This window comes from Mobula birostris, chromosome 12 (assembly GCF_030028105.1).
Source record: "Mobula birostris isolate sMobBir1 chromosome 12, sMobBir1.hap1, whole genome shotgun sequence".
Taxonomy (NCBI): Eukaryota; Metazoa; Chordata; class Chondrichthyes; order Myliobatiformes; family Myliobatidae; genus Mobula; species Mobula birostris.
This window is the reverse complement of record NC_092381.1, coordinates 17,238,355-17,310,443: the sequence shown is the minus strand read 5'-3', so window position 1 is coordinate 17,310,443 and position 72,089 is coordinate 17,238,355. Positions and strand designations below refer to the sequence as shown.

At 42.7% G+C, this 72,089-nt stretch overlaps 1 protein-coding gene across 5 annotated transcripts; it reads right to left on the bottom strand.

The window, feature by feature from the left end:
* Positions 1-45,618: 45,618 nt before the first annotated feature.
* LOC140205759 (LIM domain transcription factor LMO4.2) lies at positions 45,619-59,887 on the bottom strand. Of its 5 annotated transcripts, none has more exons than XM_072273370.1 (5): positions 59,293-59,887; positions 58,081-58,363; positions 53,076-53,172; positions 52,451-52,606; positions 45,619-45,839 (listed from the first exon to the last, which is right to left on the bottom strand). In XM_072273370.1, the coding sequence occupies exons 2-5, from the start codon at positions 58,317-58,319 to the stop codon at positions 45,831-45,833; spliced, it is 501 nt and encodes a 166-aa protein (XP_072129471.1). In that variant the 5' UTR covers positions 58,320-58,363; positions 59,293-59,887; the 3' UTR covers positions 45,619-45,830. The 5 variants fall into 5 exon arrangements, with proteins under 5 accessions (XP_072129471.1, XP_072129475.1, XP_072129472.1 ...); XM_072273374.1 differs by lacking the exon at positions 59,293-59,887 and adding an exon at positions 59,077-59,253; XM_072273371.1 differs by lacking the exon at positions 59,293-59,887 and adding an exon at positions 58,556-59,054.
* Between the last annotated feature and the right edge of the window lie 12,202 nt (positions 59,888-72,089).

The following is a 72,089-nucleotide window of genomic DNA, read 5'->3' as shown; positions in this document are numbered from 1 at the left end:
CATTGAACTTGAACTTCTGCGTGAAATAGTCATTTGCGGTATCATCAACAAATTTGCTCATGCTAAATCTAGAAAATCTAACTTTTAAATTGTAGTTTTGTTACTTCTGACATTTGAAATTGATACCTACAAGTAAGTAATGCTATTACTGAAGTGTCAGACATTTGTCATATTATCCGGCTGTACAGCAAATGAAAAAATTGAATTACTTTACTATGCAAGTAAATAATTTATGTTTTAATACTTAAGTGTATCTTTTAAATTTAGGGCCCCTTTATAACACATGCTACAGGCCCCGCACTAGCTTAATCTGGCCCTGTTGGCGCCTCCAAGTACCCGGAAATCTCACCCTTAATAAAGGACTCCAACATCTTGCCAGCCACTAAGGTTGGGCTAACTGGCCTTTAATTTCCTTTCTTCTGCTTCCCTCCCTTCTTGAAGAGTGGAGTAACATTTACAATTTTTCAATCCTCCGGAACCATGCCAGAATCTATTGACCTTGGAAGATCATTATTAATGCCACCACAATCTCTTTAGCTACCTCTTTCAGGTACCTCTGGAGTGTTGTTCATCTAATTCAGATTGCTTACCTATCTTCGGACCTCTTAGCTTCCCAAGTACCTTCTCCTTATTAATAGCAATTGCCCTCACTTCTCCCCCTCTGCCCATCCCCACTCTCAAACTTCTGGTATACTGCTAGTGTCTTCCACAGTGATGACTGATGCAAAATGCTTACTCAGTTTGGCCGCCATTTCCTTGTCCCCCATTACTACCAGTGGTCCAATATCTATTCTCACCTCTCTTTACTCTTTATGTATCTGGAAAAAAATTGGTATCCTCTTTTATATTATTTACTTCCCAAAGTAATCTCAGTTACTAATATAATGTAGGATGAACATAGCAATTAACTATTGTCCTGAAAACTGGGGATAGTTCTTTGAAATGTTTCCCTTCGATATTTCACATTCTCTCTTCCCAGAGACAGCACTTCTAATCATACAGTATCCCCTGAGTACTCCACTACTCTGAAAGGGCTGCCAAAGCACCATTTTAAACCATAACATGCTACTTCGGAGGTGTGAGCGAGCCCAACCACAGAGCCGCTGCTGACAACCATGAATATCAACTCCTTCCCACCCACTCAGATAAAACTAGGCTATCTCAAAGCTCTTCCGACAGAGCTTCTCCTCAAACCTCACACCTTGGCTAATTGCTGTTAATGTAGAAAGTTTGCAGATTGTCAGCTGTTTGCAAATTTACCTCAATGAAGCCAATTAACCTGCAATTGACCTCAGCATGCAATGCTGGCAGATACAGAAATAAAAAGCTTAGAAATCTGATGCCTTCTTGCTAAACTTCCTTTAAGATGGATTGTAGATAAGATAAAACGGGTCATGTAGCCCTCAAAATGAGTCTCATAATTGACGTGAATTGAATCTGAAATACAGAACATTACAATACAGTGGAGTCCTCTCAACTTATGATGTTATGCCAACTTTTTAACCTACCTCAAGGTCACCCTATCCCTTCCCACCTGCATAGCCTTTCATTTTTCTTCCATCTTTGTGCCTATCTGTGAGGTTCTTAAATGCCCCTAATGTACCTGTCTCTACCACCAACCCTGGAGGTGCATTCCACGGGCCTACAACCAACTTTGTTAAAACTTGCCTCTGACGTTCCCCCTATATTTTCCTCCAATCACCTTAACATTATGCCCCTTGGTATTTGTTTCTGTCCTGAGAAAATATCTCTGGCTGTTCATTTGATCAATGACTCTTGGTATCTCATATACAAGGGGTGATTGATAAATTTGTGGCCTAATGTAGAAGGAGATGAGCTACTTACTTCAAATTTTCTGCACTTTCACACAAAGAGTTGAACTGCACGTGCATGTAACATGAGCTGCATAACTCAACGCCTTCTATCTTAGGCCACGAACTTATCAATTGCCCCTGCTGTGGACCACCTGGAGGTCCAAGACACTCTCATTACATGCAAGTGTAGTTCAACTCTTTGAGTGATAATGCAGAATGTTTGAAATTAATAACTCATCTCTTTATCAATCACCCCTGCTGTGGACCACTTCTACAAAGAAGGGATCCGTATGCTCCATGACCGCTGGACTAAGTGTGTACATGTAGGAGGGAGTATGTTGAAAAATAAACGTGCTAGGTTTTCTAAAATTGACTCCTACCTTAGGCCACGAACTTATCAATCACCCCTCATACCTCTATCAATTCACAGCTCCTCCTCCTCCTCCTTTCCAAAGAGAAAAGCGTTAGCTCTCTCACTCTGATATCATAAAATATGCTTTCTAATCCAGGCAGCATCCTGGATTAGAAAGTGTAGAAGAATTTAAAACAGAATTCAGCCATTGCTTTGTCCTCCTAACTTTTCCTTTTCGCGGACATGAGACGTTAGATTCTTCTGAAGTTTTGTTGTTCTTTGTGTCTCAGACTTACTCAGAGAATAATTAAAGAAAATTTAACCAAATTGACAATTAAAGAAAATGTACTGGTTCATTACTGTGAAAGGCATTTGTTTTGGATAAACACAAAAGATTCTGCAGGCACAGGAAATCCAGAGGAACACACAAAAACGCGGAAGAGCTCTGCAGCAAATAATGGGAAGATTAAAGAGTTGAAATTTTGGATCGAAACCCTTCATCAGTGCTGGAATGGAAGCCAGGATAAGAAGGTGGGGTGGAGAGGGTACACACTGGCAGGTAATAGGTAAAAACAGGTGAGAGGGAAGGTGGGTGGGTGGGAGAAGGGGGATGAAGTAAGAAGCTGGGAGATGAGAGGTGGAAGAGGTAAAAGCCTGAAGAAGAAGCCAACCTGCCATCAAGCCATGCATAAGCAGAGAACAGATTCCTTCACTTGGATAAAACATAATCTGGTGAACAAGTCTGAGACTTTTCTGGATATTTCGATCTGGTTGCTAAATAGGGAGCTGTACTGAGGACTTTTCAAGGTGAGGGCTCACTTTGCCCAGTGGGGCCTAATCTGCTGATGGTTTTGCTTCCACTTCTGTGATTTAGTAAGGCCAATGTGAGAACTACAGATGGGGCAGGAATTGAATGAGGGAGTGAGCGAGTGGGTCCTTCCCCCACCTACACAAAACATGCATATGTTGCTGATGTATGACTCAGTGCTCTCCATACAATTTTCAAAGTTCAAATTTCAAAGTAAATTTATTATCAAAGTACATACAGTATATATCACCATATACAACCCTGAGATTCATTTTCTTGCAGACATACTCAATAACTCCATAATAGAATAATAACCATAATAGAATCAATGAAATACCATATCAACTGGGCATTCAACCAGTGTGAAAAAGACGATAAACTATGCAAATACAAAAATAAAGAAATAATAATATAAATAAATAAGCAATAAATATCAAGAACATGATATTAGGAGTCCCTGAAAGTGAGTCCATAGTTTGAAGGAACATTTCAATGATGGGGTAAGAGGAGTTGAGTGAAGTTATACTATTTGGTTCAAGTGCCTGATGGCCGACGGCTAATAACTGTCCTAAACCTGGTGGTGTGAGTCCTGAGGCTGCTGTACCTTTTTCCTGATAGCGGCAGCAAGAAGACAGCATGTCCTGCGTGGTGAGGGTCCCTGGTGGTAGATGCTGCTTTCCTGCGACAACATAGAAACATAGAAACATAGAAAATAGGTGCAGGAGTAGGCCATTCGGCCCTTCGAGCCTGCATCGCCATTTATTATGATCATGGCTGATCATCCAACTCAGAACCCCACCCCAGCCTTCCCTCCATACCCCCTAACCCCCGTAGCCACAAGGGCCATATCTAACTCCCTCTTAAATATAGCCAATGAACTGGCCTCAACTGTTTCCTGTGGCAGAGAATTCCACAGATTCACCACTCTCTGTGTGAAGAAGTTTTTCCTAATCTCGGTCCTAAAAGGCTTCCCCTCTATCCTCAAACTGTGACCCCTCGTTCTGGACTTCCCCAACATCGGGAACAATCTTCCTGCATCTAGCCTGTCCAATCCCTTTAGGATCTTATACGTTTCAATCAGATCCCCCCTCAATCTTCTAAATTCCAACGAGTACAAGCCCAGTTCATCCAGTCTTTCTTCATATGAAAGTCCTGCCATCCCAAGAATCAATCTGGTGAACCTTCTCTGTACTCCCTCTATGGCAAGGGAGTGTAAGTGTGCTCAATGGTGGGGAGGGCATTATACATGATGGACTGGGCCATATCAAACACTTTTTGTAGGATTATACATTTGAGGACATTGGTGTTTCAATATCAGGCTGTTTTGAAGCCAGTCAATATACTTTTCACCACACATCGATAGAATACTGTCAAGTTTTAGATGACATTCCAAATCTTTGCAAACTACTGAGGAAGTAGAGGCACTGCCATGCTTTCTTCATAATTGCACTTACAGTACGTGCAGAGCCCATGATTGCTCCTCTGAAATGATAATACTGAGAAAGTTAAAGTAGCTGACTGAGCCTCTCCACCTCTGATCCGCTGATGAGGACCTCAGATTTCTTCCTCCTGAAGTCAATAATCAGCTCCTTGGACTTGCGGACATTGAGTGAGAGGTTGTTGTTGTGGCACCACTCAGTCAGGTTTTCAGTCTCTTCCTATATGCTGAATCATCACCACCTTTGATGCTGCCTAAGACAGCGGTGTTGTCAACATGGCATTGGAGCTGTGCTTAGCCATACAGTCATGAGAGTTAAGTGAGTAGAGCAGGGAGATAAGTACAAAGCCTTTTGGTGCACCTGTGCTGATGGAGATAGTGGAGAAGATATTGTTACCAATCCAAATATGACTGGGGTCTGCAAGTGAGGAAATCAAGGATCTAATTGCGCAAGGAGGTTTTGGAACTAAGATCTTGAAGCTTATTGATTAGTTTTTAGGGAATTATAGTATTGGATGCTGAACCGTGGTGAATAAAGAGCATCGTGATCTATGCATCTTTCCAGATGTTTCAGAGTTGAGTGAAGAGCCATTGAGATGGCATGTGCTGTAGATATGCTTTGTTAAGTTCTAACAGATCAAAGTTGCTTATGAAGAAAACATGGCAACACCTCTACTTTCTTAGAAGTTTGTGAAGATTTGGCAAGACATCTAAAACTTTGTGAAACTTCAAAGTTTCTCAAATAAACTGTTGGAAGATACGACCCAGTTCATCACAGGAAAAGCTCTCCCTACTATTGAGCACATCTACACAGAGCCTGTCACAGAAAAGCAGCATCCATCATCAAGGACCCCCACCAATCAGGCCATATTCTCTTCTCGCTGCAGCCATCATGAAGAAGATACAGGAGCCTCAGGACTCACACCACCAGGTTTAGGAACAGTCTCAACCATCAGGCTGCTGAACTAGTGGTGATAAGCTCACTCAACATCACTTGCCCCATTATTGAACTGTTCCCACAACTTATGGACTCACTTTCAAGGACTCTTCATCTCATGTTCTCAATATTTATAACTTATTATTGACTATTATTTCTTTTTTTTGTCTTTGCATATTTTGTTGTCTTTTGCACATTGGTTGTTTGTTCATCCTGTTGGCTGTGGTCTTTCACTGATCCTATTATCTTTCTTGGATATACTGAGTACACCCACAAAAACTGAATTTCAGGGTTGTATATGACATTGATAATAAATTTGCTTTGAACTTTGAATTTGGAGTATTTGCAGTAAAAGTGGTGGTGGTATTTTCCCAATGTATTGAGATGTCTGCTGCAGGTAGTTCATTCCTTAGGAGCCTGAGTTTTGCACCCTGAGTTCTTCTTCAAACACCCTTTTCTTTGTGATCTACTGAATATATATCTGACATGCTATGTGATAGCTTTCATGTCTCATGATGTGAACTTGAAAGAAGTATCTTCTCATCAGGAACCTCTGACTTGCAAGACAAACACTCCAGTGTGTAAAATCGGGCCAGTATGGGGACTATCAAAATAGAAGCAGGCACTTTTTAAAAAAATCCTTGAAGGAATTTATCCAAGCTAACAGTGGGAATCGCTTATGTGCAATGCAACACCACGTTTTGAATGCACCAGTCCAATCAGAAACATGGCAGAAGACCGCTCCCAGTTTTGAACTTGTCCTCAAATTGTGATGGGATACTACTGGGATCATGGAGTAGAACTGCTATAAGTGAAGATCTATCATTTGAAACAGTGAGAATTATTTATGGAGCTCACAGAAGAGAACTGGAGGAATATCTTCAAATAGCTAACATAGCAGCATGGTCACGAAGTGACTAAGGCCAAGATTAAATATTTAAATTTCTGAAGAGGTGGAAATAATGAACAGGGTATTAAATATATAAAGATCAGGAATTGATGATGTGGTTATTTAACACTTTTCTTAGAGTATTGTGTGCAGATCTGACTGTTCCATTACAGGAAAGGTGTGGAGCATTTGGAAGGCCTTCCCCATCTTTGAGCATGTCTACATGAAATGCTGATGCAGGAAAGCAACATCCATCATCAAGGATCCCCAACAACCAGGACATGCTGTTTTCTCACTGCTGCCATCTGGAAGAAGGTACAGGAGCCTCAGGACTCGCAACATCAGGTTCAGGAACAGTTATGACCCCCTCAACCATCAGGCTCTTGAACAAAAAGGGATAACTTCCTCAAATTCACTTGCCTCATCATTGAAATGTTCCCACAACTACAGGACTCTTGATAATTAATTTACTTCGAACTTTGAAGCTGGTGGTGTTAGATCAAAGGCTCCTGTATGTCCTGCCCAATGCTGGTAGCAAGAAGAGAGCATGGCTTGGATGGTGGGGTTGTGGGGAGTGGGTCATTGACAATGAATGCTGCTTCTTGTATCAAGGACAGTGTAGGGACAGGTCCTTCTCCAGAATATCTGTACAAAACATGATGTTAAATTAAACCAAATCCCTTCTGCCTGTACATGATCCGTACTCCCTGCCCCATATTCAGATGCCTATCTAAAAGGTACTCATCTCTTTGCATCTACAGATATTGGTGAAAATTTTAAATGACATGCCAAATCTGCACATACTTCTAAGAAGCTAGACGTGTTGTCATGCGTTCTTTGAAATGCCATTTACATGCTGGCCCCAGGACAGAACCCCTGTTATCATAGCACCCAGGAATTTAAAGTTACTGATCCTTTCCACCTCCAATCCAATGAGCACTGGAACACAGGAACCATTAATACCCTAAAACCAACAGGCTCCTGAACCAGTGTAGAAAACTTCACTCACTTCAACAGTGAGCTGATCCCACAACCTATAGATTCGCTTCCAAGGACATGCTGTCAGCACTTTGTTTTCTTTGCACAATTTACTCTTCTTTTACACACTGGTTCTTTGTCACTCTTTGTTTATGCATAGATCTTCATAAATTTCTTTCCTATAAAAATGTTGAAGAAAATAAATCCCAAGGTAGTATATGGTAACTTATATTACTTTAATAACAAATTTTACATACTTACCTATGTTCTGAATTCTATGTAAAAAGAAAAACGAAATGGAATAGCACTTGAATTAAAGATTAGAATTAAAAGGAAGAATCTGTAATTGAAAATCAGGTTGTTGAGTGAATGTGGATGAAGCTAAGAAATACGAAGTAACCAAAAACATTTCCATGTGGGCCATTAAACTGTATTAGATATTACAGAGCTGTATAGGCCAGGAAATTAGAGATGTATCAATGGTAATAGAGTAATCACAGGGGACTTTTATCTGCAGTACATCTAGACTGGGCAAACTAATATTAGTAATGATAATGTAGACGACAAGGTCGTGGAGTGTTTGAAAGATGGTTTTCCAGATTAGTACAGTATTTTGAAAAATCAACAAGGGAACTGGTTACTTTATTGTGTAATTGGAAAGGGTTAATTGATGACCCAGTAGTTGATGACCCTGCAATGAACAACAGTCAAAGCATGATTGAATTTTAGATAAAATTTAAAAGCATTTTAATTCTCTCTAAGACTGAAATCTTAAAACTTAATCGGGGAAACAATAAAGGTATGACTGTGGTTAGGTTTAGACGACCACATTAAAGTTATGTCAATAAGCCAAAAAGTCTAATTTTTTGAAGAAATAATATACAGTTTTCAAGTCACATATATCTCTCTAAGGCAAAAATAAAGTACACGTGTTTCACCAATGGCTAACCACAGAAAATGAAAATAAAATTAGATAGGAGAGAAAGGCTTATAATTTGTCAATAAAAGCAGTAAGTCTTTTACTTTGAGGATTGGGAAAGTTTCTGAATTCAGCATAGGAGGTTCAAGGCATTGTAAAGGAAAGTGAAATATGCGATAGGGCAGGCAGAAACATAAAAACAGACTGGTAACACTTTGGTAGACGTGAATAGAGAAAAGATTGGCTGTAATTAATGTGAAAATAAGACAAAGAAAAGTATATTTTAGAATTAAAAATGACAAAAAAGTATGTTTTGTATCTGAAGAAGAACAAAAAAAACCTTCCAGATAATTAAAGGTCTATGGTTTAAAAAAACAAGAATTTAGTATTAGTAAAAATTTAATATTAGGAAAATTAATGGGGAAAAGGTCCAGAAATCTCCAGGATCTGATGATTTGTGTCCCAAGCCATTGAGGGAGATGGCCATCAAATATTAACTCTGTTTCTGTTATCACAGATGCTGCCTGACCTGCTGTGTGTTTCCAATGCTCACTATGATGTCTTAGCTTCGGTTTGGCTGGCTCTCAACCATGGCTTGGTCTGCTAATTAACTTCTGTGGGTCGTATGGTTAAGATTCCCCCAGGTTGTCAAGGGATGTGGGCTGGTGTGTATTGGTTGCACGATTGCTTGACACAAGGATATTGTAAGTATATCATTTTTAATGCATCCCAAATAAATGTGAAAAGCATAATTTTGTAAAGATCAACACAAGAGATTTTGCGGATGCCGGAATCCAGAGCAAGATATTAAAAATGCTGGAGGAACTCAGCAGATCAAACAGCATCTATGGTGAGGAATAAAGATTTGATGATTTGGCCCGAGACTCAACAGAACTCTGTATTCCTCTCCATAGATATTGTCTGTCCTGCTGAATTCCTCCAGCATTTTGTGAGTGCTATTTTGTAAGCACTCCCATTACCATGAGTCCATTTCATTAAGGCCCTTACACCGGTGCCTTGAGGTGTATATGATGCTATGTGCCTGTAATGCTGCTGCAGGTAAGTTTTTCATTGCACCTTTACACATACGTAGATACTCCCCACCAATTAGTGCATCTACATGGAGAGCTGTCGTAGGACAGCAGCGTCCATCATCAAGAATCCCCAGCACCCAGGCAATGCTCTATTCTCCCTTCCATCAGGAAAGATGCACAGGATCCTCACAACCCACCAGGTTCAGGAACAGTTATTACCCTCAGCCATCAGGCTCTTAAACCAACGGGGATAACTTCACTCACCCCATTACTGAATTGTTCCTACAACCAATGGACTCACTTTCAAAAACTCTTCATCTTAAGTTCTTGATATTTTTTGCTTATTTTTTAAATTCTTCTTCTTATTTTTGTGTTTGCAGAGTTTGTTGTCTTTTGCACATTGGTTGTTTGTCCGTCCTGTTGCATGTAGTCTTTAAATGATTCTATTGTGTTTCTTGTACTTACTGTGAATTCCCACAAGTAAAACGAATCTCAGAGTAGTATATGGTGACATATATGTACTTTGATAATAAATTTACTTTGAACTTTGAATTTATGACAAAGACAATAAACTAGGCTTTGACTTTGACATTGAATCAGGAAGATGCTAATATTCAGGAAAAAGTTCAGGTTCAGGAACAATTATTACCCATCAACCATCAGGCTCCTGAACCAGTCCTCTTTTCGCTCTCGCTAGCTGCTGTTGGAGGAAAGTACAGGAGTCTTGGGTTCCACATTGCAAGGATTGATCAGTGAGGCTCATGGCTGAAGACTCATTCTGAAGTACTTTGGGATTCATGTTGCATGTGTTACTGGATTCTGGTTACTCTTTTTTTTGCTGTTTTTGAGTCGTTTGATCGGGGTGGTTGGTGAGGCCTGGGGTGCTTCAGTGAAGACTAGCTCTGCAGCCTGTACTCATCTAGCAGCATTGAACTGAATTAAACTGAATACTCCAGGACTCCTGAGAGGAGATATATTCCATGTGTTGTTCATTTGCTTTTTACTATTTGTGCAACTTGTTCTTCTTTCTGCACATTGAGTATTTAATGTGTTTCTTTATTTCATGACTGCCTGTTCGAGAATGAATCTCAGAGTATTATTCTGGGGTGTATGGGGTGTCAGGGAGGGGTAGCACCTCTGGTGGGGGAACATGTCGCGTCCTTTTCAGGGCGATTAGTCCACCTTTGGTCCCCACCTGGCACTCAGCTCTCACCTGTGGCTCCCCGTAGCCGTTTGCATGCAACAGCGGCCACACCCCAGGCAACGGCTTCGACAAGCTGGCTAAACCAGGTGAGGGTAGCTGACGGGTCTCAAACCCTCAGTGTGATAGGGAGTTGTCTATCCCAGCATGTGAAGACAGACTCCGGCGGATTGAGCGGACAAGACCAATGGAAGGTCCAACGGTCAAGAAGGCCGTCTCTGCAAGCGTCATGGAATGTGTAGAGCAGGACAAGACACAGAAGACGTCCTGGTCATCCACTGCGCCTAGTCCCATCTCCAGCTGTCTAGACTCTGTCTTGCCACTGGATCCAGATGAGAATTGGGAAGAGAGACTGAGACTGACGCTGTGCAGCTCTCCCTCACTTAAATCCAAATCACGCGCTAGTCTCGACACCATCATAATGGTGTCGAGGTCCTCATCGACGTCAATGATGGACAAACAACATTATTCTGTATACATGCTTTGATAGTAAATGTACTTTGAACTTTGAACTTCCTATGGACTCACTGTCAGGGACTCTACAACTCTTGTTGAACACAGAACAGTACAGCACAAGTACAGGCCCTTCAGCCCATGATGTTGTGCTAAACTCATTAAACTTGAAATAAAATGCTTAACGAACTAGGGATCCTATCCGTCCCTTCTCAGTATATTTATGTGTTGGTATTGGTTTATTATTGTCACAGTATAAAGATACAGTGAAAATCTTCTCTTGCATACTGTTCATGCCAATCAAATCATTACACAGTACATTGAGCTAGAGTAAGGCAGAATAATAGCAATGCAGAATAAAGTGTAAAAGGTACTGAAAAGTGTAGGGCAGGTTAACAATAAAGTGCCAAGTCCTAACGAGGTAGATTTCTCAGTACTATTTATCTTACTTGTACAATATGTCTTCTTTTGCACATTTCTGGTTTGTCAGTGATTCTATTGTCTTTCTCTGTTCTGCTGTAAATTAATGCCGGAAAATGAATCTCAAGGTAGCATATACATACATATACATACATACTCAGATAATAAACTTGCTTTGAGTTTTTTGAGGATGAAGGTACTCTTATATTTGGACTGTGTAAGTGTCATCAATTTCATTGGACAGTAGATGCACAATGTAGACTTTGGTCTCTTTTCCAGAGTTGATGCTCATATCACTCAAAATAAAAATAGGAACAAGACCATAAGATATAGGAAAAGAATTAGGAGATTTAGCCTATCAAGTGTGCTCCACCATTTCGTCATGGCTGATCCAATTTTCCTCTCAGCCCCAGTCTCCTGCCTCCTCCCCGTATCCTTTCATGCCCTGACCAATCAAGAATCTATCAGCCTCTGCCTTCAATATGCGTAAAGACTTGGCATCCACAGCTGCCTGTCGTACCAAATTCCACAGATTCACCATTCTGTCTTAAGAAATTCCTCCTCATCTCCATTCTAAAGGATGTCCCTCTATTCTAAGGCTGTGTCCTCTGATCTTAGACTCTGCCAGCATAGGAAACCCTCTCTACATCCACTCAGCCTTTTGCCATTCGATAGGTTTCAATTAGGTCACCCCTTATTCTTCTGAATAGTGAATAGCCATCAAACACTCTTCATATGACAAGCCAATGAACAAGTCCGTTGGAATCTAGCAAATCGTTACCAGTTGCACACAACCCAGCTTTAGGGAATGGCAGTAATACAGACAGCAGAAAAGTAATTAAAAGAAGCAACTTCAAAGAGGACTTCCATTAAATCTAACTTGCATTTTTAATGAAGGTATCAATGCAAACCATTCACTACAAAGGAACAGTCCCTGATTACAATACAAAGGAAGCAACAGCTCACGACATTAAGTGGAGTAATCACTCAGACTTTTAAGTGAGTTTAGTATGCATGTGAGAGCAACAGGACTGCAGTTCACCTGCTTTGGTCTCTGATCATGCTGAGCGCACGTACCCTCCTTCAAAGCACAGGCATTTTTCCCTGTGCATTGTTTCAAAGAAATCCAGGTGGCACCGGAATGATGAAACTGTCAGGAATTAACATTACGAGCACCAGGATTGCCATTAAGTGTCACCAGGGAACGTTACAGACAAGGCACTGGGGGAGAGTCGGTTAAATGTATCATGCAGGGATGCACTTCATCGAGGCTGGGACTTTGGGACGGGATTATACAAAAGGAAAGCATGGGTTGTCTAATGGACAGGCTGGGATTGTGTGCACTAGAGTGTAGGAGAGTGAGAAGGAATGGAATCAGAATCAGATTTATTATAGAACATAGAAGAGTACAGCAGAGAAACAGGCCCTTCAGCCCACAATGTTGTGTCGAACCAGCTAAATCTAAATCAAAAACATCCAAACACTACTTCCTTCTACCTACAGCATGGCCATATCCCTCTATCTTCCGTGTGCTATCCAAATGTCTCTTAAAAGCCACTAATGTATTCGCCTCTACCACCATACCAGGCAGCGCATTCCACATATCGACCACTTTCAGAGTAAAAAACCTACCCCTCACATCCCCTTTGAACCTACCCCCCTCATTTTCAATGACACCCCTGGTATTAGACATCTCAACCCTGGAAAACAGACTCTCTCTGTCCACTCTATTAATGCCTCTCATAATCTTATAAACCACAATCGGATCTCCCCTCAGCCTCCGAAGCTCCAGAGAAAACAGCCCAAGTTTATCCAGCCTCTCGTAATGGCACATGTCCTCTAAATCAGGCAGCATCTTGGGAAACCTATTCTTCAACCTCTCCAAAGCCTCAACATCCTTCCCACTGTGAGGCAACCAGAACTGTAGACAATACTCCAGACGTGGCCTAATCAGAGTTTTATAAAGTTGCAACACAACCTCCTGACTTTTGAGCTCAGTGCCCCGACGAGTAAAAGCAAGCATTCCATAAGGCCATGTAGCTACTTTCAAGGAGCTATGAACTTGGATCCCAAGGCCTCTCTGCTCAGCAACATTATTAAGGATGAAATATTGTGGAATACTGGTAGCTCGGATTGGCTATTTGGAAGCTCGGCGATCAACCAAACTTCCAAATCGTTAAGGATTTTGCTCTGAACAATGCATTGTCTCCTTGCAATTGTCCTACCAAGTGCAACCCCTCACATAATCACTAACACATTTCAAGGTAGTATATTGTGACATACTGTATACTTACGACAAAGTATAGAAAAGAATATACGTCCTGACAAAGGGTCTCGGCCCAAAATGTCGACTGTACCTCTTCCTAGAGATGCCGCCTGGCCTGCTGCGTTCACCAGCAACTTTGATGTGTGTTGCTTGAAATTCCAGCATCTGCAGATTTCCTCGTGTTTACTGTATACTTACTTTGATAATAAATTTACTTTGAACTTTGACGTATCAGGCAAACAGCTTTAAGGACTCGCACCATCCGGGATGTGCCCTCTTCTCATTACTACCTTCAGGGAGGAAGTACAGGAGCCTGAAGACATACACTCGATGTTTTAAGAACAGATTCTTCCCCTCTGCCATCAGATCACCAAGTAGCCCATGAAGCCATGGACTATTTAGCTCTCCCTTTGCACTCCCATTTTTAGTAAGGACGGCAAAGGTTACGAGGAGAATGGGGTTGAGAGAAGGATAATAAGTCAGCCATGATGAAATGATGGGACATTGATGGGACAAAATTACTTCATTTCATTTCTTATGAAATAATTTTTTATGTATTGCATTGTACTTCGGCTGCAAGACAGCAAATTTCACAACATATGTTAGTGATAATAAACCTAATTCTGATTCTGACTTCTTGTAAAATTTGTTGTTTTGTGGAGAGACATAAAAAATTACAATAAGTCACAATATAAATAAGTAGAGCAAAAGGGGAATAATGAGGTAGTATTCATGGGTTCATAGACCATTCTGAAATCTGATGGCAGAGGGAAGAGTCTGTTCCAAAAACATTAAGGGTTGATGTTTGGGCTCCTATACCTCCTCTCTGATGTAGTAATGCGAAGTGGGCATGTTTCGAGTGGTGAGGGTCCTTCTTGAGGCAGAATCTTTTGAAGATGGCGCAGAATGTTTCCTCTTGTGGGAAAATCCTAAATTAGTGTCACTCTGTAACGTAAGGGGTTCCCTACATAAGACAGAAATGAATTTATTCTTTTCTATCTCCAAAGACTGGGAATCTTTGGAACTCTTTTCCTGAAACTATATTAAAAAAACCTCTTGAAAGACATCCGACAACACACTAATTCCCTCAAAGTAATTGTCCATTCTTAAACAGGAAGGTGCTGCAGCAATTTTGCAAAGCCCCGCATGGTCTGACCTCAGGTTCAGAAATGACAGATGCTGGCATCTGGAACACACACAAAGCACAAGAGGAACGTAGCATGCTAAGCACCATCTTGGGAAGGAAATTGACAGTCAATTCTATGGATATGTTGGTTAAGTGTAGGGCATCAATCCGAGACACGAAAGAGAGTCTCTGCCCTTTGAAAAGTAGCTGGGGTCCACTCGAACGGGCTCATTTCTTCTCAAAGAAATTAGGTTGAATTTTTCCTTTAAATTATTGCAGCCGGAGGGAATAAAATATCAACATCTCCCCAGGGAGAGCTCCGATTTACAGTAGGGTGTTCTTAATAAATATTTGCTCCTTTCATCATTTTGTTTTTAATTAGACAGGTAGATGAAACTAATGAGCCAAGATTCAGACTTTTGGTCAACAGAACTGGTATTTACAACCAGTTGTAGCTGTATCTCTCCAGGTTGGCCTTGCAGTCTCCAGACATTAAAGATTAATATCCTGGATGTTCCTGCAAACAACCCAGGAGTAAAGTCATTTAAAATAATTGATCTTTTTTCTGATACCTTTGAACACCTTCATTTATTAACTGTAAAACATGTTGCTGATGGAGGACCAGGAGCCTAAAAATTGGATCCATTAACATCCACTTGTCACCTTAGGGATTTTTCCAGCAATGGGTGCACACCTTAGAAGATCACAGTTTGCCTGCCTCACCTTGCCAGTATAAACTGGATCCCAGAATTGGGATTCGATCCCACAGTCTTGACTGAATTGGGACAGGGCATCCAAAAGTACATCATTATTACCATCTGAACAGACATCCCACTAATGCTGGGAGACCACGCTGCACAGGTTGTTCAAATTTTTGTTTCAAACTATTGGTATTAGTTTATTGTTGTCACAGGTACCAAGATACAGTGAAAAGCTTGGCTTGAATTCTGTTCGTACAAATCAAATCATTACACAGGGCATTCGGATAGAACTAGGTAAAATAATAACATATGAACATGATAACTAGAAGGCCATCCGGCCCGTCGAGCCAGCTCTGTCATTCAATAAAATCATGGCTGATTTGACCGTGGACTCATCTCCACCTACCTGCATTTCCCCCATATCCCTTAATTTCCTTGCTATGCCAAAACTAACTGTGTCTTAAATCTATTTAATTAGGTAGCCTCTACTACTTCCCTGGGCAGAGAATTCCAGATTCACTACTCTCTGGGAAAAGAAATTTCTCCTCATCGTCGCCATAAATCTATTCCCCAAATCTTGAGACTATGTCCCCTAGTTCTAGTCTCACACACTAATGGAAATAACTTTCCTGCCTCTAGCTAATATGTCTTTTTAAGTGTATATGTTTCCACAAAGTCCCCTCTTATTCTTTTGAATTCCGTCGAGTATAATCCCAGGAGATTCAATCGCTCCTCATAAGCTAACCCCCTCATCTCCACAATTAACCTGGTGAACCTCCTCTTCATTGCCCCCAAAGCTAGCATATCTTCCCTCAAGTGAGAAGACAAGCATTGTGTGCAGGTGTAACCTCACCAGAATAAAGTGTAAAGCTACAGAGAAAGTACAGTGCAGGTAAACAATAAGGCATAAGATCATAATGAGATAGATTGTGAGATCAAAAATCCAACCTAATATACTTGTCTCATCCACAAGTCTCACCTGACAAGCAGAGTGATCTCCCTTGTCAGGTAAGTTGTTATCCCACAAGAGTAAGAAATCTTCCACATCGATTAAATCTTTAGGCCTGAATGGGACAATTTAAATTTACTATGCTATGGATGTCTGTATATAAGTTGTATTAATTTGTACACTGTGTATATATTTGAGATGCATTTCTACATTTTTGGATTTTATAGCTAAGCAGGGAGGGGTGTTGTGTATCTAATATTTAAGCAATATTTGAGTGTATATACATACACATTGATTGAACATTCTTGTTGGCTTAAATAATTAATTATGGGTTATATGTAAAAATACGTTAATTGCATACGTCATGATGCTACCATGTGATAGGTGTGCACCTCGGTGAAAGTAAACACAAAGTTACAAAAAAAAACACTATTATTTCTTTGTTTTGTATTTGCACACTTTGTTGTCTTCTGCACTCTGGTTGAATACCCCAGTTGGCTGGTCTTTCATTGGTTCTGTAATGATTATTATTTTATAGATTTATGAGTATGCCCAGAAGAAAATGAATCTCAGGGTTGTTAATGATGACATTTATATGTACTTTGATAATAAATTTACATTAAACTTAGTGGTTCATTCAAGAGTCTAATATCAGTGGGGTACAGCCTCAGGGTATGTACTTTCAGGCTTTTGTTTCTTCTACCTGATGGGAGAAGGGAAAAAAGAAAATATCCATGGTGGGTGGGGGTCTTTCACTATGCTGGTTGCTTTATACAGACAGTGAAATGTAAAGACAGACTTCATTGAGGGGAGGTTGGTTTCCTTCTGTGCTGAGCTGCGTCCACATCTCTCTCAGCTTTTGGCAGTTATGCGCAGAGCAGTTGCCATACCAGGCTATGATGCATCCAGATAGAAAGCTTTCTACGATGCACTAATAAAAATTGTCCTGCAGAGTTTTCTCAGGCTGATCATCCGCATCATCTATCTGCACAATACTCATGCTCTAAGTCCCTCTGTGACCTCACCACTGACAGAACTCTGCTATAGAAAGGTTGGTCACATAGGCTTACCTGCATCCAACAAGACTACTACAGTCTGCTGATGAACGTTGCACTTATAAGCTCATGTTTGCCAAAGACGTCATCACTAAGGTATATGGTATTCAGTGAGAGGACGTTGTGCCTGGACTGGCCTCTTCATGCAGGTTATAGTCATCTTCACTCAGCAACAGAATCTTCACATGTGGCTGCTGCAGGTGTCTATCATGTCTCTCACTTGTTGCTCTCCACACTGTGAGAGAGCTGATATCTCTCTTCGCCCCTCTTCCACTGGGCAGAAGATGCACTCTGCTCACATACAGACTACCATTTGATCTTGTAGAGGACCAATTTTGTTGCTTGCTATCTTTTTGCTCTTATTACATTTGTAGAAGCCCTTAGCATTCTCCTTTACCTTGTCTGCCAGAGCAACTTCATGCATTATTTTAGCTCTCCTGATTTCCTTCTTAAGTGTCCTCTTGCATATCTTATACTCCTCAAGTACCTCATTTGCTCCTACCTGCCTATACCTGCTTGGAACCTCCTTCTGTTTCTTAGCCAAGGCCTCAATATCTCTTAAAAGCCAAACTTCCTTAAACCCGTCATCCTTGACTTTTATTCTGACAGAAACATACATGCTTCGTACTCTCAAAATTTAACTTTTGAAGGCCTCTCACATACCAAGTACACCTTTGCCAAAAAAATCAACCTGTCCCAATCCATACTTGCCAGATTCTTTTTGATATCATCAGAACTGGCCTTTCTCCAATTTAGAATTTCAACCTAAGGACCATTTCAATCCTTTTCCACAACTACCTTGAAACTATTGACATTATGCTCACTAGACGCAAAGTGTTCTCCTACACAAACTTCTGACACATTCCCTAGTAGGAAATCTAGTTTCACAATCTCTCTAGTTGGGACTTCTGTGTAATAGCCTGTGTTTTTGGCTTCAATTTACTGTTTGCAATTTACAAAAAAATTGAAGGTGAATTGCAAGCTTCCTGAACTCATTTACATTTACAGAACTGAAGACTGGTTCTTGATTGAATTAATATCTGCCATGTTTACATAACTACAGAATACTCCCTAACACAACTTCCTCTTGGCCAATGGACAACAGTCTGTCCCAGGAAGGCCAAACCTTAGGGAGGATCTGATTAGGAGCGATAGTGAAAATGCTCTTCACTTTGGCACCCTTCCCCAATTAATAACCTACGCGTACCTATATCTACACTATCTAACATCCCTCATTGGCTATCTACAAGACTGCACAGAAATGACAATAGAAGTGTCATCACTTGCTCTTCGCCCTTCAATCTATGATAGCTAAAACTATCAGTAGTGGCTGTCAGTAGTTACTCTCTGTGTAGGATTACAGCAAGATAACTTTTGTTTCAGGTTCACAGGCAACAGTTCACATTTCATGCTAGTATAACAGATTTTATCAGAATGATCTTGACAATCACTCTTTTTCATCAATCTACAGGAGGGTTTGGGGTGTTCCCTATTCAATTAACTGCAAGAATCTCACCCCAGTGGCACCCCCTCCAGGACTGTCCCTTCGATCGCTGGTCCAACCATTGAATGGGCCCAGCTTATTTGTGTTCACTCCCCATTCAGCCGGGCTGGCTGCCTTCTGATACTGTGAGAGATTTATTCTCTTTTTCTCAGTCTGACTTGCCATCAAGGTTGTGGAACGTGTTGTCTCTGCCTTAACTCGGATCCCATCTATTCTCCCCAAAATCTTTCTATTCTGATCCATACAACTAGTCATCTACCTCCAAGAACCAGCCTTCATTACAACGTGTAGTTACAGTTATACTTTAAACCTTATTCACAGTTTGCTGACACACTTTATCACTGTCTTCTGCTCTTGGTTTCCATTCTCTTTCGTAGGAGTGTCTACTTCCAACAGGTGTGTTCAGGTGTAACACAGCGGGCAGGTCTTCGTTACTTAGGTTCTCTGGAATGACACTGTTAGTGGATGGACTTGATCTGTCCACGAGGGAGACAAGAAGGTGAGTCGTACTGTTTAACCTGAGTCCAGTGTATCCACTGGCTGCCTCGCCAGGTCTGTACACAAACACAGATGTCATTCATCCGGAGCACCACCTGTGCTGAGTGAACCCTGCCCTTTCAGTCAGCTCCCTTACCATGATTTGATCACCACTGTGGAAGAACTAACTTCTCTCCCCCAGGCTGTCTCTGATCAGCAATATGACACTGCTATTTTGCTCGATCCCACAATGTGTCACCCTGGTTACAGTGGTCCTTCCCATCTCCATGCAATCTTTACTAAGTTGGTTTCTTCCTGTATTCGTTCAAGATTTATCATCTCATTTCCCTCTGTTGCTCTCTTTGCCCCATGATCTGCACACTCTTTCTCCACCTGCTCCGTTCTCTCCCATTTATTTCCTGTGGAGCATGAAGAAAGCTTACCTCTCTCCCAGGATACTGACGGACTTTTACCGCTGTACCATTGAGAGCATACTCACCAACAGCATCTCAGTGTGGTATGGCAATTGTCCCGTATCGGACCGCAAAGCACTCCAGCGTGTGGTGAAAACTGCCCAGCGGATTATCAGCACCCAATTGCCCACCATTGACAACATCTACAATAAACGCTGCCCGGGCAGGGTGAAAAGCATTATCAGGGATGCATCTCACCCTAACCATGGACTTTTTACTCTCCTCCTATCTGGTAGGTGCTACAGGAGCCTCCGCTCCCGCACCAGCAGGCAGAGAAAGAGCTTCCTCCCTGAGGCTGTGACACTGCTGAACCTCACATCACAGCGCTAAGCAGTATTGCATCCGTATTGTACTGTCTCAGTACTTTTATATTTGTGTGCTGTAGCACTTTCTTATTCACAGTGATTTTATAAATAACACTATTCTTTGCATTTCTGGTCAGATAATAAATGCATTTCATTGGCTTTGTATCTGTATTCGGCACAATGACAATAAAGTTGAATCTAATCTAATCTAATTTCCGGTAGATCTTTAATTGTCGCTACCTCTGCAGGCAGCTGCACTATTTCTAGCAGCTCTTGACTTTGTTTGGCCCCTAGCCTATCTCCTGACATGATTCTCGATCATTGTCCTGCTTGGGGTTGTGACCTCTCTGTGAGCCATGTCGTCTGCTCTGGGGATCACACATGCTTGCTGTCCCAGTCTTCTCCCTTTCTTGAGTCTAGTACCTGCCTGACTCAGTGTGTCTATCCCTAGGACAGTAGCCTCATTGTTTGAACACACCCAAAACTCTGCAGGAAGCTGCACTCCCTCAGTCTCAAGCACCTGCAGCTCACCTTTCTCCACTTCCGTTGCTTCACTGGTAATATAAATCATCTCTCCAGTCACGGTCAAGGGTAGATCAGTTATTGATACTGAAGACCCTGTGTCTTTTAACATATCATATTGCCGGTTCCCTACGAAACCGTTGGTGTACATCCGTGGGTGACCAATACGCGCAGTGGAGGCTGAAGCCTGTCGTTTGTCTGACCTGAATGCTGTCCTCACCAGCTCTCTGATCTGGTCAGCTGTCAGATCGGTCAGGGTGGGGGTGGATACTGAGGTTCTGCCCGCTTTGGTGAATGAGTCTCACATCTTCTTCCTTTATTAGGACACTACCTCCAACGATGGCCTGAGAGACCACAGCTGTAACACATCATCTCCTTTACCCTTCTGTGAATATTCCTGCAATTCCTTACTTGGTGTCCTGGTTGTTGGCACACAAAGCAGGTCTTCTGCGATGTCACAGCAGCTACACCCACTATCGTCACTTTACGACTTCTCTTCCCCGTCCTTTATCTATTTCCCTGGCCCATGATGGCGTAGGTCAATACCACTGCTAAACTTCCTGGTAGGCTGAACTCAAGCCTTCCTTCTGCATTTTCAAGAAGACTGGATCATCCCTCCCTGGACTGTCCAACCCTGAATACTCTTCATATGCTCAATATTTACTTACGCTCTTCATAATCCATAGCATCTCTCTGAACCACTGATATTATCATTGCCCAGTTACTCTCATCTCTCTTAAAGCAGTGATATCTCTCCTCATCACTGGCGTTCCCGCTGGTTGCCCATGTACTATCCCACATTCCCTGGGCCATATAATCCCACGTATCGCTCAAGCATTTCACTTTAACCAACAGATGTATATCTTCAGGGTGCACCTGGTGAATTTCAATCACTTCCTCAAGTTTGCGCCAAAATTCTGAATTCCCACAATTAACTTTAAGAGGGGGCAACTCAGACAAAATGCTGTGCTTCTTCCCAGGGGGTAAAGGGGGTGACGGGTTTGTGGATGGTGGTAATTGGTGTTGAGGGCTGGCTGAGGTCATCAGCATTCTTGATCTGCCATTGTCTGACCTGAATAGGTGCCATCCCAACTGATATACCTGGGTATAACCTCCCCCTCAAATATCACAGCACTAATATTAAGCAAAGTATAAGGAATAGATAAAAATTAAACAGTACCTATTTAAAACCATAGAGTACTGTATGTACTTTGTAATCTTCCACTTACAGTATCTGCCACTGAACTCAGGAAGCTTGTATTTCTTTCCATTGAAAGGTCTGTTACACCAGAGTTTCAAGCTTATTCTGAAACACACACACACAAACACACACACACACACACGTCACAATACAATTCACCCCCCCACCCCCAGAGTCCAAAGTGGTCAATAACCAGCTTTTGCAACTGGTTGCCCTGTCTCTCCAGACTACTCAAAAATGGCTGGTCCCTTACACAAACACATATGCACATAGTACACTTCTCCATCTACCAGTTGAGATCTCTGCTGTGGTCTTTGATACTTAGTGATCCTGTGGTCATTGAACAGAACAGATCTAAGTGTGGGTAATACTCTTAAAAATACTCACCGCCTTAGACTACTTAAGTCACTGGCCACACAGTGGGTCATGAATGTATCCCAGTTAAGCCCCCAAATGTTCTGACTGTGGACAAAGTCACCAGACAAACACCAAAGCTAATGATGTAGAAGTCTGCATTCAACACAACAAATAGGCATCATTCTGGAGACACTCTCAGTAGAGGCTCACAAACCCAAAGATACATCACATTTTTATTACCTTAAGAACAAAGGCAACAGTAGGTGATTCAGTTTCGATAATAACAATAACATTGTTTACTTCAATACTTTGGGTTGACAAATGATTCCTTTGAGATACATAGGGGAAGCATGTTGCAATTGAAAAGACAACTCTGAAGACCCAGCACCTTTGGGAGAATCTAATTAACACAAATAATCTAAAACCTTTTGACAACAGAGAGCCAGACACTCAAAATTAATGTTGTGAGGGCTGTTTCTGAGTTCACAAATATGATAAGTACACAAAACTATTGCTTGCCTATACTGGGGACCATGTGCAAAGTGACAACATCATCTGGTCTGCCCGCTTGAACTCAAGTCACAATGGTGCAAATAACTTAGCCATGTTACCTGATTTGATGCAATCCAATTAATACAATCCCATTGTTTTAATGTTTGGCTCTTGCTTATGCAATCTTTTAGTCTATCGAGCAGCCTGTGCTTTTAACTTCAATTTACTGCTGGCAGTTTACAGAAAAAAAAACTAAAGGGTAATTGCAAGCTTCCTGAGCTCATTTACACTTACAGAACTGAAGTCTGGTTCTTGTTTGAATTAATATCTGCTATATTCACATAACTCCAGAATACTCTGTACTCCCTAAAAGTCCTGTCCTTTAACTTATTACCTAACTCCCTGAACTCATTTTAAAAAAAGGAAGGAGAGAGAAACCAGGGAATTATAGACCGGTTAGCCTAACATCGGTGGTGGGGAAACTGCTAGAGTCAGTTATCAAAGATGTGATTGATAACAGCACATTTGGAAAGCGGTGATATCATCAGACAAAGTCAGCATGGATTTGTGAAAGGAAAATCATGTCTGACGAATCTCATAGAATTTTTTGAGGATGTAACTAGTAGAGTGGATAGGGGAGAACCAGTGGATGTGGTATATTTGGATTTTCAAAAGGCTTTTGACAAGGTCCCACACGGGAGATTAGTGTGCAAACTTAAAGCACACGGTATTGGGGGTATGGTATTGATGTGGATAGAGAGTTGGTTGGCAGACAGGAAGCAAAGAGTGGGAATAAACGGGACCTTTTCAGAATGGCAGGCAGTGACTAGTGGGGTACCGCAAGGCTCAGTGCTGGGACCCCAGTTGTTTACAATGCATATTAATAACTTGGACGAGGGAATTAAATGCAGCATCTCCAAGTTTGCTGATGACACGAAGCTGGGCGGCAGTGTTAGCTGTGAGGAGGATGCTAAGAGGATGCAGGGTGACTTGGATAGGTTAGGTGAGTGGGCAAACTCATGGTAGATGCAATTTAATGTGGATAAATGTGAAGTTATCCACTTTGGTGGCAAAAACAGGAAAACAGTTTATTATCTGAATGGTGGCCGATTAGGAAAAGGGGAGGTGCAACGAGACCTGGGTGTCATTATACACCAGTCATTGAAAGTGGGCATGCAGGTTCAGCAGGCAGTGAAAAAGGCGAATGGTATGCTGGCATTTATAGCGAGAGGATTCGAGTACAGGAGCAGGGAGGTACTACTGCAATTGTACAAGGCCTTGGTGAGACCACACTTGGAGTATTGTGTGCAGTTTTGGTCCCCTAATCTGAGGAAAGACATCCTTGCCATAGAGGGAGTACAAAGAAGGTTCACCAGATTGATTCCTGGGATGGCAGGACTTTCATATGATGAAAGACTGGATGAACTAGGCTTATACTCGTTGGAATTTAGAAGATTGAGGGGGGATCTTATTGAAACGTATAAAATCCTAAAGGGATTGGACAGGCTAGATGCAGGAAGATTGTTCCCGATGTTGGGGAAGTCCAGAACGAGGGGTCACAGTTTGAGGATAAAGGAGAAGCCTTTTAGGACCGAGATGAGGAAAAACTTCTTCACACAGAGAGTGGTGAATCTGTGGAATTCTCTGCCACAGGAAACAGTTGAGGCTAGTTCATTGGCTATATTTAAGAGGGAGTTAGATATGGCCCTTGTGGCTAAAGAGATCAGGGGGTATGGAGGGAAGGCTGGTACAGGGTTCTGAGTTGGATGATCAGCCATGATCATACTGAATGGCGGTGCAGGCTCGAAGGGTCGAATGGCCTACTCCTGCACCTATTTTCTATGTTTTTTCTATGTTTTTCTATTTTACAGGACCTTGTCATCCCTCCTACCCATGTCATTTTTACTGGCATGGACCATAACCTCTGGCTACTCACTCTCCCACTTAAGAATGCTGTGGACTCGACCTGAGATAACCCTGACCCTGGCACCATGGAGCCAACGTAGCCAAACCTGTTTCCCTAACCAATGAATCCGTAACTGCTACAGCTCAATTCTTCTTCCCCTGCCCTTCTGAGCCACAAGCTAAACTCAGTGCCAGAGATCTGTCCGCTGTGGCTTTCCTCTGCTGGGTTACATCCCCCGACAATATTGACAGCAGCATACCTGTTGTTGAGGGGAATGGCCACAGGGGTACAGCACTGGCTGCCTATTTTCTTTCCCCCTTCTGATGGTCACCCAGTTACCTGTGTCCTGCACCTTGGGTACAACTAACTCTTACCTATCAAACCCTCAGCCCCTAGAATGATCCAGAGCCCACCCAGTTTCATCTCTAACTCCTTAACATGGCCTGTTAGAAGATGCAGCTGGATACACTTCCTGCAGTCTAGCCATCATGGACACTGGAGGTCTCCATGCTTTCCCACATCCCGCAAGATGAGCATTGCACTACCCTGCCTGGAATCCCCACTATCCTAAGTGTGCAATAGGAAGGAATTCTTTAAAAATAATTAATGAAAGGAAAAAAAATCTTCCTACAGTGTATGCCTCTTCTCGACAAAGCCTCAACTCCCCACTCCAACACTGGCCGCTCTCTACTTCAACCTAACTTCTTTTTATTGGATCTTGCCAAGGGCTGTGGGTTTGCTCGGTGAGAAGAATTAGAACCAGAATCTGGTTTACTGATGATGATGATGTCGACTCAGGCCTGAGAGGCCAGCCTTGGGCATTTTCATGCCTTACAAGGCGCAGATCGGAAGGCTGTGTGGGGCACCACTCCTTGCACAGACATTTCGCAGTATTTTTCCTTTTTTTTATTTTTACGAGGTCAAATTGCAAGCTCAACACTCATCCCGGCACAGATGGAAAGCATACTCGGGAACGGCCAGACTGGATTCGAACCCGGGAACCTCCATTCTGGAGTCCGGTGCTGATTTCACTGCGCCACCAGCCGACCTATTATTATTGACTTATTACTGACATATGTTGTGAAATTTGCTGTAAAATTATATAAAAACTTTTACTATCCATTTTTATATTTTGTGCTTGTTTATTTTCATAATCTGTCTTCCCTTTCTTTATTGCTCACTTAGTGGTTCTTCGTTGCTTTTTAAAGTTTTCCCAATCTTCAAGTTTCCCACGACTCTTGGCAACTTTGTACACATGTTTAGAATATCCTAAAGTTGCTACATTAAGGGAGATCGTTCTGAGAAAAAATTGTGAGTCAAATCATATCCAATCAGTGGAGTATTTGGCACTGGATGCAAGACCATTCCATTTGACTGCAGTAGACATACAGCTGTTCGTCTTACATCATAGGCACATCACATCAATGCTAGCATTCTTTCTGAACTGTTGTGACAAAGCCTTTCATACACATGCCTTCCTGCCTAGAATGGCCATAGTAAACCGAGTACACAGATCACAAACACTCACGATTTTGTTCTTGACATGTTGTCATTATTTCGTAGACTCTTCCCCTCTTTTTTTGCTCACAAACCGTTAATGTAATTTGTTTTTACTATTGACGTTGCTTACACAGAGATGAAGTTCCAGAGCCAACCAAGCCTCTTTAGGAATTACAGCCGTGGAAACTAAATGTTGATGAGAAGGAACGTAGGTCTTAGAAATTCGGAATATTGAAGAAGAGTATTGGTATGGTTTAGAAATTTTATTGGAATTGTTACTGGCCCGAGTCTGAATCTGAATCCACTGGAGAGCGAAGACCGAAGGAGAGCATCTGTCCTGGGGTGAATGGACTGTGTTTGTGCATGGGTGGGAGAGAGTGGTTGCTGGTTGTGTTCTGTATTGTTCTGCCGAGCTCTGTGGGCATGTTTTGATGGCACCGGAATGTGTGGCAACACTTGGTGAGCTGACCCCAGGATACCCTCAGATGTATTGTTTGTTAACACAAACAACACATTTCACTGTAGGTTTAAATGTACATGGGATAAATAAACTTTAACTTTATTATTGCCAGATTTACCAGGAGAGTATTAACAGCCCCATTGCTGAACTCCTCCACAACCTATGGACTCATTTTCAAGGACTTTTCATCTCATGTTCTGATATTTATTTCTTACTTCTTCTTCTTATTATTATTCCTTCTTTTATTCTTTATATTTGTAGTTGCATTTTATTGTCTTTTGTACACTGGTTGTCCACTTGGATGGTGTGGCCTTTCATTGATTCCTTTATGGTTATTGGATTTAATGACTTATCGTCGTGGCTATCCCTCGAGGTCGAGGATGATGGTCTTCATTCTGAAGAAGTGGCCCACAGAGCGAAGACGCCTGTGCGTGTATTTGTTTAACGTGTACCTGATGTTGCACTCCAAGAAGCACACGATACTTCACAAATTAACCAACTGATTCCAATAACATGGAAACCATGATGATTGGAGCTGATGGACTTGTTGCAGCATTCATCTGCCTTCACAGCCATTGAGCTCGAAGTAACTTCATCCACCTGTTCCTCCAGTGAGGTCTTGGTTGGATTGTTCTTTGTCAGGGACCTCACCCTCGACCTTACCGCCATGGGTGACCCTACCAAGGATCATAGCTCCAGACGGCATTGCTCTTGGGATCTCGGGACCACACAAGCTTCTCCACCGCGACAAGCTGACAATCCACAGAGAAGATTTTGTGACTATGCCCACAAGTAAAAGAATCTCAGGGTTGTATACGGTGACATACAGTGTATGCACTTTGATAATAAAATTTACTTTGAACTTTAAACCTTGAGTGTAAAACTTTGTCTTGTATTAAATGAATAGAGATCATTCCAAAACATCAGTACATTGAGGTGGAGCAAAAAGAAAAACTATAACAGGATGCAGAATGGAGTGCTACAGTTACAGAGAAACTGCCGCACGGGCAAACAATAAGCTCTAAGGGCCAAGGCAAAGAGATCAAAAGTTCACCTTTAAGAGTCTTTTAACAGTGGGATAGAATCTGTCCTGATACCTGGTAGTGCATATTTTCTGCTTAATGGCAGGGGAGAGAAGAGAGAATGTCCAAGGAGGGAGGGGTGTTTCAGGAGCATGGAGGGGACAGGGCGGGAGACAACGGAGTTATCACACTCACTATAGAGACAGTAACATTGTGGTTAGCGTAACACTTAACCGTGCCAGTTACCCGGGTTCAATTTGCACCGTTGTCTGTAGGGAATTTGTCTGTTCTTCCTGTGACCATGTGGGGTTTTTAGGCATCCGTTAGTCTCGTGAGACCATGGATTTGCGCCTTGGAAGTTTTCCAGGTTGCAGGCCTGGGCAAGGTTGTATGGAAGACCGGCAGTTGCCCATGCTGCAAGTCTCCCCTCTCCACGCCACCGATGTTGTCCAAGGGAAGGGCATTAGGACCCGTACAGCTTGGCAACGGTGTCGTCGCAGAGCAATGTGTGGTTAAGTGCCTTGCTCAAGGACACACACGCTGCCTCAGCCAAGGCTCGAACTAGCGACCTTCAAATCACTAGACGAACGCCTTAACCACTTGGCCACGTGCCAACACCATGTGGGGTTTACTTATGTATTTATTTATTATTTTTATTTATTGAGATACAGTGCAGAATAGGCCCTTCCAGCCTTTCGATTGTGGGAGGAAACCAGAGTACCCGGAGGAAACCCACGCGGTCACAGGGAGAACGTACAGACTCCTGACAGACAGCAGTGGGAATTGAACCCGGGTCACCTGTATCGTAAAGTGTTGTGCTCACCACTATGTCACCATGATGCCCGGCTGCTCCCACATTCCGAAAACGTTGTGAGCATACTATGTTGGCACCGGAAACGTGGTGACACCTGCAGGCTGCCCCCCAGCACATTCTGTATGTGCTCGTCATTGACACAACAAAGCATCTCACTGCATGTTTCAATATACATGCGACAAATAAAGCTAATCTTTAATCTTTCAACTATTTAGTATAATCACCTGTATGTAGTTAGGCCAAAGAGCCTGTAGCCATGTTACACGTTGTGCCATTCTGTTCAGTACGTGCAGATTATGCGATGATTTGATTAGAGAGGAAAGGGTGGAATGTCAGAGTCATTTTCCCAGGGTGGCAATATCAAATATCAGAGAGGTTGGTTCAGGGAAGAGTGGAAGTTTAAATGAGAGTTTCAAAGCAGATTTTCTTTACACAGAGAGTGGTGGGTGCCAGTGGAGTGGTGAAAGCAGATATAACTGCAAGGTTTAAGGGGAAGTCGGACATTCTCACGAAGAGGCAGGGAACAAAGGGATACAGACCATGAGCAGGCAAACGGGATTAGTTTAATTCGGCATCATGGCTGGCACAAACAGGATGGGCTGAAGGGCCTGTTCCATGATACCTGGAATGCATTGCTCAAGGAGGTGCTGGAAATAGGCACGCGGACTGGCACTAACCGGAGCAGCTCACACAAAATGCTGGAGGAACTCAGCAGGTCAGGCAGCATCAATGGGGAGGAATAAAGATTCAACGTTTCGGGCCGAGACCGGAAAGGAAGACACTCAACTAGGCAAGGCATAGAATGACACAGTCCTAATGCAGGCAAGTGCAGATGGACAAAAAAGATTGGCAGTATTAGTTAAATGGACCGAAGGGCCTGTAATTGTGTTGTATAATTCTATGACTCCACATTGGCAGTGATGTCTTAGCACACCCTGGAATTCAAATGCTTATCCCAAATTATAACTGCAACTACACTTTGAAACTGATAACAAAGCCTTAAACCATTGTAAATTTTCTCATTTCCCAGGCTCGACAGCAAGGAACCAATTTAAGCGCCAGGCCAAATTAGGACGGTCAGGTATGGGCCAAATCGACGCAGCAGGGCCCAGGTCCAAGAGGGTATCAAAGCAGCGGGACCCGGGTCTGAGAGTGAGGAATGACCCGATAATTTAAGCGCCAGTACAGATTGGAAAGGTCGGGTTGTTGGGACCAAAAACAAGGGATGGACCGGTGTTCAGCTTGCTGCTCCATGAGGTTTACTCATCTCAGTGTTGAACTGAGGCTGTGGTCTGCAACTAACAGGCTCCTGGACCAGCTGCAGTGTTGACTGGCTTTGCGGCTGTGACCTCATTTCTGTGAACTTCAGTTCCGAATATTATTTTCCTACTTTTTATTTTTTGCACTATTTGTTTTTTTTTTGCAGATTGGGTGTTTGATGGTCTTTTTAAATGGATACTATTGAGTTTCTTTGTTTTGTGGCTGCCTGTAAGGAGATGAATCTTCAGGTCATATAGTACTTTGAATTTTCCTTCCCACTAGCAGCCATGAACCAGGCTTGGTAACAACAGCTAACCTTCGCCTTCCTAAGCCCAGATGCCAAGCCCTACAAGAGGAGTCTGAGTGGGATCTGCAAACTCAGCGACACAGCTCCCACCACTGTATGTAAGGATTTATACTGTAGGGTTGCGTAATTAGTGGAAATGTACATAATTCAGAACCACCGACATTGAGTTGACGTTTCACTTTAAGACGCTGCTCTAACGTGATGATATAACTACGCAAAGGGATTTTAGCACACTTTTGCCTTCAGGTTTTGGGAGTTCAATAAAATGTGTTACAACTTTTCTTAAAGATAAAATGCCTCACTTCATTTTATTTGCAGAAAACCTACAGTACATTTTCCCCATGACTGCTTGGGTCTCCTCCAGGTGCTCCGGTTTCCTCCCACAGTCCAAAGATGTACCATAGGTTAATTCGTCATTGTAAATTAGGCTAGGATTAAATTGGGAGATTGCTGAGCAGTACAGCTTGAAGGGCCAGAAGGGCTTATTCTGCACTGTACCTCAATAAATATAATAGACTCTAAACCCACAATTTTCTCAGGCTTTTCCAGCTTAGCATCAAAACTCAGTGAGCGTGGGTAGCCCACTCCCAACTGGAGTCATACCTGAAAATATAAATTGGAACTGGCATCAGCACGATTGAGATTTCAAAACAAAGTTGTGTGTCAGGTGAGGGTAAAGCTTTGTGCTAAGCTTAGAAACTAATAGCAACTAAATCCAGCCCTTGACAATGGGGACTCCAGTCTAGGCGAACCTTACTATTGCCAAATGTCTGACTGTCAGGTTTAATATCACTGACATAATTTGTTAAGCTTGTTGCTTTGCAGAGCAGTACAGTGCATTACATAAAATACTATAAATTTTAATAAATATATATATAAAGTTAAATTAAATAAGTACTGCAAAAGGAAAGCAAAAATAGTGAGGTAGTGTTCATGGGTTGGTTTACCGTACTTTCAGAAATCTAATGGCAAGGGGGAAGAAGCTGTTCCTAAGACATAGAGCGTGTGCCTCCTCTCTGATGGGAGTAATCAGAAGAGGCATATCCTGGGGGACATTGGTCCTTAATGATGGATGCCATCTTTTTTCAGGCATCGCCTTTTGAAGATGTCCTCGGTGGCGGGGAGACTAGTGCCCATGATGGAGCTGGATGAGTTTGCAACCCTCCATAGCGTTTTCCAATCTTGTGCAGTGGAGCCTCCACACCAGATGGTGATACAGTCAGCCAGAACGCTCTTTACGGCACATCAGTGGAAATCTGTTAAAGAGTGTGTGGTGAGATACCAAACCTCCTCAAACTCCTAATAAAACATGGCTGTTGATGTGTCTTCTTTGTAATTGCATCAGTATGTTGGGCCCAGGTTAGAAGGAGGAGGGATTTGCATCATCTAAGTCAAACGATTTGCTTTTACAGTGCCTCTGATGATAATACATGGCTTCCCTGATGTTTAATAATGTGGTGCTCCTGTATTTACAAGGATCAGTCTTGTACTTTAATCTGGACAATGGAGCTTTATCCAGCTTATATAAATGTGCAGGACATGACCCATGCTATGCTGGTATATTAAAGTACTCTAATTTATTGTCACACCCTTAGCAGCAATTGTCAGGGTCATTTGACGATTTCACTCACCAAACATTGGATTCCCAGGATGCTGGTATCATCCCAATGTTCGCACCTAGAATACAGACCGGTGCAGGCCCTTCAACCCATGTTGTTGCGACCAATATTTTAACCTACCTTATGAGAATAGGTTGAGTATACTTGGCTTTTTCTCCTTGGAGCGATAGAGGATGAGAGGTGACCTGATGGAGGTGTATAAGATGATGAGGGACATTGATCGTGTGGATGGCCAGAGGCTTTTTCCTAGGGCTGAAATGGCTAACACGAGTGGGCATAGTTTTAAGGTGCTTGCAAATAGCTACCAAGGGGATGTCAGGGATGAGTTTTTTACGCAGAGAGCACTGCCTGTGCGGAATGGGCTGCTGGCGGCAGTGGTGGAAACTGATACAATAAGGTCTTTTAAGAGCCTCTTAGATAGGTACGTGGAACTTAGAAAAATAGAGGGCTATGCGCTAGGGAAATTCCAGGCAGTTTCTAGAGTAGGTTACATGGTCAGCACAACATTGTGGGCCGAAGGGCCTGTAATGTGCTGTAAATTTATATGCTCTATGTTTTATGTTATATATTCTAAGATTAATATAACATTTCCCTCCTACATCACACTCCATTTTTCTTTCACCTGTGTACCTATCTAAGAATCTCTTGAGTATTCTTAATGTACTTGGCTCTACCAACACCCTTGCTATATGTTCCACTCACCTACAACTTTCTGCGTAAAAAAACCACCTCAGACATTCCCCCCTCCAAAATACTTCTCTCCAATCACCTTAAAATGATGCCCCACTTTCCAAAGACATACAAGTTGATAGGCTAATTGGCCACAGTAAGTTACCCCTATTGTGTATGCTAATTGGCCACCTTAAGCAACCCATACTTTGGAGGCTAATTGACCACTGTAAGTTACCACTGTTTGATTGGATCTAAAGGAGTTGATGAGAATGTCGATTTAGGGCAAATGGGTGGCTGATAGTTGGCATGGAAATAGTGGCCAGAATGGCCTGTCTCTGTACTGTAGAGTTAGGGAGGGGAAAGCAAGAGCCCAGCGAGTGGGTGGGTGTGGACATGTGGCGAGCTAGCATTAGTTGTAAGACTCCTCTCATCAGTAAACAGAACATTAACAAACATGCATTTATTTAGCACCTACAACAGCGCAGTGGAGCAGGATTAATTTCTGCTGGCTCACAACCCCAACGTCTGGGGTTTGATTCCGGCCTGTGGTGCTGACCATGAGGTCTGCACCCTCATCTGCAAACCGCCTGGGTCTCCCCCGGGTGCTCCTGAGTCTTAACGATGAGTGGACCAAATGACATAGAAGCAGAATTAGGCCATCCGGTTCAATGAAACTGCTCCGCCAGATGCAGTTGGTTAATTGATTACCGTATATGACTTGTTGCGAGACAGAGGAATCATGTGTATTGAATGGGGAAGTTAGAGAGAACAGGTTACAGTAAGTTAATAAAGGAATAAGATTAACAGGATTGCTTTTACGGCCAGCAGGACTGGAAGGGCTCATGTTGTGAGGAACACGAAACAAATGCAGAAATATTCAGAGGAGCAATAAAAACAGTGTTGGATATCAAGACATTAGAGCAGAAGATGAAAAGCATGGTCAATGAGGCAGACAATCACAGGGAAGGAAAGAGGCGGGAAGGTTCTCCCGAGGAAATTCCTGAGCAACCAAGAATGATGACGAATCCAGAGGACCATCTGTCCAGGACATGCAGACCTATATTGGCATGTTGTTCTCTCTTTACCCTTCTACTCCTTTCCTTTCACCCAGTGACTCAGACTCCATTCTCCACAAATCTGAAAGTTTCACCCTCCCCCCCAACAATAATGCCAACTTCCACTCATCCAAAGAATGAATTCCTCTCCATATGGGAACCCCTCATTAGCCTGACAAACCTGTCTTTACTGCACACTTTCCATTCCTTTCCTACCGATTCCTTATCCAGTTATCTGTGGTCCTAGTGATTGCCAACACTCCTGCCAATGGAAACAGTTCCTCCTTAGTTACTCTGCTAACCTCCTTCACGTTTTGAATACCTCTACAAAGTCTCCCTCTGCCCATTTCTGCTGGAAGAATAACGACCCGTTTTTGGCATCCAGTTGAAGTGCCTCATTCTCTGCAGGGAGCAGTGGACACAGATCAGCACATCACAGAAACCAGCTCCCCAGCATGGACTCTATACTCCTCACTGCCTCGGTAAAGTAGCCAGCACAATCAGAGACCCCACTCAACCAGGGCATTCTCTCCTCCCACTGTTATTGGGCAGAAGATATAAAAGCCTAAAACCATGTACCACGAGGCTCAAGAATAGCTTCTACCCCACAGTTATAAGATGATTAAGTAATTCCCTAAAATGGTACACCCTTGACCTCACTATCCACCTCATTATGATCCTGCACCTTATTATTTACTTGACCTGCACCTTGAATAGAACATAGAACATTGCAACACAGTACAGGCCTTTTGGCCCATAACGTTGCACCGGGCTTTCAATCTACTCTTAAGATGTACAGTACTCACTGGAATTCAGAAGAATGAAGGGTGGCCTCATTGAAACCTATCAAATGTTGTAAGGCCTCGATAGAGTGGGTGTGGCGTCAAAGACCAGAGGACACAGCCTCAGAATAGAGGGGCGTCCTTTGAGGACAGTGATGAGGAGGAATTTCTTCAGCCAGGGAGTGAAGAATCTGTGGAATTCAATGCCACAAGCAGCTGTGGAGGCCAAGCCATTTGGTGTATTTAAGAAGGTTGATGATCAGGATGTGAAGGGATATGGGGAGAAGCTGAAGATTGGGGCTGAGAGGGAAAATGGATCAGTCATGATGAAATAGCACAGCAGACTCAATGGGCCAAATGGCCTAATTCTGCTCTTATATCGTATGGTCTCATGGTCTAAGATCTTTCTCTGTAGCTCTTAGACTTCATTCTGCATTGTTATTCTTTTATCTTTATCTACCTCAAAGCATTGAGTAATCATTCATTCTGTATGAACAGTGTGCAACACAAGCTTCACACTGTATCTTGGTACATATGACAATAATAAACCAATACCAATACTAATCTGTTCCAGGTACCATGGCTCGGAACCTTCTGGGACACCACCATAAGTGGACACCTCCCGCCATTTGGGTGCTGACAATTTGGCAGCCTGAGAGGCGGGGTTACATGTTAAGTCAATTACTAATCCTCATATTCCAGTTACAACCGAATACTCTGCTGATGAAAGGCAGCTGGTTTCAACAACGCTCCACTGTATTGCATCTGACAGAGCTCAAATTATTTTAAACAAATTTATTCAAGCTGTTCAGCTGCAGTTTCTTAGATACATTTTTATTAGGAGAGGAGCTAGTGAGTGTTCATTAGCAAGCTGCTCCTGCCTGCGTATTGCTTTCTGCAATCATTGTGAATAACTTGAGTATTAGGTAAAGATCTGGTGTCAAATTTTCCAAGTGTGGGAATGCGAAATAAAATGCTGGAATTGATTTTCTGTCAGCTCCCGGTTGTCTTCAACACCACTAAAACAAACAAACTTTTAAACCTGAGTCACTCTGGGAGCAAGTCAAGTTGTAATGACAGCAGAAAAGGCACAACACGTGAAGAAAAAACCAAGAGGGTTGTGCTCTGGTGAGCAATGGCACAAACACCAAATGTTCAAAGGTTCAAAGTAAGTGAATTAACTACATGTATACGTTACCATATACTTCAGCAACATCCATCCCCAAGAACCCCCGCCATCCAGGCCATGCTGCCTCCTCACGGCTAACGTCGGGAAAGAGATACAGGAGCCTCAAGTCCCAAAACACTAGGTTCAGGAACAGTTATTACCCTTCGACCATCAGGCCCTTGAACCAGAGAGGATGACTACACTCACCCAAACACAGAAATGATTCCACAATCTTTAGACTCACTTTTAAGGACACTGCGACTCGTGCTCTCAATATTTATTGATTATATATTTATTAATTATAACTTTTTTTCCTCTTTTTTATATTTGCATAATTTGTTGTCTTTTGCACATTGGTTGTTTTTCCATACTTGTTGTCTGCACTTTCATTGATTCTATTGTGTTTCTTTGTATTTACTGTGAATGCCCACAAGAAAACGAATCTCAGGGTAGCATATAGTGACATATGTACTTTGATAATAAATTTACTTTGAACTTTGTGCTATTGTGAGATTCATTTTCTTGCAGGTATTCACAGAAGAACAAAGAAATACAAAAAAATCATTGAAAAGCTACAAAGTCTGACGAACAAATAGTAATAAATAAACAAATAATACTCTGCAATGATTCCACGACCTATGGACTCACTTTTAAGGACTACATCTCATGTTATCAGTATTAATTAATTAATTTTTAAAACCTAATCTATTTTTCTGTCTGCATTTGCACAGATTGTCTTTTGCGCATTGGTTGCTTGTCAGTCTGATTTGTGTGTAGCTTTTCATTGATTCTCTTGTGAATGCCTGCAAGAAAAGGAACCTCACAGTAGTATAGAATTCAAAGTAAATTTATTATCAAAGTATATATATGTCACCATATACAACCCTGAGATTCATTTTCTTGCAGGCATTCACAGTAATCCAGGAAACAAAATGGAATCAAGACCACACCTAACAGATCGTGCGTAAAATGTGTAAAATCAAAAAATGTGCAAAGAAAATAATAATAATTGTAATGAATAGACAAGCAATAAATATCAAGAACATGAGATGAACAATCCTTGAAAATGAGTTCATAGCATGTGGGAACAGTTCCATGTTGGGTGAGTAAAGTGATCCCGTCTGGTTCAAGACGCTGATGGTTGAGGGGTAATAACTGCTCCTGAACCTGGTGCTGTGGGAGCTAAGGCACCTGTACCTCCTTCCCAATGGCAGCAACAAGAAGAGAGAAAGGCATGCATGGTGGGGGTCCTTGATGATGGATTCTGCTTGTGCCTACACAAGGGTGCTTGTTTTAAAGCCTCAGCTAAGAGATGACACTCTCTGCAGTGCAGTCCTTCCTCAGTTCTGCACTGAAGCATCTGCTTGGCCATTGTGTTCCAAACATTGAATATTACAGCAAAGCGTCAAATAGGCCTCGTCTTCGTGGCTATCCCTCAAGGTTGAGCATGATGGTCTTTGTTCTGTACAGAGCGAAGACACCTGTGCGTGTATTTGTTTAACGTGTACTTGATGTTGCACTCCAAGAAGCACACGATACTTCACAAATCAACCAACTGATTCCAATGGCATGGAAACCACGACGATTGGAGCTGATGGATTTGTTGCAGCCTTCATCCGCCTTCACAGCCGTTGAGTTCGAAGTAACTTCGTCCGCCTGTTCCACCGTTGAGGTCTTGTAGATAGGCCTACTGAATATTGAAAGGCCTAGGAAGAATGGGTATGGAGAGGGTGTTTCCAATAGTTGGGGAAGCCTAAGACCAGAGGGCACAGCCTCAGAATACAAGGACGAGCCTCTAGAACACAGATGAGGAGGAATTCCTTTAGCCAAAGTGGCGAATTGTAGAATACATTACCACAGACAGCTGTGGAGGCACTGGATATATTTATAGCAGAGATTAATAGCTTTTTGATTAGTAAGGACATCAAATATTACAGGGAGAAAGCAGGAGAATGGGGTACAGAGGGATAATATATCAACCATGATTGAAGACTCAATGGGCCAAATGGACTAATTCTGTTCCGAGCTCTTATAAATTTATCCATCAAAAGCTGCCCTCTCTGCTTTGAAGTAATCACTTGTGACCCTTTCTGACCAGCCAAGGGCACCTTGTTTTAAAGCCTCGACTGAAAGATGACACTCCCAACAGTGCAGCCCTTCCTCAATACTGCACTGAAGCATCTGCCTGGCTGGTCTGTTCAAAAGCACGGAAGGAGTTGCAAAATCCACATCTATCTGCATTACAGACAAGAGGGGCACCAAGTCACGACAGGTGCAGACTCCCCCTCAATAATTCGGCGGTTCTAAGGAATTACTTAATCTTTCCCTGCCCTGTAAAAGCAGGCTCTCGTAGTGCAGGCATAGACTACAAGTTGCAAGCTGCAACAAATGACTTAGCAGTCGGCAGTAGTCACCAAAGAAATAACTAAGCTCAGCTGGCCTGTTCAGCCCGAGCTACAACAATGAGTTGCTTGCAAATCATAAACTTTGCATTTTATTTCTTTAAACTTTTTTTTATTTACATTAAGGGAGTAATGCATGCTTAAGTCTGGCATTAGCCGCTCTACAGAAATAAAAATTCATGATTATGTGGCTAACAGCCTCCAGCGGCTCACAAGCACGTATTGTGCCTCCTGGCTAGTGACTGAATAAACAAAATGAATTGCAGATTTATGAAAACTAATTCACAGAATGCATCTGAGTAGTAAAAGTGACAATACCACTATAAACAAATTGACAAAATTAAAGCTTTTTAAAATGACTGTAGATAAATTTTAATGGAGTCATATTAGATTTGTCTGTCTCTTTACTGAAAACCCCTTTAAAAGGTCCTTGTTTTTCACAAAATACAACTAAATATTTAGAATAAATCACCAGGTGAGCTTGTTGAAACCAAAACGATTTGAGAAGTGCATTGAGATACATGGCCCAGAGCACCATAACCTCCTATGACCCAAGAGGCCTTTAACTCCTCGTCTACCTTTCTAGTCCGAGTGCTCTCCTGATTGCTCATGGACACATTATTCCACTTTAAGATACGTCACTCAACAGGGCATATCAGAGACAGAAGCATCTGGACAGGGGGAGAAAAAGAGAACCTGTTTCCATTGGCAGATGGCCATGTTATGGTGAAGGCACAGACGGTAGTGTTAGATTTAGAGTGAATTAACTTTAAAATTAAATTTTAAACCAGAGGACACATTTAACATTGAAAAAATAGTCACAATAACAAAGGTGTTGAGAAATATGTAATTTCTGATTCAAAATTACAAGGCTAATCTACTTATACTTGACAAGGTACCCCATGCAAGGCTTATTGAGAAAGTAAGAAGGCATGGGATCCAAGGGGACATTGCTTTGTGGATCCAGAACTGGCTTGCCCACAGAAGGCAAAGAGTGGTTGTAGATGGGTCATATTCTGCATGAAGGTCAGTCACCAGTGGTGTGCCTCAGGGATCTGTTCTGGGACCCTTGCTCTTCGTGATTTTTATAAATGACCTGGATGAAGAAGTGGAGGGATGGGTTAGTAAATTTGTAGATGACACAAAGGTTGGGGGTGTTGTAGATAATGTGGAGGGCTGTCAGAGGTTACAGACAGCAGGACATTGATTGGATGTAAAACTGGTCTGAGAAGTGGCAGATGGAGTTCAACCCAGAGAAGTGTGAGGTGGCTCATTTTGGTGGGTCAAATATGATGGCGGAATATAGTATTAATGGTAAGACTGTTGGCAGTGTGGAGGATCAGAGGGATCTTGGGGTCTGAGTCCATAAGACACTCAAAGCTGCTGTGCAGATTGACTCTGTGGTTGAGAAAGCATACTGTGCATTGGCCTTCATCAATCATGGGATTGAGTTTAGGAGCCAAGAGGTAATGTTGCAGCTATATAGGACACTGGTCCGACCCCATTTGGAGAACTGTGCTTAATTCTGGTTGCCTCACTACAGGAAGGACATGGAAACCATAGAAAGGGTGCAGAGGAGATTTATAAGGATGTTGCCTGGACTGGGGAGCATGCCTTATGAGAAAAGGTTGAGTGAACTTAGCCTTTTCTGCTTGGATCGACGGAGGATTAGAGTGACCTGATAGAGGTGTATAAGATGATGAGAGGCATTGATCGTGTGGATAGACAGAGGCTTTTTCCCAGGGCTGAAATGGCTAGCACGAGAGGGCACAGTTTTAAGGTGCTGGAAGTAGGTTACAAAGGAGTTGTCAGGGGTAAGTTTTTTTATGCAGAGAGTGGTGAGTGAGTGGAATGGGCTGCCAGCAATGGTGGTGGAGGCAGATACGATAGGGTCTTTTAGGAAACTCCAGGACAGGTACATGGAGCTCACAAAAATAGAGGGCTATGGGTAACTCTAGGTAAATTTCTAAGGTAAGGACATGTTCGGCACAGCTTTGTGGGCCAAAGGGCCTGTATTGTGCTGTAGTTCTATATTACTCAAGACAGTTGGCTTCTGTACCAGAACTTAAAATCAAAAGTCAAGCCACCAACAAATTGTACATACCTGACACCTCCACCAGTGTAACCTGTCCGGTCAATTCTCAAGAATATTAGCAAATTAAATTTAGCATCAAACCTTATAAATTTCCCCACCTAAATTTTGTCACAGCATACTGAGCAACACTACCTTTAGTATCTTCATCCAAGACATGTACAGAGTTGAAGGCCCCAGCACTACTCACCGCGACACAATCTTTGCAAACAAGAAAATGACCTGGTTAGGCCTACATACTCTGCTGATGCTGGAACTCCAAAGGCAACACACAAAAAATGCTGGAGGAAGTGAGCAGGTTAGGCAGCGTCTATGGAGAGGAATAAACAGTTGACTTTTGGGCTAAGACCCTTCTGGTCTCTCTGGGCCATAAATGTCAACTGTTTTTTCTGCTCCAGAGATGCTGCGTGAACCAGCTGAGTTCCTCCAGCATTTTGGGTGTGTTACTCTGGTTATGTCTACAATCCGATTCCTGTCAGGCATATTACCTTCTGTCTGTGTCAACATATTTTCTATACCATTTATTTTCCATAAAAATCATCGCTGCACCTTACTAAATACCTTCTGCAAATCTGCCTTGATCCTCTTTCATACATAAGTTACTTAATTTTTAGAATTTGACTTCCCTGTTGCAAAATCAGGTTGACTTTCCAATATCCTTGATTTTAATTTCCCCTGTGCCTTTAACATCAGCTTCAAACATTTTCCAAACGACACATATTTTGGGTGATGCATCGTGGCACGACTGGTTGAGCCACAACCTCACAACTTCGGAGTGCTGGATCCGATCCTGACTTCCAGCCCTTTGAGCAACACGGCACAGCAGCCCCTGCTTTAACCCTGGCCGAATCATGGGACAATTTACATTGACCAATTAACCTACCAACCGGTACCTCTTTTTGACTGTGGGAGGAAACCGGAGCCCCAGTAGGACACCCACACGTTCACGGGGAGAACGTGCAAACTACTTACACACAGCGATGGGAAATGAACACGGTTTGCTGGTACTGTAAAATGTTGTCGCTAACTACCGTCCCACCCCGCCACCCCCAAAACGCCCCTATTTCCTCCCACATCCCATAGGAAAATGTCCTGAGGGGGCAATGAACAGAAGTTCAGAAGAATAAACAATGGGATTATGGAAGGGAAAAGGATGGTTGATGGTCAGTGTGAACTCAATGAATCAAAGGGCCTCCTATGTTCTATTCCTCAATTACTCTGTAAAGCAGGAGACCAAAGTCGAAGCAGAGAAGGCCTAGAAGGTATTCAAGGGTTTGTGCCAAGGCTACAAAAGTCACAATCACAAACAGTGGAAGAAGAAAAATTAAAAACATGCAGAAAGCTTCTATCACATTTGGAGATCTAAACTATAATTAAGGTTGAAGAACAGTGCCCAATGAAGCTCTCAGCTCCCAGGACCAAGTTTTGATTCGGGCCTCATCACTGCCTGAGCAGAGATGGCTGGATCTCTCTGTGACCGCGTGGGTTTCCTTCCACATCCGAAGACATGCTGGTAGGTTAAGTGTAGATATATGATTAAAAAAAATTGAAGAGGAGAATAATTAGGTGGAAATAAAGACAGGAGGAATAGGATTGCTCTGCCGGGAGTTAACAAGGATTTAATGGGCCAAATGGTCTGTTTCTTTATCATAATAAATTAACTATAGTTATTCTGATTCATAAGTCAGATGCCTGCCAATCATTCTCCCTGGAAATAAGTTAGGATCGTACATGGATGACGGGGTATGGAGGAAAATGAGGCTATATAGAAGAGCAGGTCAACATGAAATAGACAGGCTGATGGGACTGTTTCTGTGCTGTAATACTCTAAATAAACTAAAACATGGTTATTATTATTTATCACTTTGCCTTTCCAAGTTAATTCAATGGGTATATTTTACCAGGTTGCTGCCTGGATTAGAAGGTGTAAACTATAACGAGAGATTCAGCAAACTTAGATCATTTCCTTGGGGTGTCGGAGACTGAGCGGAGAGCTGACGGGACTTTATAGGCAGAAATAAGAATACACAGACAGAATCTTTTATCCACAGTGTAGAAACATCAATTATTGAAGGACCTGCATTGAAGTTGAGAGAGAGAAAGTTTAAAGGAGCTCAAGTTTAAAGGGTAAGTCTTTTTTAGACAGAGTGCTAGGTGCCTGGAATGGACTGCAAGGTGTAGTGATGGAAGCAGATAAGTGGAGTTTTAAGAGGCTTTTAGACAGATAATTGAATATGCAGGCAATGGGGGGGGGGGCGCAGGGGGTGATATGTATCATGTACAGACAAATGTGAATTAGTTTAATTTGGCATTATGACATCATGGGTCAAAGGGCAGTTCCTGTGCTGGCTGAAGCTATGTCAATGGTTGAGTAGTAAGGCACAGGCTATAATTCTCAGTTTGTTTAATGCTTAAGATGCAAGAAAGAGTCATAAAAATGTAGCTGCAAGAATTGCAGAGGTCACTTGGCCATAACAAGCTCATCAGGCTCAAAGTGAAAAATTCACACGCCAAAGTGGCTGCAAATTATCCTCATTATGGTGTGTACTCTACAGTTCACCTGGAGAAGTTTTAGCTCGAAGTATTAACAAAGCACCTGGAAAGACAAGATGGTTTCTCATAACAAGACATCCATTAAAGTTAAGTTCCACTGATGTTTATTTTAGGATTTTACAGGCTGCCTTGTAACAAGAGCTATATTTCGGAGTCTGGATTAACCACTATTCAGAGGGTCATTTAGAGGCTGGTGAACAGATGTCTACCTGGTACTGTATCGGCAGCCAGCTACTGCACAGGGAGAAAATATGAGGTATATTGGAGACAGATACCTAAGGCACCATCACCTAAACACACGCCAGAAACAGAATTTCCAAACAGGAGGGCACAGTAGTGCAAGGGTCAGTGCATTGCTTTACAGCAACAGCAACCCAGGATCCATTCCTGCCTCTGTCTGTATGTTCTCTCAGTGACCAGGTGCATTTCCACCCACATTCCAAAGGTGTACAGGCTGATAAGGTTAATCTGTTCACGTGAGTGTAATTGGGTGGCGTGGGCTGAATGGTATTTGGTAAGGGGCTGTGGAAGGGCAGACAGAGTTTAATCCAGATCAAAGCGAAGTGTTTCACCTTGGTAGGGGAAATGCAAGGAGACAGGTGAGAGGGGGATGTGAGGGGTAAGTTTTTTACTCAAAGAATCGTGGATGCTTGGAATGAGCTGCCTAGTATGATGGTACAGGCCTTTAAGAGATATTTGGATAGGCACATGAATGTAAGGAATATGGCCATGGCGTAAGTAGGAGGGATTAGTGTTTGGGTGTTTTTGATTTGCTTTTTAGCTGTTTCAGCATAACATTATGGGCCGAATGGCCTGTTCCTGTGCTGTACTCTTCTATGTTCTACTGTGCTGTATCTCTAAATGAATAAAAATATATAAATTTCCCGTTTTCTAGCTTTTACTTATTTTCCAACTGTGATCAAATTGTTTAGGTTCAAGTTTGGGAGCCAATTCAAAATAAAGTAATACCCATTAAGATTTTCTTTTCAAACAGAAATAAATCATCATGTGCTATTTAAGACTTATCTTATCAAGATGGAGAGGTGCCAATCCAGCATCAGGCTCAATTCCATTATTATATCCTTTCCCAACCACTAACTTCCCAGTCTGATGCCGAGAGCTCAGCAGATCTACTTCTACAATTCAATTAACCCTTAAATAAATGAAAGGGCAAATGTCATTCTTTCCAGTGTCCTGTACTGCTCAATTGTTGATCATGTAACATCCACAATGATTGGCTGTTAGTCTAGAGGAAGTAAAAATCTTTCAGAACATGAAACATTTTCAAACATTTGGGAGGGGGTAGGCATTAAAATCAACTCAGATTACTGTCACGGTAAAACATAAAATTCCATCATTGGAATTTGATGGAGGCTGGTTCTCTCTCAGTAGTTAAGAAGAATCTGGACAACCTCTTGAACCATCAGGCCATAGCAGTCTACAAACCAAAGAGCTGGTAAATGGGACAGGTGTAGATCAGGGGTTACCATGAACCCCTACCATTAACCCTGGTATAGATGGTACAGCTTAGACTTGACAGGCTCAAGGGCTATATGATTATCAAAGACACATTGGGACAAGTGACCGAAAGCTTCAATGAAGAGGGAAGATTTAAGGTGCATCTTAAAAAGGAGGAATGAGAGAGGTTATTACAGCTTAGTATTGCACTCCAAACAATTCAAGCAGAAAATTGGCTAAAGGCTTGAACCTTTGGTGCTGCTAAGCCACCAGATCACCAAAACATAAGCTGATGTGTCCTGTGGTCAAAGTAAATTGTACTCTTCTTTTATTTTATCTTGTCTCCAGATAATGTAACATATACTTTTAAGATCATCCAAGATGTTTGAGCTACCATCAATGTTGAAAACCAGCATTACCTCAACCTGCCGCACATCGAGTTACGTGCAAGAATGCATCAAGAGTTTAAGGCGACATTGATCACAAATGGTATAGCTCACGCTCCTCTGAATCAAAATACTGTATTCAGCTCGTGATAAAGACCATAATTACGAAAATCAACAGCAGTTAAGTTTCACTAATTCAAAAGAATTGCTGTTTTTTGGGGACACTATAGTCAACAGTCATGCAAAGATCGCAGTAGCAAAAGGAAGATGCTGGGTTTTTTTCACTGGGTGTCCTAATAAGGTTTCCGGTGTTGGTACAATACAATCAAAAAAAGGGGATAAAAAATACTTCCAGTCAACGCCAGTGCTCCTTTAATGGCTTTTGAAACTGTGGTTCAGAGTGGCCCTGATCTTGGGGAATGTTATGCTCTGGGGGAAAAAAACCTACATTAAGTTTGGGCCGTTGCATTTAATTGATGGATTGCATGCCCATGCACAGCATCAAAACTGACATGGATTACTCCAACGTTCAGCCTCTTCCAAAGGAAGTTCATTAACCCTTCTTAGTTTTAAAAACCCAGTGCCAAGTACTTACAAACATATCTGAAATGATGCTGATTTATGGAGCAACTTTAGATCGAAGGCTCTCAGATCCATTACCAATTACCCATACAACCCTCGCCATCACCAGCAGATCAAAGGCATCTTTTTACTGTGCACATGTAGATTATCTGAACAGGAATGACATTTGTAATGTAATAGGCCTATAATCTAAAGTACATAAAGTGCATTTTATTTTGTTGCAAGCAATAGTCAGGACACATTAAAACTTTGAAACAAACTCATTTCTAATAAACAGTCTTATTTGGAGTTTATAGTACTTATCAAGAACACACAAAACTTATCTTCCACCATTTCAAGCTTTTTATTATTTAAATACACCATACTAGAGCAAATGTTTTTTTGTTTGAAAATATCACAAATAAAATTTCCATTCTTAAAGTCCTACATAAGAGACTGGAAAGCTGGGAATTCTTCTGCTGGGGGTGGGAAGGGGGTTAAGAGAGAAGCAACATTTGACAAATCACATACATGCATGCATACATGTCATTGTACAGAGAACCACTACAAGTGTTTATGATAGAGAACTACCACAAAGATCACTGGATTTTTCTTCTCCCATTGCTGCCTCTTTATTAATAATAGCAATAAACACATTGTCTTTACAACACTTAGAAATACAAAGAGCCGACACTTTTTTTTGCCAAGGATGTTTTAAAGAAAAATAGAATACAAGGGGGAGGGGAGGAACCCAAGGCCAGTGCCCTGCTAAATATTAATGTAGGTACGTAGCACGTCGCAAAACCTCCAATAATGATTTTAATTTGTCATTATCCCAGATGTCCTTCAATAGCCATTTGATTTTTACTTTCACAACCCCCCTCCCCACCCCCACACCCTCTGAACAGTTATTAGCCCCGGGTTCACAGAATCCTTAATCTGGTGTCCTCAAGTCACTTTGAATGCAGGAAGAGCTTGGTGAGAGCAAACTAGCGAGGGTATACAAGTGTGCAATGTCGTCGTGTACCTGGCATTGAAACCAGCCAAAAAACATGACTGTCTACTGGAACAAAGTGGGGTCCACTTGCGATGAGCCAGATTGAAAAGATGAAGGCACGCTTTCTGCACTGCTCCAAGCCACCTCAGCAAACCTGGAAAGGAAAGAAAGGAGGTGAGGGGGGGTTCAAGTCATGAAGAGCTGCTGGTGTGCATCACCCCACCTCTCACCATCTCCGGCCACATGAACAGAGAGAGTTGGCCACTCTGCCCCCCCCCATTTCATAAGATCACAGCTAATGCATAGAATGGCGTGGCACAGAAACTAGCCCTTCGGTCCACGATGCTTCTGCTCAGCATGGTGCCAAATTAATTTGATCCCTTCTGCCTGCACATTTCAAAGAACATTTATTCTCAAAGATAGCATCTATCACCCTGTACTACCCTGAGATTCAGTTCCTTGCAGGCATCCACAGAAGGACAAAGAAAAAGATTCTAAGCACATTTATTATCAAAAGTATATATGCAGTATACAACCCTGAGATTCATCTTCCCACAGACAGCCACGAAACAAAGAAGCACGATGGAACCCGTTCGAAAAACATCAAACACCCAATGCACCAAAAAGGAGCAAATCACACAATTGGCAAAAAAAATGAAAATCACAGAGTATAAACCATCAGTCACTGAAACAGTCTAGGACCGTTCGGTTTAGTTCAATTTAGTGCTGTGTCATTCATTGAATTAATAAAATATCTACACACAAAGACTAACAAACAATGTGCAAAAGAAGATAAGCTATAGAAATAAAAATAAATTAATTAAAAACTAGTTAGATAGGTTGATCATTAGGTCGGTAGCTACAGTACTGTGCAAAAGTCTTAGGCACCCTAGATTTTTTACATGGTTTCAGATGTTATGGCCTCCACAAGGCTGTCTGGGATTACCTGGAGAGACAGGAGCAAGTGAGACAGCCAAAGTATGCAGAAGAACTGTGACAAGTTCTCCAAGATGCTTGGAACAATGACCAGCCAATTTTCCTATAAAACTGCACAAAAGTGTAGGGATGGTCATACTGTCTACTGCTCTTCATAGTAATTTTTTTGAGATTTAGAAACATTTTATTTCATTATTTTTGAAAGCATCTTCACTTTATAGCCTTTTTTTACATGTGCCTAAGACTTTTGCACAGTACAGTAGGTAGGCAGCTAGGCTGGTAGGTAGAAAGACAGACAGATATGGATATTTAAGATATACAGTACTATGCAAAAGTCTTAGGCACATATACATATATATATATTGCTCGGGTGCCTAAGACTTTTACATGGTACTGTATTTGTCAATGTGGAGCTGAGAATGAATTTGTAAATTTGGTGGGAGCTAAGGATGTTAGGAATGGTGAGGGTGGAGCACTGCAGAAGGGGGGTAGGACAGGTGGCAGAGAAGGAGTGCCAAGGGCAGGGATGGCTCAGGTCCAGGCACTCCCAGCCCCGTGACACCAGGCAAAATAATTTGATTCTAAACAATTGGCTTATTGATCATTATAGAATGTCTCTCTGGTGCTTCCCACTCCCTCCTCTCTTACTTCCCTTTTCGCAACCGTGATTCCCCCTCCCCACTCTCAATCTACAACGGCAACCCATATCAGAATCAGGTTTATCATCACTCACATGTGTCATTAAACTTGTTTTTTTGCAGCAGCAGCAGTACAGTGCAATACATAAAATTACTACACTACTATGCAAATGTCTTAGGCACCCAAGCCATGTAAATCTGCCTGAGACTTTTGCACAGTACTCTAGTTAGGTAGATTGGTAGGCAGAGATAGTTAGATAGATAGATAGATAGATTAGATAATATTCAGAGCATGAGTTTAGAGCATGAACATGGTTTATATTCCTCCATTCCCTGTATTTTCATGTTTCTCTCTAAAAGCTTCTTGAATTTTTATACAGCGTTTGCCACCAAAAGTTACAACAGAAATATGTGTTTCCCCTTTCTCTGTGCACCTGCAGCTGATCTGTGCTTCAAGCATTTTTCCGCTTGTGTTTGTTTTTCTTCTACTTTCATCAGAGCCCGTTTGTTTGAGCCAGGGGCAACCAAGATGACCGATTTCACTCAACCGAAAGTGCCACTACTGAGTGAGCCGCATATCGAAGTAAACATCTCCATTACCTTAATCCCAGCTTTCAAATAGACTTTAGAAGTTGCAGCCAGAACACAACATTCAGGCTCCCGCAACGTTTATTCAGGGCAGCTTCTGACTAAATGGATTTAAATTCTGCATTACTTAAATCGTTCCATTTTGAAATCAGCTGATGTACGTCAAATAAAATGGAAAGCTTCCATCTACCCTCCCCGCTCACCCCAATGTCAGATAAAGGTGCCAGCCAAAGGATAACTGCAAAATGGAGACCTTGATTTGATTTCCCGAGTAAACAGAGGGGGCCCCGAAACAGACTAGATTTAAAACATTGCCCTATCAATGAATTCACAGACTGCAACCACTTACAATGGAAAGGAGATAAAAGGCACAAATATTGCAAGCATTCTCTGAGAGGTTTGCCTCCACAATACTGTAATGGTTAACCAAATACATTCGAAAACAACACTGCCATAGTCATTGGAAGGGTAATTGCCTTCCAGCAAATATCCAAAGGGTTAACTAAATACAAAATTAATTTAAAAAGAGACAAGTCCTGCCTTGAGTTCTCATGGGTTAAAAACTTTTAACAGTTTAGTGCATTTTTCTTTTTTACCCTTTCATCAAGCCACTAAAAGCCCGAGGTGCATTAGTAATTTGCAACCCCCCACTCGCAGGCTAATTAAACTAGCTGAGGCATTGAGCTTTAATTCCCCTGAGTTTGACCACAGTGTGAGAAAGGTAATTTGTCTGTTTTGAACAAAGAGATTAGGGAGCAGCCTAGCGCCTATTTAATAAATGAACATCAAATGTCGGCCACTATCGACAGAGACAACACCAATTATGCCATTTTAATGGAAATGTTTTGCATTTTTCTTTAAACGTAAACTTGTCAGGCACATTTTTTGTCCTTGGCAATAGTCTGTCCATTTGAAAAAAAAAGGCCTGTCATTAACAAAAAAGTGCAGCTTGTAGGACTTCAAACAGTTTTAACATTAACAAGAGTATCTTTTCTTTTAAGTTAAACACTCCCATAGCATAAAAGGTTAAAATTGAGGGTAACGCACACAAAATGCTGGAGGAACTCAGCAGGTCCGACAGCATCCATGGAGAAAAATAAACAGTCCACGTTTGGAGCCGAGACCGTTCACCAGGAAAATTGAGGGTGTTGAGAAAACAAGTTCAACTGCAGGCTGCATTTGCCACAGAGCTGTTGATGCTTTGCTACTTAAAGAAAAATCCCATCTGTTTAACACTTGTTAAAATTCCACTCAATTAACCTTCCCAGCACTGTGGTGAAATGTACTGACCACTTTCATTATGTATGCATACTTCTACTGCCTGCACTGGATCATAGAAAACAGCAGGCCATTCTGCCCTTTGTGTCTATTCTGCCATTCAATAAAGTCAGAGTTGATCTGTTGCCTTAGCACCACTCTCTTGGACTAATTCCTCGATCACTCAATACCCACATACCTTGATTCACTCAATACCCAATGTCTCATCTGCTGCAGCAGATACTGAGAGATCTGAAGACAGAAGGCAGGAGCACAGAAAGATCCTAACACCTCAATCTTCACCAAGACCACATCTACCTTGAACCAGAATCCTCAGTCAGGGACCAATTTTGCACATAGTCTCATTCTCCTTCCAATTGCCACACAGCGCATACTTCTGTAGAGTATACGGAGTGAAAAAACACTTTCCTGAGACTGAAATGTATAAACACCTCCAACTGAAGCTCATTAGCAGAGAGAAGAGAGCACATCACATGCTTTTAATTCCGTACCGAGCACAGAACAATATTAGAACCAAGCCACACGCCTCTTAGCAATAAGAATGGGAACATCTGGGAAATTATAATGTAGGGGATTAAGTATACAGGGTTAAACCAATGGCTACCAAGTCATTGGAACTACAATGACACAGGTTACATTCACTTTCTGTCAGCATTTAATTGGGTTCAACCTTCAAACTTGGCCCCCATTTGGAGGAAATTAGATTTGGGCAATGTACACACATCTGCCCTTGACACTTTAGTGAGGGTGAAATGAAACAGAAGGGGCATTTGTACTTATATCCTTAGCCTCTCATGCTTTGTTTAAAAAGAGGTTTGGAGGGGTTGGTGGAAGTCCATGAAGGAGTTTTATATCCCTGCTTCCCTATCTCGCATATACTCCTGACCAAACTGTGTCCTTTACCTACCTGGAGTGATGGCTGGACCAAGATCATAGCTTAAGATTGCACTACAGGCTGTGGCTGTCATAGTCTTAACGGACAAGAGGAAACTTTTGCAGATAATGTGGCACCCGAACCAGTGTGTGAAAAGAATACGAAGGGCTTGAATTATTGCAGAATATAAAATTATTCAATACCAATACAGATTGAATTGAGAATCAGGCAATAACAAAGGCTAGGTCATGGAGTGCTACTTTGTTATTAATTAGTAAGGGTGTCAAAAATTATGAGGAGGAGGCAGGAGAATGAGGTTGAGAAGGATAATAAATTCAGAGATTATAGAATGGTGGAGCAGACTTGATGGGCTGAATGGCCTAATTCTGCTCCTTGTCTTATGATTATAACCTTACACTTAACTATCTACTTGCACCACACTTTCTCTCTATGACACCTTATTCTGCATTCTGTTATTTTTTAACCTTGCACTACCTCCACACACTGTCGTATTCAATTAATCCCCATGAACCATATACAAGTCAAGTTTTTCACTGTACTGTGATTATAAGTGACAATAATAAAGAAATTTATCTATTAGTATTAGGTTCACTGGGTGTAGGAACCGTATGGCAAGCTGATACGAAAGGGCGATAACGAGGACAAGGCAGGGCATGAAACAAAGAAATAATTGTGATACTCTGGTATGTAAAGTAGCATTAATGTTGCATAATGACTATTAATCCTGTGTAAAGGAAGTTCCCTTCCTTTAATCAAAGACAGACAATGTGCAACAAATGAATATTTTGCAATAGTTAATGAGGAATAATGGCTCCTCATGAATCTGAGAAGATACTCAGATCAGAAAAGAATGTAAAATCAATAAAGGGCAAGATAACACAGCACTTTTTGTTACACTGAGTCTGTAATGTGCTCTTCTAGCTGTGTAAGCTTATGTTGGAGTCAACACAAGAAACTTTAAGAGAGGTAGGAACCATTAGCTACCTATCTCCCTGCCTTGCTGCAGGACCAGATAAAGCTGCAGAAGGTTGCAAACCGAGCAAGCTCCGTCATGGGCACTAGCCTCCGCACCCTCGAGGATACCTGTAAAAGGACATGCCTCAAAAAGGTGGCATCCATCACTAAGGACCCAGCCACCCAGGATATGCCCTCATCTCATTGCTACTATCAGGGAGAAGGTACAGATCCTTCCCCTCTGCCATCAGATTTCTGAACGGACAATGAACCAATCCATGAACAGTACCTCACTATTCTTTGCTCTTTTTTTCATTTCTTACCTAATTTAAATATATGTATATACTGTAATTATAGTTTTATGTATTGCAATGTACTTCTGCCACAAAACAAACCAGTTTTACATTTGCCAATGATACTAAACAATTTTCTGATGCGAGCACCAACCCCTCTGCTTGCTCAGCTGAAAAGTTCTTCAGCACATTATACTTCCAATTGGACTGTTGAAGCATTGATGTGTGTCTTCAGGTTGCTGTACCTCTTCCCTGATAGTAGCAATGAGATGAGGGCATGTCTTCCTACCTAAGATCAGTGGACATCTGTTCACGGTATCTCTGTATTGCTTTGAAAGCACATTGGAACAGTAGGTAAACTGGGATATTTGGCGATAGAGCATGCATGGACCAAACTTGTGTTGAATGTTTAAAAGCACATACACCAAACTATGTCAGGTTCAAACACATTCAACCCACCAGCAAGTGGTGGCTAAAAGTGATGCAGGTTTGATTGGGAAAGCCAAGATGAACATTTATTTATTACTTTGAAAGAACATAAAATATTCGGAAACAATAATAACCTAAGACAAATTGTTTCACCAAAATCCTGAAGACACACACTGAAGGTTTCAAGAACAACTTCTTCCCTTCCATCACCAGATTTATAAATGGACAATGAACCCAAGTACATGATTCACTATTCCTTTTTCTTTTCTTTGATCACTTTTTAAACCACTTATTTGATTTAATTATATATATATATATATCTTATTGTAATTTCTAGTTTTTTTATTATTATGTATTGCAATTTTTTACCGTCACAAAACAACAAATTTCATGACAAATGCCAGTGATATTAAACCTGATTCTGATTGTAATACAGCAAGAAAAAAAGGAAATAAAATTGATACACAGTGTTGTTACTGTATCCTAGAGAACTATGCCAATGTTACTGAAAAGGCAGATCACACTACAAAACATGGATATCACTATGCCTTTTCAACAGCCTCAGTGTACAACCAAAACAGCAATCTTAATTCTATTCAGCACCAAGTTTGTTTCTGTTATTTGCCATCACCATAGCGCTCATTTCAATGTATTTCATGGCATGCCCAAGTTGCGCTCACAATAAATGCAAATGAAATTCAAAGCGGTGTAACAGAAGAGTACAGAATCGAAAGATGGGCCAGAAGCTGCTTACCTTCTGGTCAGATAGTAGAGGATTGCTCTGAAGCGGATTCAAGTGTCCATTGATAAGGGACGTGGGTCTGTCATGTTCACAGAATAAACTGCCGTTGATATAATGAAACCTGTCTCCGGGGACAAGACGATTTCGGCAGGTGGCACAGGTAAAGCACTGGAGACAGGAAAGTGACACCATTTTCAATGTCATTAGAGAGTCCAGAACCAGAGGTCATAAATATCAGTGACATGACTCATAAATTCAGGAGAACACTCTTTAGCCAATGAAGAGCTGGAATCTGAAATTTGTCAAGTAAAATAGCAAGGGTAATATAAATGGAATTAAATAAAACTAAAATTGAAGGAAAGTAATGCTGATTATTCCAGTAAAGTGAGGTGGGGTAGCATTAGGGTTAACTTATAGAAAATGGACATACGAATAAATCAGCTTAGTCAAATCATGTCTTCCCAGCAGTAATTAGAGTATTGCTGAATTCAATCTTAGCTACTCCTACCAACATACCATAGAACTGTTCAAAGCTCACCAAGGAAGCAGAGATTACAACAGCAGTACTGTGCACTGACAGGGAGATTTGCCTTGCTAATTAGCTATGAAATGCCTTAACACCGACGGATACTATTACCTTGAGATGATAGACGTTGCCTTGTGCCCTCATGACCAGCTCACTGGCTGGGATCGATTGTCCGCACGCACTGCACGCTCCGCTATTCCCAAACAATCTAAAAAGGCAGAGGAGTTGCAAGAGTTACACTTTACACTTGGACTGTAACAATCAAAAGAAAGGGGTTCACTGAGAAAAGGAAAGAAATACTCCCACAGCTCCTTGTGTTTTGCATAGATTATCACTGGTGTATTTGAAAGAATGATACGTTTTACAAAAAAAAAGCTTTATTACCCTTACCCAGCCCTCACCCCCCCAACCTCCAAGTTCAGCTTCAAACATCTAGAACACTTGCAATCAAGTTAACTCCATAACAATGCTTGAACCAACTTAATGAGAGCAGGATCACAAGGGAGAGAGCTTCTACAGACCAGGTTCAAGGTGTTTGAAATTGATAGGGTGCTGGTTTGGAGAAGGTGATAAATGTCACTGCGAAAACTACAGGGGGAGGAAGAACCCGTTTCAGAAGGACGCCTGCAGATTTAAAATAACCATCTATCTGGGAGAACATACAGGCAGATAATCATAAACACAAGAGGTACTACTGATGCTGGAAACCTAGAGCAATACACACCAAGAAGTGGAGGAACTCAGCAGGTCAGACAGCATCAACCCACTGAAACAAACTGTCAACCTTTCTGCAAGGCCCTTAGGTGAAAGGTGGGCTGTTTATTCCCATCCATTGACGGATCTGCTGAGCTCCTCAGTACACAGTGTGTAATAAAGACAGATAAGTTATTTTTGACTCCAACTACAGCCTTGGCCACTCTAAAAACAAAGGTTTGGATAAAAACAGGCTGGGCTGAATTAGTTTCTATTGGATATCATCCTAGCCAAGACCAGGAGATTGTGCCCTGATAGAGCAACCTCCCAAATCACAGCGAGTATAATCATCATTTCCTCTCCCCACACCCGCTTTGTGAGAGGTGTGCTGGCGCTATCAATTGGCGGCTAACTAACTCCCTTAGGCTTCATACCAGCAGTCTCTCTTCCTTCGCCGCCTCACTATAAAAAATATTTGTTCATCTGATCCCGTCCCCAATGCGGATGACTTCCCCGCCAGTTGCCAACACCTGAATTTGGCCAGCAGGGTAGAGAATGCGCCCGCCTTTCGTCGCCACCCTTCCCCCTCCCCCATGATACTGTAGAGCGGTGAGCTGCAGGGAAAGCATCGGGGATGGGAGTCGTGCGGGGAACGGAGAGGCCCAAGCATGAAAATACTATTACTCCAGTTACGACGGCTACCACCAACACTCCCCCGACTTCGCGCCAGATGTATGCCTGTGAATGCGCCATTCATAGCTGTCAGGAGCCGAGCGTGCAGGAGACGCCTCGTCCTGTCGAACGTATTACTTCGCTGTCGCCACGTTATTGAAAATAGCCTCTTAAATTGTTATTAAAAGTATCGACGGGTGACACATTGCAGTAAAGCTGCCCGCTTAAGATAGCTTTTAATAAGGAGACCGAGAAACAAATTTTACACCGGCATCGATTGCCAGAGTTCAATCAAAACTCCATCTCAAAACTAATTAGTTTAGATACACGACATATCGACACGTTTGCTGCTGAATTATAATGGCCTCTGCGCGAAGGAGGCCTAGGCGCCACGCACTAACTCCTTGGGAGTATGTGGCTCTGGGCAGTCTAAGAGGGGTTTTCGGCACGGCGGGGGTAATAAATCACAATCAGAGGGTACAGTTTGCGAACGTGACCTCCGCCCACTCACTGGCATCGACCCGTATGAATAGTGTAACAGTTGTACAGCAGCGCTACAAGACGTTGCAAAGTCTGCTAGTTCTTTGCTGTTCTCTGCCGAAGCTTCTGTCACCGCGGTTAACATGGAACACCTTTAATCTTTTCTTTTAATCTTCTCTAATGATCGTCGCAATACCTCTCCTCCGCATCCCAACGAGAAACTGAAAATGGTTGTCACAAGCCAGAGTGCACTGAGAACATACTGCAGGATAAGCTGTTCGGAATCAGGCCTATTTTGTTTCACGTGTAATATCTAGATATAATCGTAAATATCAAATATTTGGTCCAAACTTCCTCCCTCGGATTAAGGCGGGGGGGGGGGGGAAAGAGGTTGCTTTGAGGTAATAGGAAGTAACGGTGCGCAGGCTGACAGATGGGAAGCGGGTTCGCGCTGAAGACAATTCAGGGTCAAATGTGTAACATTATACGAAAACTTTACACTCCGGGCGCTGCGTGACTCGAATGTAAATAGACAGAAAGAGGAGATTCCTCAAGTTCATTTGGCGCTCTTTGATGGAACTTCAAGGACCTGCGGTGCTCAATTAAGTGTCTATCTGTCCGACTTGGGACCTGGTGAAACGGCTTCTACTTACATCTGGTAGCGAGGGGAAACACTACCCCCAGCGCCGACTAATTAATACAGGGGGGAGTTTAATCTTCCCTTCAGACTGTGACGACAGAAAATTGGTTTCAATTTTCTTCTGGGGCTCCGAGTCGAAGAGGTCGTTAATATTTCAACAATCCAGCAAACCGATCAATCACAGTATCAAACCGGGGCCCCAAATGAGATGGAACTCTTCAAGCGTTTTAATAGAGGCGGAATATATTGATACATAAAATGGTGCTTTTGCATAATTGCGAAAAAATAGCGCATTGGAGGAAAGGCTGGGGGCGGAAAGGACGGGAGGACAGCTGGAAGGAAAATACAGTTAATGCAAATATAGGCGCGGGAGAGGGAGATAGAAAATGGTAAAATACATATAAAGCAGAGTAGATGGTCTTTTCCCAAGCGAATTGGGGACTTTGAATCAATTGTGATGACAAATCAAGATAAACGTCCCCCTAAATTACATGCGATGCGATTTAATTAATTTGAAATACTGGGGGCTTTTCCAAACTACCACACCCCCCCCCCCGCAACTCCTGCAATCAGGTTTATGGAGTGGACAGACTTCAGAAGTATTGAGTAACCAAATCTTACATTTACCTTGCCGTCCTGAATGGGAAGGGACGGAGAGGAGAGAGAGAAATACCACCTATTGAATTTCCGTGTCTAGGATTTACAGCAGAGAGGACGGGCGACAGGCGAGCTGGTAATAGTCTTACTTTCAAAAGCTAATTTTCTTAATTAAATATTTTTGTTTATTGATGGCGGCTGTCTTCATATTAGACATGCCAGTCACCTTCTGCTGTCCACCTTACAAACCGAGTCCCTTCACGCGTCCTTAGGTATTTAAAACTGAAAAACGATGGTGCTTTTGTATGTATAGGGGGTGGGGAGCTTGCACTATTTAACCATTTTACAAATCATGCATATTTACATGAATTTGGTTTATCTCGGGATATCTAAAGCCCGAGGGGTCGAGCGGGCTTCTCCTCTCGCACGAAGGCGCTGCTTTTTTTAAAAAAATAAGGTACCTCAAACCCCCTTTTCCTCCCAGGCAACACCCATCAAGAAGTACTGAGTTATCCGAAGCGCCACCGCAGATGAGCCGGTATTTGAGCCACTTATCTTCACTGGGAAAACAAGCATATAATGCAACTTTAAATGGTTACCTATCATAGAACTGCTGCACCCCCCCCCCCCCAACACACACACACACACACACACACACCGGCGTTCTGAGCCTCTTGATGAGGTGTCTGACAAGCTTGCTGCTACTAAATTTCACAGCGGCAAAGCTTAATGCAAACTTCCCCTGGGTTTTCGCACGTCTTTAATTCAGGTCACTGAAACTAAACTTGTCCACTTAAATCCTAAACCACACAATCTTCCTAACCCCGCCATCAAATCACGACACCTTCAGGGATTACGCGTTTAATTTCTGAAAGTTTTGGCATGTGACCTGTCCTCTTCCATTTAGGTGATTGGAAGGAGTATCACGTGGTAGGAAGGTTTCCGAATTCAAACCCAAACTCTCTCATCGCGTCCTTTTCTCCTTTTAATAAGACTCTTTCCCCCCATGGCCCCCGGCGAAGATTCAGTGAAAGCCAATGTTGTCTAGAACCCTTTATAAACGGTTGCACGGGAGTTTTTAAAAAGCATTATGAAATTCTTAATCTCCTTTAAATTTACCTTCCAGTACACCAGAAATAAATAAAAAAGACATTATGATATTGCGAATATCAGGCACTCATGTACGTGACAATAAACGTCAGTTTTTTTTAAAACTCCGCTCCTAAAATAGTTTCATTCCCTAAAACTATAAGGGATGCAGACCCAGCTGACAATTTTAAAAGCCAGCTATTTACTTAACCTTGCTTCTAATATCATTCTGTCTTTTATTACCATGTTTGCATTTTATCCCATTGTAAAGCACTTGGAACTACATCATTTGTATGAAAAGTGCTCTATAAATAAGTTATTATTAAACAGAAGCCGAATCGGGCATAGAGCTTACAGTTCGGTTCTCAATACCACAACCCTCTTAAAAAAGAGAATTCTACTCTATTGTAAAGATAACAAGCAGAATTCAATATTTTTTTAAGATCGAAAGCAACAGCAGAATTCAAGTGAGACATTTTAGGCCCCGGCAGTGTTTACCTTTCTGAATCAATTACTATTCCAGCGATTGGAGGGTGGAGAGCATGAAAGATTGATTGACCTATTTTTAATAAGATTCCACTTAATAAGATGCAATGATTTTTACACTGCAACTCTCCTTTAGCGGTAGCTAGGAATCTGAAAAGCAGACTCTCCTCAGAAAATTCCCCACCAATCTCCCGTTCCGGCGTTTTAAAAGGGGAGAGTCTTGACTGGCTTTCAAACACAGCTGAGAGTTGACTTGTTAGATAAGAAAGCGGGGAAAGGTGGGAGCTTGAGGAAAGGAGAGGTTTTCAGTAGAGGGGGTTGTAGTACGAGGGAGGCCTGGGTCTAAAAAACAACAGTGTCCAAATATAAGGCTGTAATTGCTCCACCGTCCCCTTAGAAAACAAGCCCGGCCCCGTAGAGTGTAAAGTTGGAGGAACCGGAGAAACAGAGAGTGTTTACCTGATGTAGTCGTTCCTACACAGTATCATTCCACTCTTCGTATAGCAAGAAGTGCCGATCTCTCCGAGCTGAGCGTGGCAGCAGGAACACTTGAGACAGCGGCTGTGCCAGTAACTATCCATTGTGTACAGGAGGAACCGGTCGGCGATTTTGCCCCCGCAGCCGGCGCACGTTTTCCAAGCGAGGCCCGCGCGGTTCACGCCGGCTGTGGGCGTCTGTGAGTTCCCGTTGTTCACCATTATATGCTTATGTGTTTTTGTTTCAATTGCAAATCCGATCGAATCTACATTCAGGACAGGAAGAAAGAGAGAGAAAGAAAAAAGACGAAAATAAAAATATTTCATTTAAGGTTGGTGTATTATTCTGCCGACGGTCGGTTGAAGATAGGAATGAAATCTCAGATCAGGCCCAAGCCGGCAGTGGCGTTACAGTCACCCCCCCCCCCCAACACACACACACGTACACACACACACACCTCAATTAAGTGGCTTGTTAACCTGTTACCCAAAGACTGTGTTTATGCTGGTCTAATCTGTCCTTGATCAGTAATCTCAATACTGCTGTGGCTTCCTTCGTGTCATTTCAAGATGAATGCGCCTCTCCATGAAGGCAAGGGGAGGGGGGAGGAGAGAGGGGGAGCTGTTAGCTGCCCTGCACATGTGCCTGATGTGCGATCGTTTCAGGCTTCCCTTGTTATTTTTTTTCTCCCTTAAATAAACCACGCCAGTCTCAATGCGGGGCTGCGGCGACCGCAAGAGAGGAAATTGAGAAAGTCAGAAACAATCCGGCGGCAAAATATCTCGGGGAACCCCGTCGCCAACCCCAACCTCCAGCAGATTAAATCTTCAAAACAAACCGAATCGCAAAGAAACCGGCAGCCCCTCCAGAAAATAAACCGCTATACGTAGGATCTAGGGCCTCGACAAGTTTTCCTCCTAAGTGGGGGGGGGGGGACAACTCTGCTTTATTTTTTTAAGAAAAGCTTTTTAACTTAACTGCATTCGGGCGAATGCTTGGTTCGGCCGGGGCTCCGAGAGACGGAGAGCTGCAGCCAACTAAACCAGTCATACAAAGTAGGCTGGAAAACGGCAGTTACAGACGAGCCGCCGGGGACAAGGCACCGTGCGTGCGCTACCCGCCGCAGCCAAACCAAATCCGAACACCTCCCTTTCTATCCCCAGATTAATCGCCTCCACGCGACCACAGTCTTACCTGCTCTCCGCTTGGTCGGTAGTGTGTGTGTATGTGCGTGCGTATATGTGGATTGCTTTTTTTTAAAAAAACGATTGCTTATCAGATATTTGCGACGATCTTGAAAGACACGTCTAGAATTCAGTTGCAAATGAAGGAATCCAATCGCCAGTCTTACACAGCGCAGTCCCACAACAGATCGGCCTTATGGTATTTTAATCGCTCGCTGTCTGGAAATATCATGAAAGCTCTTTATGTGCGCTCTCTATCTCGTGTCCGCTGCCGACGGCACAAGGTAAACCGAAGTTCTCGCTTTCAGATGTCCGGCTGCTAACTTCTGTGTGCATGCAGGGCGGCGGGTTACTCCAGGAGCCTCTCCTTTTGGGTGGATCGGTGGGAGAAGGGTTGTTGCAACAACGACGGCCAAGTGGAGGCTGGTGGTGGAGGACGGGGCTTCGTCCTTCTGGCGAGGGAGCGAGGGGAGTTTACGCTCTCTCTCGCACGCACACACGGCGCGGCCGATCTGCTCTGCCGCTGCAGCTACCTACATGTGTTAGTGACAGCGGCGGAGCCAGCTACACACACACACACACACAAACACACACATACACACACATACACACACACACACACACACCCGGAGCAGCACGTCAGCCTGGGCCGCCCAACCAACACCGCACGATTCAGGCGGAATAACAGAACCAACCAATCACTAGCACCAAAGAAAAGCAGGGCAAGATCACACAGTCCTGTGTGACTGACTGTAAACCGCAATCTCCCCGAACGCAAAAAAAAGCGTGAACGCACGCACAGAACACGTATGTGCTCTGTCTGTGTACTTCACAGAGGTATAACATCGGGTTATTTACTTAGTAATTTATTCAATACTTGTTTTTCTCTGCTGGTCGTGCGGGTTAATTAAATTCTTGATTTGATGACTGTTTTAGATAGTTTTATTTTAGCGAGAGAGTAAATATGCAGTCCAAATTGCGCATGTGAATGTATTCTGCGAACGAACCGAAACATCTGTTTTGAACCTGTACATCCCGGGTTTCAAGCATTTAGATCGGTATGGAAAGTGCAGTGACCAGTCAGGAGTTCTGGGTTAATGAGGGACATAGCCAGCCGAAAAAAGAAAGAAAATGAGTAAACCCAGCTACGCATGAAAGCGAAATATGATTTTTTTTAAGTGGACATCATTACCCAATTGATGAATCATTTACACATGAGTAGTTAATCGTTGGAATAGTTTCGTAATCCAGAAGTTTTTAATAAAATAGAGCAATAAATCAAATGGCTTTTTTTTTAATAAAAGGAGGTTGGTGTTCTTCTTGGATCCTTTGACTTTTTTTTAGAAAAGTCATACTCCGCTCTCGCAGCTGACTTATTTTCCTGAGTCGGATGATTTTTGGCTCTGGTCCCACTCGCAGACTTTTGAGGGCATAATCCCGATCGTTTCCAGTGCAGTGCCGACGGAATGCTGCACCGTTGACAAGCGAAAACTTAAATCGTGCTCCGTTTGCCTGCCCATTGGGAACATACCAATGGCACAACCTTGAAGAAGATCTGGGCTGTTCGCTCTGGTGTTTTGATCAGTATTTATTCAGCGATCAATGACATGCAAACAGATAATCAAGTCATAAAGATAGGAGATTCTGCAGATGTTGAAAATCCAGAATAACACACACACACACACACACACACACACACACACACACACACACACACACACACACACACACACACGGCAGGTCAGGCAGCATTTGTGGAGAGCAATAAACATTTCGGCCCGGGACCCTTCAATCCGGTCTTTGTTTCATTTCGGGTTGTGGGAGCTTCTTGTGTGGGGATTGTCGCCACGCTCCTTCCCGTTGACTATGTTCGTCAAAAGTGCTCCGTGTTTTTTTTTGCGAAACTCGGACTGGAATAATGGTTCGTGGCAGAAGCTAAGATCGGCAGGTGCACGGGAGTACCACCGCCCGCAGGTTGCGCTCCATGTCACACGCCATCGGACTTGGAATTACTGTGTATCGCCGCTCCTTCGTTGAGGCGGCGTCTAAACCCTACGGCCTCCTTCCTCACTTGGAATTCAGCGGTTCAAGAAGATACTTTTCAAATTATAAATGTTATATTTTTATTCTATTTAGATATTCAGCAGGCCACAGATCCTTCCGCCCCTAGGAACTCCTGCAATCCAATTCCGCCCATGAGACTAATTAACCTATTAACTCGTAGGGCCTTAGAATGTGGGAGGAAACCGGGACACCCCGAGGAAATACGTTTGGTCACAGGGAGAACGTGCAGACTCCTTACAGACAACTGCGGGAATTGACCCCGAATCGCTGTCATTGTATTTACGCTACCGTGCTGACCCAACACTGATGGTATACAGTACTGTTTTGTTTTAAGTTACACATTTACTCTCCTGCATGTTATTTGGACTTTCTTCAGCTTCTGACAGTTACTTGGTTAATATTTGAAACCGTGTGGGATTTCCCAGACTGCTCAACCGGTAAAGGGTTTGGGGATTCAATTACCAGCCGGGCCAGCTGCCATCTTGAATCTATGCTGAATTATCACTGTAAAAGAGACAGTGCAACACTGTTGTGCAGTGAAATCAGCCAAGATTTCCTCTCCTGCTCACCTGGTGCGGCTGGATGTTGGGAAAAAGTTAAATGAATACAACGGTAGAAACTTCAGCCCAGTATGAACACGTGAAGGACTACAATCTGTACAAATCAAATCCCATTTTCCAGCGCTCAGCCTCGGGCCCTAAAATCTGGTTCCGCTCCCTGTGTTCAGATGGCAAGCAGCAAGCTGAGGTAAACCTTTAGACAAAGTCTGGGCTGACAGCCTAGTTCAGTGTCACTGTCCTGGTAAAGTCTTGACCTGAAACCTTGACTGGTTACGGTATTCCCCTCCATTGATGCTTCCCGACCTGCTGAGTTCCTCCAGCATTTCGTATGTGCTGCTCTGTGTTACACCGTACAAAATTTTGAAAGGAGAAGACGGGGAAACCTGCTGCTAAGCAATCTCCCAGAATCTCTGTTTCGCTTTGCTTTGACTTGCAGATAGAGTTGATTTTGCTTCACGCCGTGTTGTTGCTGAGAGTTACGGCGGGGATCGGTTATTGGTGTGGGGGAGGGGGTCAACATCCCGACTGCAAACCAGTTACTACAGCAGAAAGGGGACAACATATTAATATTAGAAACAGATCACTGTCACAACTTTTGCACTTTGCCAGGGCACCGTTCGTTATGATATAATACACGTAATACTAAAACGTTTATAAATGCATATGGCAAATAAAGTTCACCCTTGATACTTGAGATCTATTAAAGAGCAAAGTTAAATCCAGAAGAAAAAGTAAGCCCCACACCAAAGATCAAAGTAATTTTATTATCGATGTATGCTATATAGAACCTTGAGGTTCATTCGAAGGCACCCACAGGAAAATGATAGAATCTATGAAAAACCTCACATAACCAAGACCGGTAAGCATTCAATGTGCAAAAGAGGGCAAATTATGGAAATAATAAAACAGCAAACACATTATTCTGAGAACATGGGCTGCAGAGTTCCTAAAGTGAGTCCACAGACTGTACCAGTTTATCTGATTTAGTGTTGCCGGCGTGATTCTCCTCTCTGCCTGCAGAACGCTTTCAGCATCCCTTTCCCAGCGGCTTGCTGGTTAAAAGCACCACCTGGTGGAAGACCAAGCAATGTAGATCAATTGATTCATTGTCTGGCCCTTCATGCTTACATTCCCACCTGCATCGTGAATATTGGACTAGAGCGAACTGAATTTTCACGCTAACAGAAGGTGTGCCTGTTGTAAAAATGGGCGTGAAGGGCAGCCTAGGAACTCTATGGTGAGATGCAGTTGTGGTTCAGGCTGCAAATTCTTTGACATAGTTGCATATCATGAGGGCTGAAGCAATTCACTCAGAACTCGGCTATTAATATTCAAACCTCAACGGAAACCTTTAATCAATCTGCATCTTTTCTGCCATGTGAGAGCAGTATTCATCATCAAGGGCCCCCACCATCCAGACCATGCTCCCTTCTCACTACTACCATTGGGATGGAGGTACAGGAGCCTCACACCACCACGTTCATGAACAGTTATCACACTACAACCATCAGGCTCCTGAAACCAGTGTGGATAACTTCACTCATCTCAACTCCGATCTGGTTCCACAATATACAGACTCACTTTCTAGGACTATACAAATTATGTTCTCAGTAATATATTTTTAATTTGTCTTCTTTTACACTTTGATTGTCAATCTTTGTTATGTATAGTTCTTCATAAATTCTATCATTTAAAAAAAAATTCCTGTAAATGCCTGCAAGGAAGTGAATCTCAAGTTAGTATATGGTGGTATATATGTACTCTGATAATAAATTTACTTTGACTTTGAATCCAGGTTGCCTGACTTAGCTATGGATGTAAGTGTAGGCATCAGAGTTAGTCCCAGTGAAGGAAAGGGACTGATTAAATGGAAACCACGCATTTGACAGTCACCTAGGTGGAGGTGCCATGAAAAACAGGATCTGGTGTGGAACAGTCTACTAATGTTTACTAATTAGACATGACATGCAGAATATTTGCACAAAGTGCAGGAAATTAAAATACAGATATGTTAGTACTCTCAGAGAGATGGGAAAAACCGCACAAAACATTGCCTATTAAGTTCCACCGATAGTGCCTAAAGATTAAACTAGACACAAGTAACTTGCAACAACTAATGAATTAAGATGGACTAGTGAATAAAGATGTACAAATTCAGTTCTATAATTCCATTCTTAATGGTGTGAATGGCTTCAGAATCGGAATCAGGTTTAATATCACTGGCGTGTGTTGATTTGCTATCTCTGGAGAAGCAGTACAATGCAATACATAATGATAGAAAAAAAGGAGTGAGGTAGTGTTTATGGGTTCAATATCCTAAATCATTGAGTGTGTGCCTTAAGGCTCCTGTACTTCCTTCCTTATGGAAACAATGAAAACAGGACATGTCCTGGCTCATGGGTGTCCTTAACGATGGATACCCCCTTTTTGAGGCATTGCTCCTTGAAAGCTGTCCTGGATACTACAGGGACTAGTGCCCATGATGGAGCTGACTATGTTTACAACTCTTCATAACTTATTTTGATCCTATGCAATGTAGCCCACCCCCTCCCTGTACCAAACGGTGATACAGACAGAATGTTTACATTATTTCATTAAGGTACACATTTTTGACAGCACATTTTAATGAACTCTAAAATGTTTTGGGAACAATCCCACAAAAGTTCCAGGGTTTTAGAAACACACACAAACTGCTGGAGGAACTCATAATGTCAGACAGCATCTATGGAGGAAAATAAATATTTGATGTTTTGGGCTAAGACCCCTTATCAAGTCCTGATGAAGGTTCTCATCCCAAACATTTGATTGTTTATTCCCATCCATAGATGCTGCCTGAACTATTGTGTTCCTCCAGGATGTGTGTGTGTGTTGCTCAAAGCTTTCAGCATGTGCAGAATCTCTTGAATTTGGTGTTTTGTAAGTATCTGTAATCAATGTAATGAGAAGATTAGGTAATTTCCATAGAAGAACCCACTACTTATTTTATATGTTCACTTTTTCCTTGCAGTAGTGTGCATTTCTTCCAACAAAGTAATCGGAATCCGAATCAGGTTTATTATCACCAGCATGTGTTGTGAAATTTGTTAACTTAGCAGCAGCAGTTCAATACAATACATAATCTAGCAGAGAGAGAAGTCAATCAATCAATCAATTACAGTATATGTATATTGAGTAGATTAAAAATCACGCAGAAACAGAAATAATATATATTTAAAAAGTGAGGTAGTGTTAACGGGTTCAATGTCCATCTAGGAATTGGATAGCAGGAGAAAGAAGTTGTTCCTGAATTGCTGAATGTGTGCCTTCCAGCTTCTGTACCTCCTACCCAATGGTAACATTGAGAAAAGGGCATGCCTTAAGATTAAATAAGATTAGCTTTATTTATCATGTGTACACCAAAACACACAGTGAAACATGTCATTTTGCATCAAATCATATCAGCTAAGATTGTGCTGCCACACTTCTGCAACCAACACAGTATTTCCACAAATAGCTCATTGGTTCTCCATACCAGATGTAAAGTATGTGCATTCCGTCATTGAGCTGCAGAGCATTATTAATTTGTTTGCATTAAAGATGTGAATTTAATATGCATCCATTTTAGTATAATTTTCTCAAAACCATTACCCCTACTGGGGCATAGGCCACTGACAGCAGCTCGCCAGTGTCCTGTCCCAGGCCAGTTTCTAAGTTGTCCCCAGATGTAACTCATCCTCAAAAATCCTTCTTCTCCCATGAATGAGGTCTTTGGAGCTTCTGTTGACATTTTTATGGCACTGGGTTTTTATGGTATGGGGTTGCAGCCAGACCTAGGACCGGCCGTCCATAGTGAAGTCTTTTAGTATAAAACTGCACTGAAAAATGTCAAGTATTGTTGTATACAACAATATTTTTCTTAATGATATACAGTATACTGGATTGTGTTTTCAGTTCCAATGTCCAACAATAAATGTCCCATGATGGGATAAGAATCTACTGTTACTAGTAGTTGTAAGTGTCCTGCAGTGTATTGGCCATGCAAGTAACATTGACTTAGATTGACAAGGCGGTTTCAACAGGCTTGTAATGGGAAAGTCAACACAATAGTGTATGAGGAGTTTACCTTCTGAAGTTAGTATTAACCTAAGCCTGGTTTATTTGGTAACCTTCCCACCTCTGCATCAGAAAGTAATGGGTTCAAGCCTCACTCAGGTCCCTTGAGTCTGAACATATACACCAACATCCCCAGTGTACAGTTGATGCAATACAATGCTGCTGGGGACTTTTTTTTTCAATATGATGGACTACATAAGGCCTTTTCAGCCAAATGTATCAAAGCCCATCAATTTCTCTAACTCCTGGTAATTTCTTCCCCCTCCCTCTTCCCTTTTATTACATTCCCCATTCTGTATCTCACCCATTCTCTTCCCTGCTTTTGCCCATCTCTCCTTCTGATGTCCTTCCTCCTTCCCTTTCTCCTGTGCTGCCACATTGTCAGGCAGTATTGGTTCCTGCATTTCCTGAAACAATGATGCCACTTCAAAAATATCACATTAGCTGCAGAAATATTTTCAGAGCCAACAGGGGCACCACCGACAGGGTAGAGAATCATGGTCTGATCAGGGACTTGGAGTCACTTGGAGTACTGCGTCCAGTTCTAGTCGCCTCACTATAGGAAGGATGTGGAAGCATTGGAAAGGGTACAGAGGAGATTTACCAGGAGGCTGCCTAGTTTAGAGAGTATGGATTATGATCAGAGATTAAGGGAGCTAGGGCTTTACTCTTTGGAGAGAAAGAGGGTGAGAGGAGACATGATAGAGGTGTACAAGACATTAAGAGGAATAGGTAGAGTGGATAGCCAGCGCCTCTTCCCAGGGGCACCACTGGTCAATACAAGAGGACATGGCTTTAAGGTAAGGGATGGGAAGTTCAAGGGGGATATTAGAGGAAGGTTTTTTACTCAGAGAGTGGCTGGTGCATGGAATGCACTGCCTGAGTCAGTGGTGGAGGCAGATACACTAGTGAAGTTTAAGAGACTACTAGACAGATATATGGAGGAATTTAAGGTGGGGGGTTATATGGGAGGCAGGGTTTGAGGGTCGGCGCAATATTATGGGCCGAAGGGCCTGTAATGTGCTGTACTCTTCTATGTTCTGTGTTCTATTTGTCCTCAGGCAGCTCCAAGAGAAATGTAGGGAACAGAACAAGGGATTGTACATGATGTTTGTCCAGCTTACCAAAGCGTTGGACACTGTGAACAGGGAAGGTCTGTGGCAAATCATGGAACGACTGGGATGCCCCCCAAAGTTCCTCAGCATGGTCATCCAGCTACATGAAGATCAGCGTGGCCAAATCAGACACAACAACGACCTCTCAGAACCCTTCCCAATAAGCAATGGAGTAAAGCAAGGCTGCGTCCTCGCACCAACTCTCCTCACCATCTTCTTCAGCATGATGCTCGAAAGGGCCACAGAAGACCTTGATGCCGAGGACGGTGTTTACATCCAATACCGCACCGATGGCAGCCTGTTCAACCTGAGGCGATTACAGTCCCACACCAAGACACTGGAGCAACTCATCCGAGAGCTACTCTTCGCTGACGATGCTGCCTTTGTTGCCCAGAGACAGCCCCACAGCATTTAACATCCTGCTTCACAGAGGCTGCCGAGCTCTTCGGACTGGAAGTCAGCTTGAAGGAGACAGAAGTTCTCCATCAACCCGCACCTCAGGAAGATTACCACCCTCCCCGCATCACCATCAGTGAGGTAGAGCTGAAGACAGCCACCTGGGGTGCACCATCTCGTCAGATGCCAAGATCGACAAAGAGATTGACAACAGACTGGCAAAGGCAAACAGGGCATTCGGCAGGCTGTACAAAAGAGTCTGGAACAACAAGCATTTGAAGAAAGGCACAAAGATCAGCGTGTACAGAGCCATTGTACTGACTACCCTCCTGTACGACTCCGAGTCGTGGGTCACCTACCATCACCACCTACGACTCCGTGAGTGTTTCCACCAGCACTGCCTCCACACCATCCTCAACATCCACTGGAGTGACTTTGTCACCAACATCGAAATCCTCAAACAGGCGGAGGTCACCAGCATCGTGGCCATGCTGTTGAAGATGCAGCTGTGCTGGGCAGGGCACGTCTCCAGGATGGAGGATCATCGCCTGCCCAAGATTGTGCGGTATGGCAAACTCTCCACTGGCCACCATGACAGAGAGGCACCGAAGAAGAGGTACAAGGACTCTCTGAAGAAATCCCTTGGTGCCTGTCACATTGACCGTCGCCAGTGGTCTAATCTAGCCTCCGATCGTGAGGCCTGGTGATACACCATTCACCAGTCTGTCTTCTTCGAGAACGCACACAGGGCTGGCATTGAGGACAAAAGGAGGAGAAAGAACCGTGATACAGCAGCACCAAACCCAGAACAGAATTTCCTTTGCAGCCGCTGTGGCTGGGCCTGCCTGTCCCGTATTGGCCTCATCAGCCACCAGCGAGCCTGCAGCAGACGTGGGCAACCCCCTTCCTAAATCTTCATTCGCGAAGCCAACCCATGATGATGATGATGATGATGATTTTGGGGGAGCCTGGTGCTTTGTTGGGTACTGGAGAAATGCAAGTACTGTATGCGCCTTGCTGGTAAACAATGGCGTGTGTACCGTTGGGAGTGTTTAAACATATGATCATGCCAGCGGTTATATTTCGTTTAGAGTTTGAGAAAATTTGATATGTCACCAAGGACTCTGGCAAATTTCTACAGATGTATCATGGAGAGCATTCTAACTGCTTACATCACCATCTGGCGTAGAGGGGCCACCGCACATGGTCAGAAAAAGCTGCAGAGGTTTGCAATCTCAGCCAGCTCCATCATGGGCAAGAATCTCCCAGCTATTGAGGACAAATTCAATAGGTGATGCCTCAAAAAAAGTGGCATGCATTATCAACGACCTCCATCATCCAGGAGATGCGTGCTCTCTTCTCATTACTACCATCAGTGAGGAGGTGCAGGAGCCTGAAGACTCACGTTCAGATTTTAGGACAGTTTCTTCACCTCTGCCATCAGATTCCTGAATGGACAACGAGTCAACCAATGAACCTTACCTCGCTATTTTTGCTCTCTTTTTGAACTAACTTTATTTACTTTATTTTACATATATGTATTTCTTTTTGTAATTTATAGTATTTTCATGTATTGCACTACAATACTACTGCAAAGCAATGAATTTCACGACATACGCCAGCGATACTAAACCTGATTCAGTCGGCACAAGGCGTGGGATGTGTTTCGTTCTTCACCATTCCTCACCTTGGTAAAAGCAATGTTCCCGCAGTCTGTCAAAAAAACAGTGCTTGCTGTTCCTGGCCTTCAGCCAGAAATGTACAAGCCGGTGCTGAGCACTTCCAAGCAACCTCAGGAATTTTACCCTGAGATCACATCCCATCTTTATTTACTATTTACTTTTATTTAGAGATTCAGCACAGCAATAAGTCCTTGTGGCCCAGCGAGCCCGTGCAATCCAATTGCATCCATATATACGTCCTTGGGGCGTGGGAGGAAATCGGAGCACCCGGAGGAAACCCACGTGGTCCCGGGGAGAACGTACAAACTCCGTACAGACAGACAGCAGGAAAACCACGTGGTCCCGGGGAGAACGTAAAAATTCCTTACAGACAGCAGCGGGAATCGAATCCTGCCCACTGATGCTGTAAGAGCGCTATGCTAATCGATATGCTAATCGCTGAGCTACCGTGCTATCTTCTGGGGTGATTCTGAATGATCTGGTTTACGGGACACAACTCCTTCTGATCACCAATTGTCTGTGATCTGGGCTGTCCACGAAAATGCCACATGTTATACAAGTCTTTAACATTTTATACCATGAGGTTTATTCTACCGTCATCAATCCCCGCTACACACAAACACACACACACGCACACACAGAGCGATACACATATTCACACCAACACTCTCTCTCACACACACACACTCAGCAATACAAATATTCACACCAACACTCACACATAGCAGCACACAACACGCAGCTCCACCAACACGCACCAACACTCAGATACACCAACGTGCACTAACACTCAGTTAAACCAACTCTTGTACAACCCCACACACACTTCCACTCACTTTCCCACACACATGCACACACACAGATAGACACACACTTTCTATCTTTTGCACACACACACTCACATAGAAACTCACTTTCTCTCTCAACTCACTCTCCCTCGCACACAAACACACAAATGCTTTCTCTACCTCTCTCTCTCTCACACACAGGTACAAACACACCCACACAAATACACGCTTCTCTCTCTCTCTAACTCTCCCCTCTCTCCTCTCCCCTCTCTCTAACCCCACCCTCTCTCTCACACAGACATGGACAATGGACACACACTCTTTCTCTTTGTCTCTCTCTCTCTCTCTCTCTTGCTCTCGCTCTCTCTCTCTCTCTCTCTCTCACACACACACACACACACACACACACACACACACACACACGTTACCACCACCATGTCCATATAAAATATCTTCGTGCTTTTTAAGTGGCGAAGTTTTTCGTGGTATCAAGAATTGAGCCAAAGGTTATCTTACTTTTCATATTGGGCCACAACTGTGTCATCTCTGTGAACCGGTAAAAGGAACCATTTTAAATGCAAGTAAGATTATACTGGAGCAACTCAGCTCGATGGTTTAACAATCCCCAACTTCCTTAATGATCTGACAACTCACTAAACAATGACATCAACACGCGGAAGGAAAACAATACAGGACTTTGCAACTGATGGCAGCTCCTGGCATCATTTGTCAACACCCGGCCCTTATTTCACGGGAAGAATATGGATCGGAGATCAGAGTGCCGCACACACCCGGGAGGCAGCGTGGAACTCCGCCTGTCATGGTCATTATCATTCAAACTGGCTCGACGACACTTCACCTGTCCGCCCGGACCACGCCAGCATGTTACTCTCGGGGTGGGGGGCAACCATATCTGCAAGTTGCAGTCTCGTTAAGTCCACTGCAAAACATTGGCTTTTATCTAGAGAAGCTGAAGTATACAATCATGTCAAACTGACCTGAGAGCTTGTAAAATATATATTTTGCTTTGGTTATCAGTAATTTTATAGCAAAATCTACTTTAACTTCGACGAGTCATATTGATAACGTTTGTAGTCCGTTCTAAGTGTTTGATTCATAAAGAAAAGCCGCAGCGTTGCATTTGACTAAATATTGCTTGGTATCTAACAGCCCTGTGTTTAGCAGCATGTCGTAACAACGCAGGAATGAAATATAACGAGCATAGTTTTTTTTGTTTAAAACTACAAAGCTAAATATTTCACGATTAATAAATCAGGCTGTATTTTAAGGTTGCGGTGTCCCTGGATCAGAGCACATCACGTACAAGTTTTTTTTTGTTAAGGAATAAACAGCAACTCCTGTTTCCGGCGATTGCTGACAATTGAATCATTGTACGTCGAACAGGGAGAGACGCGGTTCTGGTAAAATCTGATGGATGTGAATGTGTTGTGGGTTTTAAATGGGTTTATGTCTTCAGGTAACATCAAAAGGGTAGTGTGTCCCCGAGGGAGTGGGCAATGTGTTCCCACCCTAATGGCATCTGTACCTGCCATTGTTTTAATCTAATTTATCATTTCTTCAGACACACGCTGTCAAACGCGCCTCTCTGTTCATTAGATTACAGGGTTGGGATAAAGGCGGCTTCTGATTGAGATCCGATGGTGTAACGCTCATGATGTACGCTCAGTTTAATTTAGTCTCCGAACTACCGCTGTGAAGTCAAGTTAATCACAGTGTTAAAAGAAACCTATTTGCAATACAAATAACCATACCACCGACACATGACGCTTATTTCTCAAGGTATGTTGGTAGATGTTAAATCTACAATCCCTGGGCAGTTTAATATCATAACACATAGGTGCAGAATTAGGCTATTCAGTCCATGGAGTACTCGCCACTGTTCCATCATAGATCATTTATTGTCCCTCTCAACCCCTTCTCACCGTAACCTTTGACACCCTTTCCAAACAAGAGAACCCATCAACTTCCGCTTTAAATATACCGATGACTTGGTTTCCACAGATTCACCACCCTCTGGCTAAAGATATTCCTCTTCACCTCTACTCTAAAGGGCCGCCTTTCTATTCCGAGGCTGTGCGATCTGTTTCCA

What these genes read in the sequence shown, in the direction of transcription:
- LOC140205759 (XM_072273370.1), bottom strand. Translation starts at nt 58,319, where the DNA reads ATGGTGAACAACGGGAACTCACAGACGCCCACAGCCGGCGTGAACCGC. An exon ending in TGTAGGAACGACTACATCAG is followed by an intron (nt 53,173 to 58,080) that starts GTAAACACTCTC and finishes CTGCCTTTTTAG; the next exon opens with ATTGTTTGGGAATAGCGGAG. An exon ending in GCAACGTCTATCATCTCAAG is followed by an intron (nt 52,607 to 53,075) that starts GTAATAGTATCC and finishes TCCTGTCTCCAG; the next exon opens with TGCTTTACCTGTGCCACCTG.